Source organism: Oncorhynchus clarkii, chromosome 22 (assembly GCF_045791955.1).
Source record: "Oncorhynchus clarkii lewisi isolate Uvic-CL-2024 chromosome 22, UVic_Ocla_1.0, whole genome shotgun sequence".
NCBI lineage: Eukaryota > Metazoa > Chordata > Actinopteri > Salmoniformes > Salmonidae > Oncorhynchus > Oncorhynchus clarkii.
The window spans coordinates 22,551,881-22,623,060 of NC_092168.1; the positions used below are offsets into that span (position 1 = coordinate 22,551,881).

The following is a 71,180-nucleotide window of genomic DNA, read 5'->3' on the forward strand; positions in this document are numbered from 1 at the left end:
AGTCAGAACTATCCAGAGTAGTCATGCTAGGCGGTTGGGCAGATGTGTGCATCGATCAGTTGAAGAGCATGCATTTAGTTTTACTTGCATTTAAGAGCAGTTGGAGGCCACGGAAGGAGAGTTGTATGGCATTGAAGCTCGTATGGAGGTTAGTTAACACAGTGTCCAAAGAAGGGCCAGAAGTATACAGAATGGTGTTTTCTGCGTATAGATGGATCAGAGAATCACCAGCCGCAAGAGCGACATCATTGACGTATACAGAGAAAAGAGTTGGACCGATAATTGAACCCTGTGGCACCCCCATTGAGACTTTCAGAGGTTCGGACAACAGGCCCTCCCATTTGACACACTGAACTCTATCTGATAAGTAGGTGGGGACCCAGGTGAGGCAGTCATTTGAGAAACCAAGGCTGTTGAGTCTGTCGATAAGAATGCAGTGATTGACAGAGTCAAAAGCCAGGTTGATGGATAAGGCTGCACAGTATTGTCTTTTGTCGATGACGATTATGATATCGTTTAGGACCTTGAATATTCCAATGTCCAACACTACATGTAGGACGGAAACCAGATTGCATAGCGGAGAAGGTACGGTGGGATTCGAAATGGTCGGTGATCTGTTTGTTAACTTGGCTTTCGAAGACCTTAGAAAGGCAGGGTAGGATAGATATAGGTCTGTAACAGTTTGCGTCTAGAGTGTCTCCCCCTTTGAAGAGGGGGATGACCGCAGCAGCTTGCCAATCTTTGGGGATCTCAGACGATGCGAAAGAGAGGTTGAACAGGCTAGTAATAGGGGTTGCAACAATTGCGGCGTATAATTTTAGAAAGAGAGGGTCTAGATTGTCTAGCCCAGCTGATTTGTAGGGGTCCAGATTTTGCAGCTTTTTCAGAACATCAGCTATCTGGATTTGGGTGAAGGAGAAATGGGGGAGGCTTGGGCAAGTTGCTGTAGGTGTTGCAGGGCTGTTGACCGGGGTAGGGATAGCCAGGTGGAAAGCAAGGCTCACCGAGCACTGAGGCCCCCACCAGCAGCCAGACAACCACCGCGCCCAATCACCATACGTTTCCTGAGAGTCACTGACAAGGAACGAGTCCTACAGGCGGCGAAAATCAACACCATCACAATGGGAAACGCCAAACTCACTTTACACCAGGACCTGTCAGCTAGAATATGCCGAAAGCGCCGAGAGTTTGACGAGTTGAAGAAATACTCCATTGACCGAAGCATCTTCAGGGGATTCAAATACCCAAACGAGCTCAGGATTCTTCACCAAGGAGCCCTGCGACACTTCAAAACTCACGAAGAGGCAAAACGTTTTTTGAAAGACAATCGATGGTCGATGAGAAACGGACCAATGACTAAATGCGATTAATGCTATTACTAAAGGAGGTAAGACAACATATAGCCGATATCCAAAGACCCACTCGCCCCGCTAAATGTCATTATAACCGTCCAATCTATATTTATTTTCCTTTAGCTGAGAGGGATAGGCTCAACACCCTGACCTGAACTACATGACATTTTAACCTTTGACAGCCTAACCTAGGCCTACTAACGTTTCAGCCTGCTTTTATTTCCATATTTTTGTTGCTATTATTACTTGTGGTCCCCTATGTCCCTTGGGGGAGGTACAGTGCCTTGCGAAAGTATTCGGCCCCCTTGAACTTTGCGACCTTTTGCCACATTTCAGGCTTCAAACATAAAGATAGAAAACTGTATTTTTTGTGAAGAATCAACAACAAGTGGGACACAATCATGAAGTGGAACGACATTTATTGGATATTTCAAACTTTTTTAACAAATCAAAAACTGAAAAATTGGGCGTGCAAAATTATTCAGCCCCTTTACTTTCAGTGCAGCAAACTCTCTCCAGAAGTTCAGTGAGGATCTCTGAATGATCCAATGTTGACCTAAATGACTAATGATGATAAATACAATCCACCTGTGTGTAATCAAGTCTCCGTATAAATGCACCTGCACTGCGATAGTCTCAGAGGTCCATTAAAAGCGCAGAGAGCATCATGAAGAACAAGGAACACACCAGGCATGTCCGAGATACTGTTGTGAAGAAGTTTAAAGCCGGATTTGGATACAAAAAGATTTCCCAAGCTTTAAACATCCCAAGGAGCACTGTGCAAGCGATAATATTGAAATGGAAGGAGTATCAGACCACTGCAAATCTACCAAGACCTGGCCGTCCCTCTAAACTTTCAGCTCATACAAGGAGAAGACTGATCAGAGATGCAGCCAAGAGGCCCATGATCACTCTGGATGAACTGCAGAGATCTACAGCTGAGGTGGGAGACTCTGTCCATAGGACAACAATCAGTTGTATATTGCACAAATCTGGCCTTTATGGAAGAGTGGAGAGAAGAAAGCCATTTCTTAAAGATATCCATAAAAAGTGTCGTTTAAAGTTTGCCACAAGCCACCTGGGAGACACATCAAACATGTGGAAGAAGGTGCTCTGGTCAGATGAAACCAAAATTGAACTTTTTGGCAACAATGCAAAACGTTATGTTTGGCGTAAAAGCAACACAGCTCATCACCCTGAACACACCATCCCCACTGTCAAACATGGTGGTGGCAGCATCATGGTTTGGGCCTGCTTTTCTTCAGCAGGGACAGGGAAGATGGTTCAAATTGATGGGAAGATGGATGGAGCCAAATACAGGACCATTCTGGAAGAAAACCTGATGGAGTCTGCAAAAGACCTGAGACTGGGACGGAGATTTGTCTTCCAACAAGACAATGATCCAAAACATAAAGCAAAATCTACAATGGAATGGTTCAAAAATAAACATATCCAGGTGTTAGAATGGCCAAGTCAAAGTCCAGACCTGAATCCAATCGAGAATCTGTGGAAAGAACTGAAAACTGCTGTTCACAAATGCTCTCCATCCAACCTCACTGAGCTCGAGCTGTTTTGCAAGGAGGAATGGGAAAAAAATTCAGTCTCTCGATGTGCAAAACTGATAGAGACATACCCCAAGCGACTTACAGCTATAATCACAGCAAAAGGTGGCGCTACAAAGTATTAACTTAAGGGGGCTGAATAATTTAGCACGCCCAATTTTTCAGTTTTTTGTTAAAAAAGTTTGAAATATCCAATAAATGTCGTTCCACTTCATGATTGTGTCCCACTTGTTGTTGATTCTTCACAAAAAAATACAGTTTTATATCTTTATGTTTGAAGCCTGAAATGTGGCAAAAGGTCGCAAAGTTCAAGGGGGCCGAAAACTTTCGCAAGGCACTGTATATGTAGACTGGGCTATGGATTTTATTTTCTCCCTCTTTTAGTGTGGTCTGGACATGGGCTACGTTGTCATTTACTCAATGTGGGGTGGAGAGGATGAGGCATTTCCTTGGTGGGGAGAGGGAGACGTTGTGCGTTGCTAACTGTTCCCGTTTTTTTTTTTCGGAACACAGAATTGAGACTGAGCGGGGGGGTAATAGATCCAACGGGATGTGTTGAGTTGTTTGGGAACGCGGCTGGGGTGTTCAGAGATTGTTATTTTATGTACACCATTTATTTTCCTTTTATGTGAACGCAGCTGTAACTATTATCCACTTTTACACAGAGATGACTTGCACTAAAGTTCAATTACTGTTCGATGACGATGACTAGTACCTTAAATCTATTGACATGGAACTGCCATGGTTTAGGTCATGCAATAAAACGGAAAAAGATACTATGTGCTCTAGAAAAGGAAAAAGCAGACATCGCGCTATTTATTACAAGAGACACACCTCTGTGATGCCGAACATGCTAAACGCCGCAGAGCTTGGGTGGGACAGGTGTATTTCTCATCTTTCAAATCAAACAGTAGAGGTACAGCCATACTTATCCACAAGAATGTTCCATTCATAATTGACAAAAATATATCTGATCCGGAGGGGAGATTTATTTTGATAACTGGGTCACTGTATGGTCAACCAATTACTATCTTAAATATATACACCCCTAACACAGATACTCCTGCTTTCATGTCAAAAATGATAACCCTGTTCAATGAGCATTGTGTTTCCTTTGGCGTGGTGGCCGGAGATTTTAATTGTACCCTTAACCCAACCCTAGACAAATCACATCAAGTCCCCACCACAAATCCTAGATCTGCAAATATGTTGAACTCTCTTACTAAAGAGATGGGACTGATAGATATCTGGAGAGAGACTAATAGCTCATCTATGGACTATACATACTACTCTAATGTCCATAACACCTACCCCGTATAGATTACATTTTTATCCCAAAGAGTTTCATAAATTCAGACACGTGTACAATCGGACCCATAGCACTTTCAGATCACGCCTTTGCCCACCTCCGCTTTGACTTCTGCAAAAACATCCCGAGGTCAAAGAGCTGGAAATTAAACACCTCCATGTTATCAAACAAAGCGTTCCATACATTGGTAACTACATGGGTAGACAACTACACACAAGACAGCAAAGATTCTCCTGTTTCTCCGGCCACAATGTGGGACGCTGCTAAAGCCACACTAAGAGGTCATCTAATTGCATATGCTTCCTTTAAGAAAAAAGCAATGGAAGCACACAGGCTAGATCTTGAGAGGGAGCTGGAATGCTGTGAAAAAGTACATAAACAATCCCCAGACAGCACCTCCTGGAGTCAACTTAAAGCAGCCAAAGCCAAACTGAATTTGGACTACACTCGGGAGATTTAAAAAAAAGTTTTCTTTACTAAACAGAAATACCATGAGTATAGCAATAGGCCGAGTGGATTGCTTGCTTACCAATTTAAAAAAGACCAGTCAGAGCGTACAACCATGGCTATCCGAACAGCAGAGGACGAGGTCACATATGACCCAAAAAATATCAATTTAACTTTTCATGATTTTTACTGCAAACTACAGTGGGGCAAAAAAGTATTTAGTCAGCCACCAATTGTGCAAGTTCTCCCACTTAAAAATATGAGAGAGGCCTGTAATGTTCATCATAGGTACACTTCAACTATGACAGACAAAATGAGAAAAACAATTCCAGAAAATCACATTTTTAATGAATTTATTTGCAAATTATGGTGGAAAATAAGTATTTGGTCAATAACAAAAGTTTATCTCAATACTTTGTTATATACCCTTTGTTGGCAATGACAGAGGTCAAACGTTTTCTGTAAGTCTTCACGAGGTTTTTACACACTGTTGCTGGTTTTTTGGCCCATTCCTCCATGCAGATCTCCTCTAGAGCAGTGATGTTTTGGGGCTGTTGCTGGGCAACACAGACTTTCAACTCCCTCCAAATATTTTCTATGGGGTTGAGATTTGGAGACTGGCTAGGCCACTCCAGGACCTTGAAATGCTTCTTACGAAGCCACTCCTTCGGTGTGTTTGGGATCATTGTCATGCTGAAAGACCCAGCCACATTTCATCTTCAATGCCCTTGCTGATGGAAGGAGGTTTTCACTCAAAATCCCACGATACATGGCCCCATTCATTCTTTCCTTTAAACGGATTAGTCGTCCTGGTCCCTTTGCAGAAAAACAGCCCCAAAGCATGATGTTTCCACCCCATGCTTCACAGTAGGTATGGTGTTCTTTGGATGCAACTCAGCATTCTTTGTCCTCCAAACACGACAAGTTGAGTTTTTACCAAAAAGTTATATTTTGGTTTCATCTGACCATATGACATTCTCCCAATCTTCTTCTGGATCATCCAAATGCTCTCTAGCAAACTTCAGACGGGCCTGGACATGTACTGGCTTAAGCAGGGGGACACGTCTGGCACTGCAGGATTTGAGTCCCTGGCGGTGTAGTATTTTACTGATGGTAGGCTTTGTTACTTTGGTCCCAGCTCTCTTCAGGTCATTCACTAGGTCCCCCTGTGTGGTTCTGGGATTTTTGCTCACTGTTCTTGTGATCATTTTGACCCCACGGGGTGAGATCTTGCGTGGAGCCCCAGATCAAGGAAGATTATCAGTGGTCTTGTATGTCTTCCATTTCCTAATAATTGCTCCCACAGTTGATTTCTTCAAACCAAGCTGCTTACCTATTGCAGATTCAGGCTTCCCAGCCTGGTGCATGTCTACAATTTTGTTTCTGGTGTCCTTAGACAGCTCTTTGGTCTTGGCCATAGTGGAGTTTGGAGTATGACTGTTTGAGGTTGTGGACAGGTGTCTTTTATACTGATAACAAGTTCAAACAGGTGCCATTAATACAGATAACGAGTGGAGGACAGAGGAGCCTCTTAAAGAAGAAGTTACAGGTCTGTGAGAGCCCGAAATCTTGCTTGTTTGTAGGTGACCAAATACTTATTTTCCACCATAATTTGCAAATAAATTCATTAAAAATCCTAAGTGGACAGTTTGATTTCACAGAAGTGTGATTGACTTGGAGTTACATTGTGTTGTTTAAGTGTTCCCTTTATTTTTTTGAGCAGTGCATAAACAAAAATGATGAGCAAAACACATGGAATCTAACCTGGAATGCTGTTTAGCAGCACCATGAACTCCTCTTTTGCCTCGGTTTCCTCCTTCAGGACCTTCTGCCGACAGAGTTCTATTGCCGGTGCTCTAGCATATGAAGGTGAACATACATTTCATATATATATATATATATATATATTTTTTTTTTTAAATCTGTGTTTTTTTTTTGCTAAATGATATCAACACAATCCTGAACAATGGGTCATCTCAATACTTCCCTGATTTCCAGTTCTACATGTATACCTTGCTTCTTGCTGACCCTGGCTGTGTAGTAGAGGAGGGCATCAGTGAGGCTGTCAACACAATGAGACGGTGTCATCTCTTTTGTGATCTTCCCACATTTTTAAAGGTAGGACCATAACCTCTCCATCTGTTCTCCGTCAGCAAGCCCACTACCAGTCACATACCTGGTACCATCAGTGGCCTGAAATGTAAAGTACAATCAGAAAACATAATGAGCATTACAATGGGTGATGATGATTAATTAAGGGACTAGAACAAATTACAACTAGCTGTCAGGGTAACTGTCTACAACTACAAAGAAGTGGTGTTTAACCGAATAAATGATAAAGAAAAAAATATTTGTTACCTGATAGTCAGCATCATGAGCATAGGCATGAAAGGCTGGCACTGCAAATATGGTGTCTACCATCAGATCGGGACTGTTTTTCAAAATGTCAAATGAATTTAGTGTACGAGCAGTTCTTTTGTGCATTTTTGTGTAAAACATTACTTATGATTACAAAGCAGGTATGGAGCGATCTGTTTCAAGCCATTCATAAAACCGTATCAAAAGATTCATGGATCTCTTACTACAGGGTGGTGGTTAAATATGAAATCAAATCGTATTTGTCACATGCACCAAAAACATCAGGTGTAGGTAGACCTTTCAGTGAAATGCTAACTTACATCAGGTGTAGGTAGACCTTTCAGTGAAATGCTAACTTACATCAGGTGTAGGTAGACCTTTCAGTGAAATGCTAACTTACATCAGGTGTAGGTAGACCTTTCAGTGAAATGATAACTTACATCAGGTGTAGGTAGACCTTTCAGTGAAATGCTAACTTACATCAGGTGTAGGTAGACCTTTCAGTGAAATGCTAACTTACATCAGGTGTAGGTAGACCTTTCAGTGAAATGATAACTTACATCAGGTGTAGGTAGACCTTTCAGTGAAATGCTAACTTACATCAGGTGTAGGTAGACCTTTCAGTGAAATGCTAACTTACATCAGGTGTAGGTAGACCTTTCAGTGAAATGATAACTTACATCAGGTGTAGGTAGACCTTTCAGTGAAATGATAACTTACATCAGGTGTAGGTAGACCTTTCAGTGAAATGCTAACTTACATGCCCGTAACCAACAATGCAGTTTTAAGAAAATACCTTTAAAAAAAGTAAGAGATAAGAATAACAAATAATTAAAGAGCAATAGTAAATAGCAATACCGGGGCTATATACAGGGGGTACTGGTACAGAGTCAATGTGAAGGGGCACCGGTGTCGAGGTAATTGAGGTAACATGTACATGTAGGTAGAGTTAGTAAAGTGACTATGCATAGATAATAACAGCAGTGTAGAATAGGGGGAGGGGGTGAGGGGCAATGCAAATAGTCTGGGTAGCCATTTGAGTAGCTGTTCCGGAGTCTTATGGCTTGGGGGTAGAAGCTGTTTTGAAGCCTCTTGGATCTAGACTTGGCGCTCCGGTACCGCTTGCCGTGCAGTAGCAGAGAGAACAGTCTATGACTAGGGTGGCTGGAGTCTTTGACAATTTTTAGGGCCTTCCTCTGACACCACCTGGTATAGAGGTCCTGGATTGCAGGAAGCTTGGCCCCGGTGATGTACTGGGCCGTACGCACTACCCTCTGTAGTGCCTTGCGGTCGGAGGCCGATCAGTTGCCATAGCAGGCAGTGATGCAACCCGTCAGGATGCTCTCGATGGTGCAGCTGTAAAACCTTTTGAGGATCTGAGGACCCATGACAAATCTTTTCAGTCTCCTGAGGGGAAATAGGTTTTGTCGTGCCCTCTTCACGACTGTCTTGGTGTGCTTGGACCATGTTAGTTTGTTGGTGATGTGGACGCCAAGGAACTTGAAGCTCTCAACTTGCTCCACTACAGCCCCGTTGATGAGAATGGGGCATGCTCGGTCCTCCTTTTCCTGTAGTCCAGAATCATCTCCTTTGTCTTGATCACATTGAGGGAGAAGTTGTTGTCCTTGCACCACACGGTCAGGTCTCTGACCTTCTCCCTATAGGCTGTCTCATCGTTGTCGGTGATCGGTGTCGGTGATTAAATACATTATCTAATCGCATCACCAAGGATAAATGGCTTCTCCTGATTTCAATCAAACCTTTTAATGTCTCCAACATTAGCCCAGCTGTTGGTAATACACACAAATACAAGTCAAACAGAAGAGGGCTAGTGAAACTAACTGATTGCAAGATACATCCCATTCTTCAAAATCCAGTATACCTCAGTTGGTGTGTAGGATGCTCTTCCTACAAAGCAGTTGACTCTGTCTTAGTCATAAAATAACTGCCCAGCATGTTTGGGACCCTCAATGCTGGTCCCAGATTATCTTTTCCTGGCAAGCCCAAATAGGGCATAATTTGCAATAATTTGATGAATGCAAATAATGAATTATACAATATTATTAGGGATACAGGGAAGGGACATTTGCAAGGGCGTAACTTAAACCCTTTTGCTCTTTGGGAAGAATAGGTCATTTACTCTGTAGTTTCTTCGTGAATGTATCTGTAATCTGTAGTAACCACTAAGCAAGTGATTGGTCCACCAAGCTTTACCAAAGCCCCGTTATCCAGCATGTTGTGGATCCAGACAGGCCTTCATGGCAACCGTAACGACCTGGGTGGACCAGCCACCCACAAAACTTTGCTCTGTCTGGCAATCCTGTACTTTATCTGTTTCCGCCTTCCACAACTTGGATGAGGTGGTGGGTTTTTGAGAGGCTTGCAATGGTATTGCCGCATAACATTACTACTGTTTGGAAATTATAGAATATATATAACAAAGACAACTGAGGTTGGGTATATTTCCCCTTATCAATGATGAACAACACTGAATTCAAATAAGAATCCTACCATACTGGATTTATGGAAAGCCAAGGTAATCCCCCTCAAAGACACCCCACACACAGCTGCAGGGCTGCAAACTGGCGCAGGAGGTCCACTGAAATTGCTGTCTGCGGCTGGGGGGAAGAGTCTGTGGGGGATCTGTGGGGGATCAGAGTGACAGGTTCCAGCTCACAGCTGCAAAACTGTAGCCAGATGTCATGAGCTCTTCCTGAAATGAGGATATTCCGTTTCTTAGGTTGCATTACTAAACATTAGATCCGATGTTGGTGCAATGCATGTCTCTTTCGAAAAGACTCCATATTTTCATCATAACAACAGAGCGAACAGAGTTATGGTAATATAGATCAAATGAAATCTAAATCAAAGTTGTCATTTGCGCAGGAATACAGTGTAGTGTGCACAATACAATGAAATAAGTAGATAACTACAGTCCCAATATATTAAGTACAGTGTGGTAGTTGCCATAGCAGCAAAGAGTCAGTTCATCAACAGTCTTATGGCTTGGAGGGAGTAACTGTCTCTGTGCATGGTGCTGCTATGCTTGATGCTCTGATACAGTTTGCAAGATGGTAAAAGTGCCAGATGTCAGTTTTCTATTTCTATTTTGACTAAAACAGACAGACAGACAGACACATCTGTTGTAGAACAGACTACAGTAGTTTCAGATTTGAAACTACACTATCAGGGGGATATTTCATCGCTCAAGTTGTTAGAAAATTCTAAATCAATTCGGTGCTAGGCACAACAGATTTTGTCACATTGACTTTACTGCTGCAGGGAACTGTAACATATTATAGAAACTGAATTGTATGTACATGATCAACATTTTTGACTGGGAAGCAATATTTGTAAGCCAGAAGTTGACAGGTTTGTTGACATAACATAAAATACATTACCTTCCATATCACCAAATGGTGGACAATGTTGGGAGCGCTGTGTGTTCTCACAGCACAGGTGGCACAGAAATATTTATCTGAGCCGCAATCCCCACAGTGCCATAGCTCAGCCTCCTCCAAATCTCTACACACACTGCAGATGGCTTTCGGTGGAGGACATTCCAGCTCCACTGCAGGCATGTGGAGTAGCTCCCTCAACCCCTTCCAGGCCTCAACATCCGGTGTCTTACTTTTTTATGTTGGTGGAGGAGGTGCATCACTGCAGCTGGGCACAACTTCTGCTGCAGAGGGAACCGGCTCTGTTCTTCCAGTACTCCCTGGAGAGTAGTGACAATTGTTATTGAGTGGACTAGCCTGGTTATGTTGAACAAAACTGAACAAAGCAACTTTCTCACTGATCCAAGTGGATGGCAGGGGTGTACACACTATCACGCCTCTAGTCAGGTCTCTGTAAACCAGCATGCCTCTTTTTCTTCTAAAAGATGGCATCTGTCAAGAAAAACAAGACAATGACAATTAAGTTAGATTTATTCTAAATGAAGATATAATATGAATGACATTTAAATGATCTGATACATAGGACACATAGGTATCTAACATAATGCATGACTAGTGAAGTTATTTTGCTTGCACTCAATTATTTTCTTATAGGGAATCTAAAGACAGTTATGGGTAGGAAGTTGTGCTTCGCATAGACATTAAATATTCTGAAATGGCTCCAGAGACAGGTGATGACACATATTTTGGCTTCAACAAGCTTGGGACATGAATATATTGGGCATCTTGGCTAATGGATGATTATTCCTGGGATTGTTATAATGTGCCATCTAAACACTTGCCTAGTCCAGTGGTTCTCAACCTTTTTTGGTCATTGTAGGCCCAATCACATCTTGCTCTGCCCATAGTGCTCCCCATATTTATTTTAAATGTAGGCATATCATATGCAATTAGTCTTTTTAAGTACTCACCTCGGATATTGGTTCCTGGTTATATGAATGGTGTAATCGTTGGCTAGAGAGAGTTTAAATCCATGCGAGAAAGCGTCCTAGTGCATACTTTGGGAAAAGTATGGAGATTTAAGACACAGGCAGAGGCAGGAGATGCAGCCAAAGAAATGAGATGCAGCCTAGCACCGAAAACAAGCAATAACACCCGGGGTTCCGGGGAAACGTAAGACTGCTAATGCTTTTAAATTGATTATATATTCAGATCGAATTAAGAACACATTTCTTATTTTCAATGACAGCCTACAGTGGGTTAACTGCCTTGTTCAGGGGAAGAAATACAGAGTTTTACCTTGTCAGCTCAGTGATTTAATCTTGCAACCTTTCGGTTACTGGCCCAACGCTCTAACCACTAGGCTACCTGCCGGCTACCTGCTATGTGTCATATTTGCGGGCTATCCCGGGGTAAAAACATTTTTTTAAATCCATTACATTAGCATTGTAAATCACAGTAGAAAAAAAGTGATCTTCTAGTTTCAGTTAAAGCACAATAAAAATGGCCATTACCGCCACCCACTTATACAGGGTGTAGTAACAGCCATGGTTGATGGGCCGTGTGAGACATTCCGTCAGGTAGGTAGAGGAAATGGCAACTGTGCTTGAAACCGAAAGTGTAGCAAGTGAAGTGTGTGATAATGATGGTTACACTAGTGACCATATCCCCCGTGCATCCCGCAAAGGCGGAGGTGTTGCTTACATTTACGATAGCAAATGTATATTTACAACAACAAAAAACGATGTTTTCATCTTTTGAGCTTCTAGTCCTGAAATCTATGCAGCCTACTCAATCACTTTTTATAGCTACTGTTTACAGGCCTATTGGGCCATATACAGCGTTCCTCACTGAGTTCCCTGAATTCCTATTGGACCTTGTACTCATAGCAGATAATATTCAAATTTTTGGTGATTTTAATATTCACATGGAAAAGTCCACAGACCGACTCCAAAAGGCTTTCGGAGCCATCATCGACTCAGTGGGTTTTGTACAACATGTCTCTGGACCTACTCACTGTCACAGTCATACTGGAATAAATGTCATACTCACTGTCCCATGGAATAAATGTTTTCCTCATAATCATGGACTATCGGACCACCATTTTATTACGTTTGCAATCGCAACAAATAATCTGCTCAGACCTCAACCAAGGAGTATCAAAGGTCGTGCTATAAATTCTCAGACAACCCAAAGATTCCTTGATGCCCTTTCAGACTCCCTCTGCCTACCCAAGGACGTCAGAGGATAAAAATCAGTTAACCACCTAACTGAGGAACTCAATTTAACCTTGCGCAATACCCTAGATGCAGTTGTAGCCCTAAAAACAAAAAACATTTGTCACAAGAAACTAGCTCCCTGGTATACAGAAAATACCCGAGCTCTGAAGCAAGCTTCCAGAAAATTGGAACGGAAATGGCGCCACACCAAACTGGAAGTCTTCCGACTAGCTTGGATAGACAGTACCGTGCAGTATCGAAGAGCCCTCACTGCTGCTCGATCATCCTATTTTTCCAACTTAATTGAGGAAAATAAGAACAATCCAAAATGTATTTTTGATACTGTCTCAAAGCTAACTAAAAAGCAGCGTTCCCCAAGAGAGGATGGCTTTCACTTCAGCAGTAAAACATTTATGAACTTCTTTGAGGAAAAGATCATGATCATCTGCGTATTCCTCCAAAGCTCAGTTGTCCTGAGTCTGCACAACTCTGCCAGGACCTAGGATCAAGAGAGACACTCAAGTGTTTTAGTACTATATCTCTTGACACAATGATGAAAATAATCATGCCATCTAAACCTTCAAGCTGCATACTGGACTCTATTCCAACTAAAATACTGAAAGAGCTGCTTCCTGTGGTTGGCCCTCCTATGTTGAACATAATAAAAGGCTCTCTATCCACCGGATGTGTACCAAACTCACTAAAAGTGGCAGTAATAAAGCCTCTCTTGAAAAAGCCAAACCTTGATCCAGAAAATATAAAAAACTATCGGCCTATATTGAATCTTCCATTCCTCTCAAAAAAATTTGAAAAAGCTGTTGCGCGGCAACTCACTGCCTTCCTGAAGACGAACAATGTATAAGAAATGCTTCAGTCTGGTTTTAGACCCCATCATAGCACAGAGACTGCACTTGTGAAGGTGGTAAATTACCTTTAAATGACGTCAGACCGAGGTTCTGCATATGTCCTCGTGCTCCTAGACCTTAGTGCTGCTTTTGATACCATTGATCACCATATTCTTTTGGAGAGATTGGAAACCCAAATTGGTCTACATGGACAAGTTAAGTTCTGGCCTGGTTTATATCTTATCTGTCGGAAAGATATCAGTTTGTCTCTGTGAATGGTTTGTCCTCTGACACATCAACTGTAAATTTCGGTGTTCCTCAAGGTTCCGTTTGAGGACCACTATTGTTTTCACTATATATTTTACCTCTTGGGGATGTCATTCGAAAACATAATGTTAACTTTCACTGCTATGCGGATGACACACAGCTCTACAATTCAATGAAACATGGTGAAGCCCCAAAATTGCCCTCGCTAGAAGCCTGTGTTTCAGACATAAAGGAAGTGGATGGCTGCAAACTTTCTACTTTTAAACTCGGACAAAACAGAGATGCTTGTTCTAGGTCCTAAGAAACAAAGAGATATTCTGTTGAATCTGACAATTAATCTTAATGGTTGTACAGTCGTATCAAATAAAACTGTGAAGGACCTCGGCGTTACTCTGGACCCTGATCTCTCTTTTGACGAACATATCAAGATTGTTTCAAGGACAGCTTTAACCATCTACGTAACATTGCAATTATCAGAAACTTTCTGTCCAAAAATTATGCATAAAAATTAATCCATGCTTTTGTTACTTCTAGGTTAGACTACTGCAATGCTCTACTTTCCGGCTACCTGGATAAAGCACAAAATAAACTTCAGTTAGTGCTAAATACGGCTGCTAGAATCCTGAATAGAATTAGATCATATTACTCCAGTGCTAGCCTCCCTACACTGGCTTCCTGTTAAGGCAAGGGCTGATTTCAAGGTCTTACTGCCAACCTACAAAGCATTACATGGGCTTGCTCCTACCTATCTCTCTGATTTGGTCCTGCCGTACATAACTACACGTACGCTACGGTCACAAGACGCAGGCCTCCTAATTGTCCCTGGAATTTCTAAGCAAACAGCTGGAGGCAGGGCTTTCTCCTATAGAGCCCCATTTTTATGGAATGGTCTGCCTACCCATGTGAGAGATGCAGACTCGGTCTCAACCTTTAAGTCTTTACTGAAGGCTCATCCCTTCAGTGGGTCATATGATTGAGTGTAGTCTGGCCCAGGCGTGTGAAGGTGAACGGAAAGGCTCTGGAGCAACGAACCGCCCTTGCTGTCTCTGCCTGGCCGATTCCCCTCTCTCCACTGGGATTCTCTGCCTCTAACCCTATTACAGGGGCTAAGTCACTGGCTTACTGGTGCTCTTCCATGCCGTCCCTAGGAGGGGTGAGTGGGTTGAGTCACTGACGTGATCTTCCTGTCTGGGTTGGCACCCCCCTTGGGTTGTGCCGTGGCGGAGATCTTTGTGGGCTATACTCTGCCTTGTCTCAGGATGGTAAGTTGGTGGTTGAAGATATCCCTCTAGTGGTGTGGGGGCTGTGCTTTGGCAAAGTGGGTGGGGTTATATCCTGCCTGTTTGGCCCTGTCCGGGGGTATCATCGGATGGGGCCACAGTGTCTCCTGACCCCTCCTGTCTCAGCCTCCAGTATTTATGCTGGAGGCTTCACTTCCGGCGCCGACAGAGATGGCCGCCTCGCTTCGCGTTCCTAGGAAACTATGCAGTGTTTTGTTTTTTTACGTGTTATTTCTTACATTAGTACCCCAGGTCATCTTAGGTTTCATTACATACAGTCGAGAAGAACTACTGAATATAAGATCAGCGTCAACTCACCATCAGTACGACCAAGAATATGTTTTTCGCGACGCGGATCCTGTGTTCTGCCTTTCACCAAGGACAACGGAATGGATCCCATGCAGCGACCCAAAAAAACGACTCCGAAAAAGAGGGAAACGAGGCGGTCTTCTGGTCAGACTCCGGAGACGGGCACATCGTGCACCACTCCCTAGCATTCTTCTCGCCAATGTCCAGTCTATTGACAACAAGGTTGATGAAATCCAAGCAAGGGTAGCATTCCAGAGGGACATCAGAGACTGTAACGTTCTTTGCTTCACGGAAACATGGCTCACTGGAGAGACGCTATCGGAGGCGGTGCAGCCAGCGGGTTTCTCCACGCATCGCGCCGACAGAAACAAACATCTTTCTGGTAAGAAGAGGGGCGGGGGCGTATGCCTTATGGTTAACGAGACATGGTGTGATGGAAGAAACATACAGGAACTCAAATCCTTCTGTTCACCTGATTTAGAATTCCTCACAATCAAATGTAGACCGCATTATCTACCAAGAGAATTCTCTTCGATTATAATCACAGCCGTATATGTCCCCCCCCAAACAGACACATCGATGGCTCTGAACAAACTTTATTTGACTCTTTGCAAACTGGAATCCATTTATCCGGAGGCTGCATTCATTGTAGCTGGGGATTTTAACAAGGCTAATCTGAAAACAAGACTCCCTAAATGTTATCAGCATATCGATTGCGCAACCAGGGGTGGAAAAACCTTGGATCATTGTTACTCTAACTTCCGCGACGCATATAAGGCCCTGCCCCGCCCTCTTTTCGGAAAAGCTGACCACGACTCCATTTTGTTGATCCCTGCCTACAGACAGAAACTAAAACAAGAGGCTCCCACGCTGAGGTCTGTCCAAGCTGACTCCACACTCCAAGACTGCTTCCATCACGTGGACTGGGACATGTTTCGTATTGCGTCAGATAACAATATTGACGAATACGCTGATTCGGTGTGCGAGTTCATTAGAACGTGCGTTGAAGATGTCGTTCCCATAGCAACGATTAAAACATTCCCTAACCAGAAACCGTGGATTGATGGCAGCATTCGCGTGAAACTAAAAGCGCGAACCACTGCTTTTAATCAGGGCAAGGTGACTGGTAACATGACCGAATACAAACAGTGCAGCTATTCCCTCCGCAAGGCTATCAAACAAGCTAAGCGTCAGTACAGAGACAAAGTAGAATCTCAATTCAACGGCTCAGACACAAGAGGCATGTGGCAGGGTCTACAGTCAATCACGGACTACAAGAAGAAATCCAGCCCAGTCACGGACCAGGATGTCCTGCTCCCAGGCAGACTAAATAACTTTTTTGCCCGCTTTGAGGACAATACAGTGCCACTGACACGGCCTGCAACGAAAACATGCAGACTCTCCTTCACTGCAGCCTAGGTGAGTAAGACATTTAAACGTGTTAACCCTCGCAAGGCTGCAGGCCCAGACGGCATCCCCAGCCGCGCCCTCAGAGCATGCGCAGACCAGCTGGCCGGTGTGTTTACGGACATATTCAATCAATCCCTATACCAGTCTGCTGTTCCCACATGCTTCAAGAGGGCCACCATTGTTCCTGTTCCCAAGAAAGCTAAGGTAACTGAGCTAAACGACTACCGCCCGTAGCACTCACTTCCGTCATCATGAAGTGCTTTGAGAGACTAGTCAAGGACCATATCACCTCCACCCTACCCGACACCCTAGACCCACTCCAATTTGCTTACCGCCCAAATAGGTCCACAGACGATGCAATCTCAACCACACTGCACACTGCCCTAACCCATCTGGACAAGAGGAATACCTATGTGAGAATGCTGTTCATCAACTACAGCTCAGCATTTAACACCATAGTACCCTTCAAACTCGTCATCAAGCTCGAGACCCTGGGTCTCGACCCCGCCCTGTGCAACTGGGTACTGGACTTCCTGACGGGCCGCCCCCAGGTGGTGAGGGTAGGCAACAACATCTCCACCCCGCTGATCCTCAACACTGGGGCCCCACAAGGGTGCGTTCTGAGCCCTCTCTTGTACTCCCTGTTCACCCACGACTGCGTGGCCACGCACGCCTCCAACTCAATCATCAAGTTTGCGGACGACACAACAGTGGTAGGCTTGATTACCAACAACGACGAGACGGCCTACAGGGAGGAGGTGAGGGCCCTCGGAGTGTGGTGTCAGGAAAATAACCTCACACTCAACGTCAACAAAACTAAGGAGATGATTGTGGACTTCAGGAAACAGCAGAGGGAGCACCCCCCTATCCACATCGATGGAACAGTAGTGGAGAGGGTAGCAAGTTTTAAGTTCCTCGGCATACACATCACAGACAAACTGAATTGGTCCACTCACACAGACAGCATCGTGAAGAAGGCGCAGCAGCGCCTCTTCAACCTCAGGAGGCTGAAGAAATTTGGTTTGTCACCAAAAGCACTCACAAACTTCTACAGATGCACAATCGAGAGCATCCTGGCGGGCTGTATCACCGCCTGGTACGGCAACTGCTCCGCCCACAACCGTAAGGCTCTCCAGAGGGTAGTGAGGTCTGCACAACGCATCACCGGGGGCAAACTACCTGCCCTCCAGGACACCTACACCACCCGATGTTACAGGAAGGCCATAAAGATCATCAAGGACATCAACCACCCGAGCCACTGCCTGTTCACCCCGCTATCATCCAGAAGGTCAGTACAGGTGCATCAAAGCTGGGACCGAGAGACTGAAAAACAGCTTCTATCTCAAGGCCATCAGACTGTTAAACAGCCACCACTAACATTGAGTGGCTGCTGTCAACACACTGACACTGACTCAACTCCAGCCACTTTAATAATGGGAATTGATGGGAAATGATGTAAATATATCACTAGCCACTTTAAACAATGCTACCTTATATAATGTTACTTACCCTACATTATTCATCTCATATGCATACGTATATACTGTACTCTATATCATCGACTGCATCCTTATGTAATACATGTATCACTAGCCACTTTAACTATGCCACTTTGTTTACATACTCACCTCATGTATATACTGTACTCGATACCATCTACTGTATCTTGCCTATGCCGCTCTGTACCATCACTCATTCATATATCCTTATGTACATATTCTTTATCCCCTTACACTGTGTATAAGACAGTAGTTTTGGAATTGTTAGTTAGATTACTTGTTGGTTATTACCGCATTGTCGGAACTAGAAGCACAAGCATTTCGCTACACTTGCATTAACATCTGCTAACCATGTGTATGTGACAAATAAAATTTGATTTGATTTGAAAAAAAAGTACTTTTTGTGTCGGGGGGCTAGGGTCAGTCTGTTATATCTGGAGTGCTTTTCCTGTCTTATCCAATGTCCTGTGTGAATTTAAGTATGCTCTCTCTAATTCTCTCTTTCTCTCTCTCAGAGGACTTTAGCCCTAGGACCATGCCTCAGGACTACCTGGCATGATGACTCCTTGCTGTCCCCAGTCCACCTGGCCGTGCTGCTGCTCCAGTTTCAACTGTTCTGCCTGCTGCTATGGAACCCTGACCTGTTCACCTGTGCTACCTGTCCCAGACCTGCTGTTTTCAACTCTCTAGAGACAGCAGGAGCGGTAGAGATACTCTTAATGATCGGCTATGAAAAGCCAACTGACATTTTCTCCTGAGGTGCTAACTTGTTGCACCCTCGACAACTACTATGATTATTATTATTTGACCATGCTGGTCATTTATGAACATTTGAACATCTTGTCCTTGTTCTGTTATAATCTCCACCCGGCACAGCCAGAAGAGGACTGGCCACCCCTCATAGCCTGGTTCCTATCTAGGTTTCTTCCTAGGTTTTTGCCTTTCTAGGGAGTTTTTCCTAGCCACCGTGCTTCTACACCTGCATTGCTTTCTGTTTGGGGTTTTAGGCTGGGTTTCTGTACAGCACTTTGAGATATCAGCTGATGTAAGAAGGGCTATATAAATAAATTTGATTTGATAATGTAGATGATCAGTACCTTAGTCAGAAAATACCAGGAGTGGTCAGTGCACGTCGCCTGACCCGTATGGTAAATAGATGGAAGGAGAAAAGCTTGTCGATATTATTGTTGTTTGAGTAACTCTACCTGAATATGTGAAGCTTGGATATGTGAAGTATGCTGTGAGACCGTCTTGTGTTCAAACCATTACAGTATGGAAACTGTAAAGGATATGGTCAAATGTTTGCAGACAGGAGAAGTATGATATTGAATAATCTGTGAATGGAAAATGTCGCAACTGTGGTGGGGGATCATACTCCGGACTTCTTTGAGTGCCCTGTTAGGGTGAAGGAGCTAGAGGTGTCTAGGATCAGGGCTGTGCAGCAGATCTCCTATTTGGAGGCAGTGAAGAGGGTCGAAGGGGCAAGAGAACAGCGTTGAAGATATGGAAGTGGATACATTGCAACCAGTTGCTAGTGTTTTAAGTCAATCAGGTGATCTCGAAACAATCATTGTGAATAAATTTGGCCTGTCACCAAAAGCACTCACAAACTTATACAGATGCATAATCGAGAGCATCCTGTCGGGATGTATCACCGCCTGGTACAGAAACTGCTCCGCTCACAACCGTAAGGCTCTCCAGAGGGTAGTGCTCAACGCATCACCGGGGGAAAACTACCTGCCCTCCAGGACACCTACACCACCCGGTATCACAGGAAGGCCATAAAGATCATCAAGGACAACAACCACCCGAGCCACTGCCTGTTCACCCCGCTATCATCCAGAAGGCGAGGTCAGTACAGGTGCATCAAAGCAGGGACCGAGAGACTGAAAAACAGCTTCTACCTCAAGGCCATAAAATAAAATAACATGTATTTATATAGCCCTTCTTATCATCAGCTGATATCTCAAAGTGCTGTACAGAAACCCAGCCTAAAACCCCAAACAGAAAGCAATGCAGGTGTTGAAGCACGTTGGCTACGAAAAACTCCCTAGAAAGGCCAAAACCTAGGAAGAAACCTAGAGAGGAACCAGGCCATGAGGGGTGGTCAGTCCTCTTCTGGCTGTGCCGGGTGGAGATTATAACAGAACATGGTCAAGATGTTCAAATGTTCATAAATGACCAGCATGGTCAAATAATAGGTCTGGGACAGGTCGCACGTCCATTGAGTGGCTGCTGCCAACATACTGACTCAACTCCAGCCACTTTAATAATGGAAATTGATGGAAATTGGTGCAAAAAATGTATCACTAGCCACTTTAAACAATGCCACTTAATATAACGTTTACATACCCTACATTACTCATCTCATATGTATATACTGTACTCTATATCATCTACTGCATCTTTATGTAATACATGTATCACTAGCCACTTTAAACTATGCCACTTTGTTTACATACCCTACATTACTCATCTCATATGTATATACTGTACTCGATACCATCTACTGCATCTTGCCTATGCCGTTCTGTACCATCACTCATTCATATATCTTTATGTACATATTCTTTAATCCTTTACACTTGTGTGTATAAGGTATTAGTTGTGGAATTGTTAGGTTAGGTTACTCGTTGGTTATTATGGCATTGTCGGAACTAGAAGCACAAGCATTTCGCTACACTCGCATTAACATCTGCTAACCATGTGTATGTGACAAATAACATTTGATTTGATTTGAAGCTAGATATCATTCATTATATCTGCAGCCGATACGTTTTTGGGGCTCCAAGACTTTACAGCAGAAGCACTACGGACTTTTGTCGCTAGGAAATGTCCCCCTCTGTGTTGGGACCTGAGTAAAATGAGTTTAATTTTTTTTTTTTTAATTACAGAAAAGCATATTGATTTTGTTTAGTAATTTAAAAAAAATGTTTGGTAGTTAGAATTATATTTTATTTTATCCAAATATTTTCATTTTTTGGGATCTTTATTATTCACCCGCACATTAGGTGGCGGAATGCACATTTAATGTCTGCGAAAGCCATTATACCATAGAAGCAGAAGCACCATAGAAGCAGAAGCAGGACTATTCTTTTTGCCTACTCGGAAATTACGATACGAAACGTTGACCCTTCTGAACAAATACTGAGTCAGACGGGGCCCTACTATTCGATTCATATCGCGTGATTTCTGTATTAGTGTAGAAGAAGCGAAAAAAAATTCGACGTTGCGAACGGACGGAGATTAGGTCGATCCGCTCATACTTACATTTCTAGCACGCTGTGGTTTTCTGTCAAATTGCTAAAGATAACAACACATGGAGAATGGGTCCCGAGCCACATGGTAGGAAAATACGATGCGCACTTTGTAAAAGTTCCAAGGAAAATCTGACAACTGGACCATTATCGACGAAAGATTCCGTCACCGCTCATCAGAACTGCTTGGTAAGATTCGAAAAGCTTTGCCGTGACCTTTTGCTTTGGGGGAATATTTTGGTACTGCTAGGCTAACCACGATATTTTTGGGGAAGGAACTAAAACGAGTCAATCAAATTTGCAGATTTAGTAGACAACAGCATGTGGAAAACAGCTGTCGAATGACACAGTTAACAGTGGGGTTCTGACCCGGACCCTACCTAGTATTATGATTAGTCTATTGCAGCCAGGGGTTCTCGGACCCTAGGTTCTGCATTTAAACATATATATATATATTACTAACAGATTAAACGAACTTTGGCAAAGGGATTTTAGGAATAGGTTTAGAGTTATACAATGTAATATTATTAATATACAATTGATGTTATTAACCCTGGGCAACATGGGCCTGGGAGGCTCACACAGGGATATTGGTATCCACAGTACTCCACCAATTATTAATTTAACAGCTCAATAACTCTTGTATTCCCCAAAATGTTATTGTATTTTTTAAAACATAAATCCACTGTAATGTAAGCTTTAAAACGGAAAAATGTTATCTCTGCCTCATGGCAAAACGTGTAGAATTGCAGGATATTAGGTTTAAAGCTGCAACAACAACAATATCTCTCTGCCCCATGGCAAAATGTGTAGAATTGCAGGATATTAGGTTTAAAGCTGCAACAACAACAATATCTCTCTGCCCCATGACAAAATGTGTAGAATTGCAGGATATTAGCTTAAACTGTAATAATGTCTCTACAATGCCAAGAGATGGGACTTTAGAATGTTACTTCCCAGGGCCCGAGACTGGGTTCGTCCGGCCATGCACTGACAGTCATAGTAGAACTTCTTGTATGCTATTTATCTCACTTGAGTTTTGTTCTGATTGAGGGGGTCCCTGAAGAAGTTGATATCACGAAAGGGTTCCCTGGACTCAAAACGTTTTGAGAAGCCCTGGTATCTTACCCCATCAGAACCCAAAATAACATTGTTTATAAACAAGGAAGTACAATGTGATTGTAAACAAACACTGTATATCTTCAAAACATGGTTAAAACTATCATTTTGATCCCATGAATGGCCAGTCCATGCATCCATAGCTCCATCTATGAATTTGATTGGTTACATAATATTTATCAAATAAAACTGTTGGGGCTGCCATTTGGTGTTTGAATCCCAGATTGCCCCTTTAACTCTTCCATGTGTTTTGAATTGCAGCTTTATTCATCTGGGGTTATTTGCCAGAACTCGCCAGAGTTTGACGACTTGTTTGGTTTCACTGTAAAAGATGTCCAGAATGAGATGAGGAGGGGAAACAGACTGGTGAGGTTATTTTAATGTTTCCCTTAGTGTTTGACATAAGTTGTTCAAACCATGATAGTTGTTTGAACATCGTTTCAACTAATTAAGTCGTGTGTGTTGTTGATGGTTTTGGTTTTGTTGGCCTACTGTCACTGTACAAGCAAACTGTATTCCCCCCCCCCCCTCCAGATTTGCTACAAGTGTAAGAGGAAGGGTGCCACGGTGGGGTGTGAGGTGAAACACTGTCAGAAGTCCTACCATTACCCCTGTGCTGTGGAAGACGGGGCCCACAACGTCGAAGACCGTATTGAAGGGAAGTATACGTGAGTGCAAGGCATAACACCTTTTCTTCCTAAACAACTGTGAAATATATTTTTGAACTTCATTGTATAGGACAATGGGTCTCAACTGACCAATTTAATAGATAAAGTTAATGAACATGTTATTGACTGGGTCTCTATGACCGTGTCTCTGTTTGTTACAGGGTGTACTGTCAGAAGCATAATCCAGAGTTAGGAGGTGAGGTGGCTGCTGGTTATTTTGATGTGTCCATCTGCCTGTAGGCTAGGGTTGAGTGGTATCCAGATTTCCGTACCTTCAATTCCATTCTCCTGTACCATACTGGGGAATCTGGTATTTCCAGCAGTGCCCACAGGGGGCGCTATTTCTTAAACTAAATAAACAGCTAACAAGCATGTATTGAAAATCATACCGTCTGTATTTCAAAATACCACAGTATACGACCCAAGCCTATAGCAGGAATCAAATAATTGTCCATCCCGATACCCATCTGGATGTGTTTAGTTTATTAAATAGCTGTTAGTCCATCTGGGCAAATCTTCCTGGCTTGGTACACAAACACGCAGCCTCTGCCAGTCCAGCTGGCAGTTTCAACAAAAAACTGTAAGTTAATGAGGTGTTACTTTGACTTGTTCTTGAGGATTGTTTCTGTCTCAACACAGCATCCAATGGTACATCTTTGTCCTGCAACGGTGATTCAGACACAGAGAAGAACAACAATGGAGAAATGTCATCCAAGGTCTGTATGCCACTGACTACAGTGTAATGTAAGAATTTAATAACACGCACACAGGTCATTTTTGAAAATGGATAGTTAATAGCTAGGCCTATATATGATTGATTAGCTGGTCACTATTCCTGTCTTCTGGTCATTATTGAACAACATCATCTAGCGGAAGGCTCAGAAATGAATACAAATCACGTTTCTCCCTCCAAATAATGGTCCTGTAGTGTACTAAACTCAGCAAAAAAAGAAACGTCCCTTTATCAGGACCCTGTTTTTCAAAGATAATTTGTAAAAATCCAAATACGTCACAGATCTTCATTGTAAAGGGTTTAAACACTGTTTCCCATGCTTGTTCAATGAACAATATTCAATTAATGAACATGCACCTGTGGAACGTTCGTTAAAGACACTAACAGCTTACAGACGGTAGGCAATTAAGGTCACAGTTATGAAAACTTAGGACACGAAAGAGGCCTTTCTACTGACTCTGAAAAACACCAAAACAAAGATGCCCAGGGTCCCTGCTCATCTGCGTGAACGTGCCTTAGGCATGCTGCAAGGAGGCATGAGGAATGCAGATGTGGTCAGGGCAATAAATTGAAATGTCCGTACTGTGAGATGCCTAAGACAGCGGTACAAGGAGACAGGAAGGACAGCTGATCATCCTCGCAGTGGTAGACCACGTGTGACAACACCTGCACAGGATCGGTACATCCGAACATCACACCTGCGGGACAAGTGCAGGATGGCAACAACAACTGCCCGAGTTACACCAGGAATGCACAATCCCTCCTTCAGTGCTCAGACTGTCCGCAATAGGCTGAGAGAGGCTGGACTGAGGGCTTGTAGGCCTGTTGTAAGGCAGGTCCTCTCCAGACATCACCGGCAACAACGTCACCTATGGGCACAAACCCACCGTCGCTGGACCAGACAGGACTGGCAAAAATGCTTGTCACTGACGAGTCGCGGTTTTGTCTCACCAGGGGTGATGGTCGGATTCGCGTTTATCGTCGAACGAATGAGCATTACACCGAAGCCTGTACTCTGGAGCGGGATCGATTTGAAGGTGGAGTGTCTGTCATGGTCTGGGGTGGTGTGTCACAGCATCATCGGACTGAGCTTGTTGTCATTGCAGGCAATCTCTACGCTGTGCGTTACAAGGAAGACATCCTCTTCCCTCGTGTGGTACCCTTCCTGCAGGCTCATCCTGACATGACCCTCCAGCATGGAAATGCCACCAGCCCTACTGCTCGTTCTGTGCGTGATTTCCTGCAAGACATGAATGTCAGTGTTCTGCCATGGCCAGCGAAGAGCCTGGACCTCAATCCCAATGAGCACGTCTGGGACCTGTTGGATCGGAGGGTAAGAGCTAGGGCCACCCCCCCCCCCCCCAAAAAAATGTCTGGGAACTTGCAGGTGCCTTGGTGGAAGAGGGGGTAACATCTCACAGCAAGAATTGGCAAATCTGGTGCTGTCCATGAGGAAGAGATGCACTGCTGTACTTACTGCAGTTGGTGGCCACACCAGATACTGACTGTTACTTTTGATTTTAACCCGCCCTTTGTTCGGTGACACATTATACCATTTCTATTAGTCACATGTCTGTGGAACTTGTTCAGTTTGTCTCAGTTGTTGAATCTTGTTATGTTCATACAAATATTTACACATGTTAAGTTTGCTGAAAATAAACGCAGTTGACAGTGAGAGGACTTTTCTTGATTTGCTGAGTTTATAACCTAAAATAATATAACCTAAAGTTAATCAATATTCATTCCCAATTGCAGCTGTTTTGTGTCATCTGTGAAAAGAAAGAGGAGAGCATCAGTCTAGAACACATCGACAGTGGCATTTTCAAGTGAGTATAAGGAGTCTTTTATTCCAAAACCAATGGCTTTGCTCATTCATTTCTATCATTGATGTCAGTAAGGGTGATTTATTATGTTGTTGTAAGAGCCTGGAATGCCTCTGTCCCAGGTTGTATTGTGAAAAGCATAAACCACTGTCGTTGCAGAAAGAGCTGAATGGTAAGTCATTTTGTCTCCACTGACTCGCACTTCCTTTGGTTGTGTGTTACACAAAGGTGTTCTCTGTAGATCAGATACGTTTGTAAATGTTGTATGTTTTGGATATGTTGTAATTTTAAAGGACATGCTTTGTCAGGACCCTCATCTTGCAAGAGTGACTCCAACACACCTGAAAACCAACGGCAGACACTAACACCCAAGGTGTTTTGTATTTAGCTTTTAAAAATGGATGCATATCTTCTGCAGTAAAGAAAGTCACTTAATGTAATCGTATGAAAATATAGTGAATCATAATCTCTTTGCTTTTGAAACAGAGACGGTTGAACTTCTCTAGCAAGTAAGTATGGAATTGAGGTATGCGTGTTGTAGGGTGGTCTGGTTCTTTAGTTCTGTCCAGCTGACCTGCTCTGTTCTGAGTGGAGTTCATGCTGCCTTATGTATGTTTTTTGCTGACATACAGTTCAGTAAATGTGTCTCTCTCTCATTCATAAAATATGGACTGGATTCTTTGGGGACTATTTTCTGAACACTGCGCCCGTTCTCACTTTTTTTGTCAGACGGGAAGTGACATCATCAAGAAAGTCCAAAAACAGGAGGATAATGGATAACTCCTCAGACTCAGGTTGCTTTATTGTTCCTGTAGCCTCCTTTTTCACTACCTTGATTGTTGTCATTTTTTAAATAAAGTTTATACAAAGACATGAGCAACACATTGCATTGATTAGTATGTTGGTGTGTTCTGTAACAGATGGAGATGTGAATAGGATTGATATGGAGTTTTCCCCTCTGGAGTCCAATCTAGAAGACCTTGTCAACTCTGAACACAGGTAATGGTGAAAGTGCTCTCATCTAGTTTCAATTAAACTACTTTCAATGGAGGCAGTGCATGTTTTTTTTGTGTGTTTTTTTTTTTAACCAGGTAGGCCAGTGAAGAACAAGTTCTCATTTACAACTGCGACCTGGCCAAGATAAAGCAAAGCAGTGCGGCAAAAACAACAGAGTTACATATGGGATAAACAAACGTACAGTCAATAACACAATATAAAAATCTATGTACAGTGTGTGCAAAGTACAGATACTGGGGTGCAAAAGAGCAAAAAAATAATTATAATAATATGGGGATGAGGTAGATGGGTGTGCTATTTACAGATGGACTGTGTACAGGTACAGGTGATCGGTAAACTGCTCAGACAGCTGATGCTTAAAGTTAGAGAAGGAGATATCAGTGTCCAGCTTCAGTGATTTATTTATTTTTTTATATATGTTTTTTGCAATTCGTTCCAGTCATTGGCAGCAGAGAACTGGAAGGAAAGGCGGACAAAGTAGGTGTTGGCTTTGGGGATGACCAGTGAGATATACCTGCTGGAGCGCGTTCTACGGGTGGGTGTTGCTATGGTGACCAGTGAGCTGAGATAAGACGGGGCTTTACCTAGCAAAGACTTATAGATGACCTGGAGCCAATGGGTTTGGCAACGAATATGTAGCGAGGGCCAGCCAACGAGAGCATACAGGTCGCAGTGGTGGGTAGTATATGGGGCTTTGGTGACAAAATGGATGTCACTGTGATAGACTGCAACCAATTTGCTGAGTAGGTCGTTGGAGGCTATTTTGTAAATTACATCGCCGAAGTCAAGGATCAGTAGGATAGTCAGTTTTATGAGGGTATGTTTGGCAGCATGAGTGAAGGAGGCTTTGTTGCGAAATAAGCCGATTTTTGGATTGGAGATGCTTAATGTGAGTCTGGAAGGAGAGTTTACAGTCTAGCCCAGGGGTGTCAAACTCAAATACCCAGTGGGCCAAAATGTAAAACCTGAACAAAGTCACGGGCCAACATTGAACAAATGAACCTTTTAATATGGACCCAAACAAGTTTTGCTTTAACATTGAATATGGAACAAGCATCGCTTATTACCATACAATATATAATTTAATAGTGGAGACATGCAAAATCGAATTTCAAATGAAACAAAAATTTAGACCTTTGGCTCTTATAAAGTTAACTACCTGTGTTACTGTGGTCATAACATGTTCCATCTTTAGGGCTTTGGCACACAGTGCTTCCTGATGTATGATGCATTGGTAAACAGTTAGCTCACCTGCACAGTTCTCTTCCCGCATCTTCTCCCGAACCATGCCCACCAGTCCACTCTTTTTACCGCACATCGCTGGCGCACCATCTGTCGTTAATCCAACGAGTTTATCCCACGGCAGCTTTATTTCAGTTACACATTTGGAAACCTCCTCAAAGATTTCCTTTCCTGTGGTTGTGCCATGCATTGATTTGAATCCTAATAGCTCCTCCGTAACACACAGATTTGAGTCCAATCCACGGATGAAGACTGACAGCTGAGCAGTATCAGATGCGTCGCAGCTCTCATCCACAGCGAGGGAGAACGCAACAAAATCTTTTCCCTTTTCCATCAGCTGGTCATACAGATTGGTGGCAAGATCACATGTGCGATCAGCTACTGTGTTCCTGCTCAGGCTCACGTTTGAAACCTTCATCATGCACTTTTTCATGAACTCTCCCTCATTAAAGGGCCGGGCTGATTTTGCGATCTCTGCTGCCACTATATAACTAGCCTTTACAGCAGCCTCGCTTTGTGATGTGGCTTTTTTAAACATATTCTGTTGTGAAACCAAACTTCTTTTCATCTCCTCTACTTTCTGGCTCCTTTGAGTCATGTCCAGGTCCTTGTATTTGTCATGGTGTTTCGTTTCATAGTGTCGTCTAATGTTGTACTCCTTACTTACAGCCACGTTGACTCCACAAACAAGACAAACAGGTTTGTCTTTTACATATGTAAACAGATATTCTGCCTCCCACTTGTCCAGAAAGCTCCTGCTTTCTGCCTTTCTTTTCGCCATTTTTGGGAAGGGTTAGCTCGCTGACAGTTGTAGCGTCTATGTTGCTATGACTACTGTCACAGAGGAGAGAGCGTTTCTGGGTCCTGTCCTGATTGGCGCGCGAAAACAGCAGAGCATTATGGGATTCGTAGTATTAGTGGTGAATGCGCTGTATAATACCGGCGGGCCAGCTCTAGTAGTAATTTGGTATTGTCTCGCGGGCCAAATATAATTACCCCGCGGGCCAAATTTGGCCCACGGGCCAGAGTTTGACACCCATGGTCTAGCCAGACACCTAGGTATTTGTAGTTGTCCACATATTCTAAGTCAGAACCGTCCAGAGTAGTGATGCTAGTCGTTCTAGCGGGCAACATTCGATTGAAGAGCATGCATTTAGTTTTTAACAGCAGTTGGAGGCCACGGAAGGAGTGTTGTATGGCATTGAACTGCGTTTGGAGGTTTATTGGTTTATTCTGACAAATTTCTTTACCTTCCAAGGCTCTCTGTTGTCAAGGTTGTTCAAATAGCATGTTATCATTTCAGTGTTGAGGCGTTTCCTGTGTAGGTCAAATGTTATAAAAAGGGAAGGAGGGGGATAGTTGCCTGCCTCTGTAGCGTACAGTGACACAAGATTATTGATTTTGCGCTCTTACTTCACAGTAATCATGCTGAGACCCCCATAGCTTCCACCACAGGTAAAACATGTCAGGACACAGATTAACACACCACATTACCAGGATGTTTAATATCAAACCTAATAATATTACAAACCAATTTTCCTTAGGAAATCAGCCAGCACCTGAAGATGGGGACTATACATTAATCGACTCCGTGAGTTACATAGCTTTAATTCTCTGACTACTCTTGTCCAATATTTCTCCTGTGGCATTACTGTATCTCTATACTGGTCCTAAACCATTGATTCAACCATAAGGTGCTACAGAGGGTAGTGCGTACGGCCCATTACATCACTGGGGCCGAGCTCCTTGCCATCCAGGACCTCTATACCAGGCGGTGTCAGAGGAAGGACCAAACATTCTTCTGACACCATCCACCAAAGCCATAGACTGTTCTGTCTGCTACTGCATGGTAACGGTACCAGTGCACCACCAAGTCTGGAACCAATAGGACCCTGAACACCTTCTACCCTCAAACCATGAGGCTACTTTACAAGACTGCTAATCATATGGCTACTCGGACTACCTGCTTTGGCCCTTTTTTGGCACTCTATGCACATACTGGACTCCTCTCTCTCACTCACTCACACAGTTTACATAAACGTATGCATACTGACGCCACACTCACCACATACGCTGCTGCTACTGTCCATCTATCACTTTAACCCTAGCTATATATACATATCTACCTCCAATTACCTCGTACCCCTGCACATTGACTCGGTACTGGTACTCCCTGTACATAGCCATGTTATTTCCACTCGTTATTCACTGTATTTATTCCTTGTCACTGTTTCTATTTGTATTTTTACAAATCTTTATCTTTAACCCTGCATTGTTGGGAAAAGGACCCATAAGTAAGCATTTCACTGTTAGTCAACACCTGTTGTTTATGAAGAATGTAACCAATTGAATTTGATCTTTCTCCAGGATGCTGGGTCCCAGAGTCTTTTGCTGCCAGTGATGCTGTGTGTTGCATCTGAAGAACCCTCTCAGGCCACAGGTAGTTACAGCTCCTCACCTCTCACCTGTACGCTCACTTTTCATTAACTCTTACATATAATCCCTCCCTACTAGCCAGGAAGGAAAAACTCAAATTGTTGAGTTCTCTATCATCTCGCTCCTTCTGTGTTCTCTCTATCCTCTCAGTGTGCAGTTCTGAGTCTTGTCATGGTTCTGTTCCGCACTCACCTGGTTCACCACACGGCAGCTCTCACTCACCTGGACCTGCTATTGATCCCATCTTGCCTGTCCACTCACCTGACTGCTCATCCGTCCACTCTGGTCCACTCAATTTGGCCAGCACAGCTATTGTGTGTTATGGCCCAGTGTCCTCTCCTCCATCTCCCTCTCCACACGCTGTCTCCCAGTGTCCCCTTGCAAGGCCTGAAGGCCTGGGTTCACCTGGTGGTTCTGGCTCCAGCAATGCAGCCAGCAGGGTGTTCTGGAGGAGGTGTACCGAAGCAGGCTGTACAGAGTCCATCTTCACCACTTTCATCTCTGACATGGTCGGCATCTCCAAGAGGATCCTGTCAGATCAGGCCAGTCAGGAGGGTGAGTGGAACGGCTGGAGGGGGTTGGCTGGTATATTAAATAAAACTGTCACCAATTGAACACTGTTAGGAGCATATAATCAGAATTGCAGGCTTCATTTATTTTCTTTCGTATGTTTTTGCTTTCTCTGTCTTCCTTCACAGATTATGATCTCTCTCTGAGAGTGATTGAGGCCTCTGGAAAATTATCACAGATGCTTTCACAGCAGGAGAGAGGTGAGAATTAGTGGATTAATAAGAGTTAGGAGTTTTTATAGCGTTGTGCAAATGGTAAGGCTTCTTATTTTCAAAGCTTGTGAAGCCTGTATTCATATTTTTCTAGCCCAGACCCATTGTTTGTTGTATGCTCTGTAAATTGCACTTCGTGAGCCTTTAAACAACTAATATAATGCAAATATAAATCAAATGTATTCTCCCTCCTTTGTTCAGAGTTTAAGAAGAAGCAAAGGGAGCTACAGAGAGCTACGGCAGCCATAAGAGAAGCCAGGTCAGCCCTGAAAAGATGAGCGGCACTGCCAGAAATTACAGCCTTCAAAGTTCAATTCACCTTTCCTCATTTTTAAAGGTGTATTATTCAGCCATATATTTATCATTTGATTTCTCAATGTTTTTTGAAAAAACTTGTTTCCGCTTTCTTATCATAATACCAAACACATAACCTAATCTTATATTACCACCGTGTTCATATTTATATCTAGTAGAAGCAATTGTCAAACAAGAAGGCTGGCTTTTTCACTTGCCAGAAAAGGGACTTTATAGCTTCACCAATGTAAAAAAATAATGTACAGTACCAGTTTGGACACGCCTACTCATTCAAGGGTTTTTCTTTATTTGTACAATTTTTTTGGGGGGGGGGGTATTTTTTTATTTTAGAATAATAGTGAAAACATCAACTAGGAAATAACGTATGGAATCATGTCGTAACCAAAAAAGTGTTAAACAAATCAAAATATATATTTTAGATTCTTCAAAGTAGCCACCCTTTGCCTTGACAGCTTTGCACACTCTTGGCATTCTCTCAACCAGCTTCACCTGGAATTATTTTCCAACAGTCTTGAAGGAGTTCACACATATGCTGAGCACTTGTTGGCTGCTTTTCCTTCACGCTCCATTTCAACTCATCCCAAACCATCTCAATTGGGTTGAGGTCAGGTGATTGTGGTCATCTGATGCAGCACTCCATCACTCTCCTTCTTGGTCAAACAGCCTGAAGGTGTGTTGGGTCATTGTCCTGTTGAAAAACAAATGATAGTCCCACTAAGCGCAAACTAGATGGGATGGCGTATCGTTGAAGAATGCTGTGGTGGCCATGCTGGTTAAGTGTGCCTTGAATTCTAAATAAATCACTGACAGTGTCACCAGCAAAGCACCATCACATTCTTCACAGTGGGAACCACACATGCGGAGATCATCCGTTCACCTACTCTGCGTATTTCAAAGACGATAGCTGTTGGAACCAAAAATCTCACATTTGGACTAATCAGACCAAAGGACAAACTTCCACTGGTCTAATGTCCATTGCTCGTGTTTCTTGGCCCAAGCAAGTCTCTTCTTATTATTGGTGTCCTTTAGTACTGGTTTCTTTGCAGCAATTCAACCATGAAGGCCTGATTTTACACCGTCTCCTCTGAACAGTTGATGTTGAGATGTCTGTTACTTGAACTCTGTGAAGCATTTATTTGGGCTACAATCTGAGGTGCAATTAACTCTAATGAACTTATCCTCTACAGCAGAGGTAACACTGGGTTTTCCTTTTCTGTGGCGGTCCACATGAGAGCCAGCTTCACCATAGCTCTTGATGATTTTTTTGCGACTGCACTTGAAGAAACTTTGAAAGTTCTTAATGTTCTGCAATGAGGGACTGTTATTTCTCTTCGATTATTTGGGCTGTTCTTGCCATAATATGGACTTGGTCTTTTTCCCAAATAGGGTTATCTTCTGTATACCACCCCTACCTTGTCACAACACAGCTTATTGTCTCAAATGCATTAAGGAAAGAAATTCCACAAATTAGCTTTTAACAACCACACCTGTTAATTGAAATGTATTCCAGGTGACTATCTCATGAAGCTGGTTGAGAGAATGCAAGGAGTGTGCAAAGCTGTCATCAACTTAAAGGGTGGCATACTTTGAATAATCTCAAATATAAAATATATTTTGATTTAACACTTTTTTGGTTACTACATGATTCCATGTTATTTCATACTTTTGATATCTTCACTATTTTTCTACAATGTTTGGAAATAGTCAAAATAAAGAACCCTGGAACTAGTAGGTGTCTTTTGACTGGTACTTAATAAAACATGTATTTTCCCCTAACCCTACCACCTCTCTCCTAATTGGAGTAAAGTAATGAACAATAACACTTAGGCTTCTACTTCTAGTTTATACATACTATATACATTTTACAATCTTTTTTTTTGTTTTTAATCCCACCCTTCAGCTACCACTAACCCCTCCCATCTATCTCTGATGCACATCCAGTTTGATTTCTATTTTGCCATATATTTTTAACTGCTATTTTACATTAGTTATCTTGTTTTTAATCACACCCTTCAGCTCCACTCAACCCCTCCCATCGATCTCTTAACACCATCCATGTTTTATTTATATTTGCCATATATTTTTCAATTGTGCTGTGATGCTTCACAAAAGTTCTGAACCTTTCTATTCTCATAGTTTCTACAGATTGTAAATTAGAGTCAATAGTTTTGGCAAAAATGTTTGACTTTTCAAATCACCCAGAGTTAGCAGAGTTAGCTCCAGGTCAATGTGACCAAAAACAAGCTACATATGGACAGTACCAAAACAAATGATTCTGTGTCTTTGTACCAACATCTTCAGAGCTGGGGAGGTTGTATACCCCTCTATATATATATATATATATTTGTTGCAAGAATTTTGTGTAATTCAAAGTTTTGAATCCGGCGTTGTTTTTCGTATTGGTTCATAAACCATGTGTCATGGAATCAGTACATAAAAAATGTCTTCCCAACGATTTTGCAATCGATATGGCACAGCGGTAAATTTTTTGGTCCTTAATTAAATGAAACTGATGTGTGTGTATATATATATATATATATATATATATATATTTATCACAAGTTTCTTTAACCAATTTTGGTCTAATGCATGGCCAGCAGACAAGCTCCTTACTGTTCTGTGGTCTGGGGAAATGCATCAGCAAGTGAAATTAGGAGGCTACAGATTGCACAGAACAAAGCAGCAAGGATTGTTTTAAGGTGGAAATATATGGTTCTTCTGTTGTAGTCATGCTGCCATGCAATGAAGAAAATGAATAATTTATCTGAGCAAACCAATGTATATATTTCAATATATACATTGACACAATACATAGGAAAATTGTGCTGGACTATGGTAGATAATTGATTCTTCATCTTTTTAGACGGTTAAGAGTATTTCTGGATAATATGTTAGTGTATTATGTCTGTAACAGTGTGTTATATGTGAAATCCTTTTCAAATAACTGAAAGTGTGAGGTTGTAATCTGAATAAAGGGGAAAAGGCCATTCTTGAACACGGGGTGAGACATTCTTAATAATCTGCTAGAGAACCAGTTCGGAATATAATAACTTTTGTATGACAGGCCTTTAGTGAGAGGTCTAACGCTTTAATCATTTCTGCCCTCTGAATTCAAATTGGTCATTTGGTCTGGCTTGCCGTTCCAAATAAAGTTGAATATTTTTGCTCATGTAATTTATAAAAAGTGTAGGCAAGACCATAAGCAAATATGTAAACTGTAATATGACTAGAGTTAATCAGGGTGATTTTTCCAACTTTCTATTAAAATTGGAGTGAGTTAATTTCTTTCTTTTGGGAAATGTATACTGAGTATGTCCACATAACCGTCAGACCATTTTATTGGTAAACTACACTAATGTAAAATATGTATTTTGTGATCCAATACACAATATAGTACACGTATCATCATTTGGTTTTAATCCAGAGGTTAGAAAAAGTATCTAGATCGCGCAGGGATCCATATTGTTGATTTAAAAGAACATGAGTCAGTGTACAATGACACCTTTGTTTTCAAGCCCTGGATTTCTATCCCTTTGATATTAATAGATATGCCGATAGCGGACAACCTTGTTTTACTTCTCTTGACAGTTTAAAACTTTGAGAAGTTGAAATATTTCAGGCATTTATTTATAAACTCCAGTCAACTTTATCAAAAGCCTATTCAAAGTCAGCTGTGAATACCAGGCCATATTTTTCAGTGTTCTGTTTCCAGTACTTGTCTTATCTCCAATATGTCAACCATGTAAAAAATGCATCAAGATTTCCGTGGTAGCGGAAACTGCATACACGGTAAACGCTGCATATGTCGGCTCAGTCGAAAATGACCGCTATAGCGCTGAACTTCGGCGGTGGGATTGAATTGAGCCCTTGTTTTGCTGCAACCAGTCTTACACCCACCTCCCTTTTCTTTGACTCACTTATACTCCACCCACCGATCTGTCACTTTAGGCTCTGCCCACAGAGCTTTTATCCAACAGATCAACTGTGTGCTGCCCTCAGAACAGGATCCAATAAGGTCATATTGAGGAAAGTTAACTGGCACACCACTCTATAGAATTGGCATAGAAATGAATTACTGACAGTTGGAATCATATAAAAACTCAACTGGAATCTCAGCAGCTCCTCACAACAAAGCAGCCTTCACCCAGCTTTCTCACACTCAGTGTGTGTGTGTAACTAAATATCTACAAGTTGTCTTTAATGAACATATAAAATAGGTGATTATCATTTCTGTATAATAGTTCTGTACAGCTGAGATATAGTGCAAACATTACTGAAAAGTAACAATACCTTAAATGTCTGAAATCATCTGTAACATAGGCTGAAAATATTGCATTCAAAAACCCAGCCAACCCAATGTTCTCCAAGAACTCTGTCATGGAGTTTACATTGACCCCATGCACAGGTTTTTGTTGTTGCTCTTTTTAGGAAAGTACAACATTTTTATTGCTCTAACAGATTAAGGCCTAGGTTCAATCAGATCAATAACCGACACCAGCATGGTGGATGTGTTGGAGGTTGAACTGTGGTGGAGCCATTAGATCGGTGAGCAGCTGCTCTTGATCATTGTCATGAAGCCACACCCATCCCAGAACAAGAAGGTGGGCAGTCAAATTGAAAAATCATGAAACTAAATAATGAGGATTTCTATAGTCTTAATCGAGCTGAAGATTACATCTCACATTCCAGTGTTCAAACTTGTAAAAAAGGCTACATGGGATTTCTGTTAATGTGACTCCGTGCAGCCAATGGCAATGTCCGCTTTAGGTATAAGACCAGGAACCACTTGTGGATTTGACAGCTAACGCAGTTCCACCTCCGACACCCCAAAAACAACCACTATGCAGATGTTGGCTAAAGCGGATCTGATTGAATCAATCCCTAAGACTGGATCTAATAACCTGAAACCCACCCTTCAATTAGAACACTGAAGATCGCTATCTGTCAGTAGTGACAAGTTATATAATCAATCTCACACAGGCTTTCCCAGAATCCACTGCACCATATCAGAAAGTGCAAACGTGCTCCTCACTCGTCAAGAAGGGAAACAAAATACTTGCAAAAAACTCTGGCCTCCAAAGCTGCAAGATGTAACTACCAACCCACAGAGCGAGATGGAAGACGATAGAAATATCTAATAACCCCTCTGAACAGTTCTGTAACAGGGGTTAGGGTAACTACCGGTACTTAACATCCTTTGCCACCCATCATCTGCAGTAAATAGACAACCACTGGCAGACGCTACAGCTAACGGAGTCTGGTGGCTCGTATCAGATGGCAGACCAGAGCGTGTTTAGCCTAGCGTAGCCCCCTGTGATGGAGACAGAGATGAGCCGGTTCAGCGGTCAGTTCTTGAAGGCTCCACAGCGGCTAGCTCGGCTGATGAACTCTTTGAGAAGGTTGCCTTCGATCTGCCAGAAGGCTGCAGTCTGGGTCACCTCCGTCAGGTGGTTCACACAGAACTTAAAGCAGAACTCCTCCAGGTCCTAGATACACCACATGGTTAAACAGGAAATATGAAGTTAGCACTTGTCCAATAAACACTTGTTTTAGTTTTTCTTTGCTATGGTGTGCCCCAATGAACACAACCCAGGGAGAGTAGGCTTGGTAGAAGTTGCTCTTAGCCACTGGTACAGGGTCAGATATGTGTTAATCCGCCTAAAGGTTAAGATTGGGTGAAGAGTTACCTGTTGCTAGGTGTGGAAGTGGGACTGACCTCTGCGTCGTAGCGCACGGCAGCAGCGAGCAGAGAGAAGGCGTTCTCTATGGTGATGCCTCTCTTGATGATGTGCTGACAGAGACGCTTCAGGCGGTTCTCACAGTAGGATGTGGCCAGGTCCAGCAGACCTAACACAACCATAGACAGTCTGGATCACTGTTGGCTTGGGATGTTTGCATACATTGATGTCTGCATCTGTGTTGTTTCTGGACTTTTATAAATCAATGATTGGTCTAAAGGTGAGGTACACCCCAATATGAGCTTGACTGGTAGCACTGTCACAGCCTTTAACCCTCCCCTATTGATTAATTGCCTTGTCAGTAAGGCATGGCTAGGTGGGGGACTGACCGATAGCATCCTCTGGGGGCAGGTCTATGTTGTCTGTGTAGAGGAACTCTAGGAAGGAGCGGTAGACGGGGTAGGTGAACTGGTCGATCTCTATCACCTCCTTCATGTCTTCATTCCAATGGGACTGGAACATGGACCTGAAGTGCTCACACCTAGCAGTGGAGAGGGGTAGAGGACAACTATTAGCGTCACTAAATATCCTCCATTTAAAGGGATAGTTCAGAATTTTGGCAACGAGGCCCATTATCTACTTCGAGAGTCACGAACTTGTGGATACCATTTAAGCATGCTAGCTGTACCCAAACACTTTGAGTCTTTGTGCCAAGCTAGTTAGCATTGGCACAAGAATCTACCTCTAACTTCCTTCATACTGGACGCAGATACATAGAAATATTATCCACAAGTTCACCTGACTGAGGAAGTAGGGAAGGGGCTTCATACCAAAATCCTGAACTATCCCTTAAGTGTCTTTGAAAAGCACTAATGTAAAGCATGTGTTCTATAATATTGTGAAATAATGCCACATTTCCTCATTCGCTAGGAAAGATAAACTTGCAATGGGTCTGGTAAAACAACTTGACTCAATAATAGACCATTCAACTTCAAACGTTCCCAAGAATCCAAAAAAGTATTTAGATTTGGAAAGCATTTATTGATGTTAGCTGGGTAATTTGATCTTGCTGTGTTAGAGCCCAGTGAGCAACCTGCCTGACCTGATCTTGAGCACAGCCTTGTGCACATGGATGTATTTGCCATCCACGCTGAACTTGAGGTCGGCCGTCTCTGGGCTGTCAAACTCCTTCTTCAAAGACTGGGACACTGTCAGGAAGTCATCATGCTCTGGAGAGAACACACAAACACAATGAAAGTCATCACGCTCTACCAAAAGGAGAGGACGTACTCAGTCACACACCCTTACCCATAGAGAGCAGCCTCCACATGACAGAGGGCGTGGCAAAGCAAGCAAAAACGTCATCAGTGCAGGAGAAGTGTGTGAGGAAGGGCAAGACGATGGACTGACCCCTACACTGGCCCCACATGTACACCTGGCCACTCTGAGTCTTAGCTGCTGAGGTGTGTGTGGAGTGGCATGCTGCAATCTCTACAATCCTGCTGGAGAGGAGGGAGGAGATCAGTCTGTATTCAGAGACTGCCTCATCTCTTTCTCAGCCATGATGTGTACTGTGTATATAGACATTTCTCACCTCTCCTTCTCAGCCATGATCTGGACTGGGCTGAGTTGGTTGCTCTTGTTGCCTGTGCCCAGCTGGCCATAGGTGTTGGTCCCCCAGGCATACAGCAGCCCCTCGTCCGTTAGGGCCAAGGAGTGGGCATAGCCAGACACTATCTGGATGGGAAGAGAGGGGTTAATGGTAGTGGAGGTAGTGTGTGTGTGCGTGTGTGTGGGTGTGTGTGTGTGCACGCTCACCTGTAGCACACAGAGACCCTGCAAGCCCACCAGGCGACAAGGTGTCAGCTGATTCCCGTTGTTGCCTAGCCCCAGTTGGCCGTTTCCGTTATAGCCCCAGCCGTACACCTGAGAGAAACAAGCGCACAAACACTCTCTTAGGTGTCCTGCAAGGTTGCTGCATACTTGTGAACCTACTAAGTTAAAGTACACCGGCTGATTGAATACAACAAATACTTAACATATTTAATATCAAACCCACGTTCAAACAGTGGTCACTCACCTCTCCATTTTCGACCACAGCCAGAGAGGAGGTTTGACCACAGGTGATGCTGACGACCACCTTGTTCTGCAGACAGTTGGACACTCTCCTGGGGGTGGGCTGGTTGGCCGTGGACCCTGATCCCACCTGGCCACAGTTATTGTAGCCCCAGGCATACACCTGGACAGGGAGGTCAGAGAATCACATTTCACTGAATATATAATACATTTCTTTAGGTTTAATAATATAGTGCAAAACACTATAGAACATCACACATCTAACAGCAATACAAGTCCAGCCCACTTCCCTGATAATACATCAGGTTCACTCTAGAGTGGTGCCAGTCACTGGACCAGTGACATAAAGCTGACTCAGTGAAAGAACAGCGGGTAACAATAGGGCCTTTATATCAGAGCTTGGATTTACTGGGTCACAGTAAGTTGGTTTAGACTAGGGCACGGTGGTAAGGGGGCTTAGAGCAGTGTTTCTCAATCCATGGTCCGTGGAATGTTGTTGGCCAGCCCCTCAGATGTTTCTGACAGACACAAGTGTTATTTTCAATATAGGCAGAACCCCACAGACCCCCCCCCCCCCTCTTTCTCTCTACCCTTTCATCTTAACCTCTCCAGCATTAATAGGGATCATGGAGTGAGGAGTCACAAGCCACCTATCTCCCACTACCCCTCTCCATCCTTCCTTCTCTCACCTCTCCAGTGTTGGTCAGGGCCAGGGAGTGATGTGAACCACAGGCCACTTCCGTCACCCTCTTGTTGAGAAGGCTGGCAGACACCAGCACAGGAGCGACCCCCTGGTTGGTGGTCCCATTCCCCAGCTGACTGTAGCCATTGTGGCCCCAGGCAAACAGCTCACCCTCTGACACACAATGGAGGAAACGGTGAGTTAGAAACCCCAAATAGTGATAGAAATACTTTGAACAGGCATCTGGGACAGGGATTAGGGAATCATGTCAGCTCTATTGAAGACATTTCTATGTCCAACATTCTGTGCCATCCTCTTGAATGTTGTATCCCTGTTATGTGCTGTAGTACCCTCAGTGGCCAGGAGGATGTGGGGTCCGCTGCCATAGCTGAGGCTGACCACTTTCCTCCCACTCAGAAAGTCCAGCTTCTTAGGTAGGATGGTGCTTTGGCTATCCCCTGTTCCCAGGCAGTTACTGCAGTTCAGCCCAAACACATACACCTAAGGAAGAGAAAGAGAGATGGGTCACTGTTTAAAATAAGCAGACACCAGTCAGCATGTGCTGTGCAGAGTGCATGTGTATTCCAGAAGAGAGACCTAGGAGTGACCACTCCAGATAAAACACACTGACTACACCAATCATCTGACCACTTACGTCATCATTGTGGGTGATGTAGATGACCTCGTTGGCGGAGGTTCCAAACACACAGGCCTGTCGTATGGACGAGAGCTCCTCGCCTTCCATCAGGCTAAACAGTGGCCATTTTGTCACATCCACCATAGTGCGCCTTGATCTCCGTTGCAACGGTGGAGGGGTGTGTCCCCGGCTACAGGCTTGGTGGGTGATGCTATCCCTGCTTTTCACACTGAATATTAGACAAGAGACATCGAGAGAACACACAGACAGAGCTCACACAACCACCAGAGAACACACAACTCGAAGTCAGAGATCAAACACACACGCACTCACAATCATCAGAGCACATGTGGGCACAAACAGTCACACACACATACTGTATAACTCAAATACTCTGCAACCTCAGACCACCTTTCATTCCCATTAGTATTTTGAGTTGGTGAAATTGAGCAGACAGAACAGACCATTGTCCTGGCCTTTAATCTCTAAATGTTTCCAGATTATAATTTAATCTGTTCCTCACGAACCGCAGGGTTTCACATTTGTATTCTATCCCAGCACAAACCCGAGTAATTGCCAAGCACTATATGAATCCGGTGGGTTAGTGTTGGGGTGGAATAAATCCTAGGAACTGATTTGGAAACACTGACCTTACATGTGGTTAGTTCTATATCCAGTGAGCTGAGACATAGGTAAAAAAAAATAAAAAAAAATAAAAGACTTGATACGGTTTTAAAGCAGGCAGCTAGGCTGGGAATAGTTGCTCAGTTAGAGCTTTGCTTTAGGATCGATTGCAGACCCTTGATCTCACCCCTAGAGATTACCACACACAACACGTCAATCGAAAAAAATCAAGACGAGTCAATTTTCTGACTCTACACAAGCAAAACTCTCAACTAGCCAGTTTAGTACATCAGAAAAGAGAGTAAATAATGTTAATGCTACAACCGAAAACGCATTCACCTTTTATCGAGTCTATTGATGAAATTAGTAGCTAGTTAGCTAGTGGAACTTTAGCTGATTAGTTAGCCATCTAAAGTTACCTATATAGTGATCAGTACACACTCGATGACTGTGGACCTGGCAAGATATTATCTAGAAAGCAAGCCAACAAAACATTCCAGTTGTAGCTAAGCTAGCTACTGCTAGTAAACGAGTATGCCAGCTGACAACAACGTGCATTCACTGACCTACAAGAGCGTTCCATAGTCAATAATGACAACTTTTCCGGGGAGGAAAACAAAATAGATCAAAATGAAAGTATGTTTAAAAGCGTCACACCACCAAGCCTACCTATGAGATGCGTTAGTTTGGTGCTATTACCGGTGGACGGGTAGCTAGCCTCCCGGTCACTGAACCGCTTTCTCCTGCCGCCGCCTCTCGGATAATGTCAGCAGCTCCCTCTGTTGTTGATGTTGGTGTGTCCGGAAGTAGGAGCCAATACATGTCACGTGATCAACATTCAACCAAGAGAGGCCCAACTCGATGGAAAATCTGTCTCCCTCCAGCAGGTGGCGTTTTTTCGTTGTTTCGCACAGTTGTTACGCGTGCACTGATAGAAGTAGGACACGTGACATTACTGCAACTTTGAGGAAAAAACACTTTATATCAGTCTCGAGATGGCTATGCATATTCGTAACATGAGGCTAGTAGCATAGCATCTCTCAATTGAATACAGGCGGTTGACACCAACAACCCTCATGGAGAATTCAAAAAAAGGGTTATCCACCAACCTAGAGAAATTACAAGAGGGAGCTAGATCGTGGACAATGACTCCCATTGTTGGGGCAGAAAGATGTATATTGTCAATATACCCTAAATAAATAGGACAAAGGTCACTAGATGGCTGTCTGACCATAAAATAAACACCCCCCAAAACACATGTTAAACATTTGTATTTCTCAACATAATCCTAATTTCAGGTTTTGCAAGAAGCCTGATCTCTCTCCTGATCCAGTTTTGCTCTCAGTTAATCATGGGGGTTATCAGGTGATTCGGTGGGTGATTCTTTTTTAGCTCTGAAATAAACAAACCACACAAACAACCAGGTGCAGCTACTGCCATGGTTACCATTCCCAGTGACTGAAATCCCAGTCAGCTGGGGAGATCAGTCCAAGGGAGATAAAGCTGCATGCAAACACATGAAAATAATGTTATATATAATATAATATAATAAAATAATGTTATCTCCTTATTTGGTTGACTGTTCAGTGGCATTCAGCTCTGTTTGTAGGACCATCCTTTTCAGCACAGAGGTGTAATGGCAAGCAACTGGATCACAAACCAACACGACAAAGAGGAATCAGGACCTTGCTGATAACTGAAGCTGTTATAATACATTTGAAGGCCTTGGATGCTTGACTGATCTGCTCCACTCATTGGACTATTAAGGGAAAAGCTTGGATGGACTCCAAACATCAGAGATCTGCAGAAACCTCCAACCTTCATAAAAAAAAACAATATCCTGTCTGTCATGGGCCTGGCCCTGTGCAGACAGTCTCACATGCATACATCCAAAGTGGTTCTAGTGGGCAATGAAGTCCACCCCTCCACTGTCTTCAGAAGGGTGACCCCCACCATGGGCTTCAATGTTGGCTCGTTGGAGCTGGACTCTGGCCCGGAGCTTACCGTGTGGGACATAGGGGAATACGCAAGCCCTGGAAAGACCACATGGAGGGCTGCGATGCCCTGGTGTTGGAGTAGACTGGGGGAGGCATTGGTGAGAGTGCTTGGGGACGAGAGGGTGCGGGGGGTCTCCCTTGGTGTTGGTTAGTAAGATGGAGCTCGCTGAGGCCATGGGGCTCCAGGAAGTGATGGATGGATTGGAGCCGTCCTGGGACATAGACTGGGAGGTACAGATGCCCTGGGCTCACTGGCCACACTCAGAGACCGCTGAGGGGTAACACACACACACACACACACGGATATGAAACACATTCACAAATACAAACTGATCAATAGACGAGGCACCATACGGTTTGGGTTAAATGCGAAAGACATTTCAGTTGACATTTCAGTTGTGCAACTGACTAAGTATCCTCTTGCCCTTTCACACACAGCTAAAAGGGTTGGCACACAACCAATATGAGGATGTGAAGCTTTTCATAAGCATAATGTGTTCCTATGACTATAACTAGCTCCATGCCTCAGAATGTATCAGGCCAGTAGGTTATTTTAATATAGAACCAGTTGTGACATTCACTCTAAAGGAAACTGTTAAAATGGGACTCGAGAATTGTTTGCAGAGAAGATTGGAATGAAATAGCTACTTATCAAAAGAACAAAACTCCAATGGGATTATCCACCCTTTTTTACACTCATTGTAACAATTATACATTAAACAAATCTCCTCACAGCAATGTCACTTGAGTGCCACTAATTTGTAACATTTACAGAAGATGCAGTACCCCTCTACACCACAATGAGGTCTCTACCCAGCAGGGTTGAGTTGTGGTTGATGTAGGTTGGATCAATGGTTACTACTGATTTACGTATTGACACTGCCAGTCTGAAGGGACTGGTGACATACAATGACTTTAAAATAAAAACCTTTAGTCGTACTTTCAGTAAAGCTTATGATTATTGATTATATATTTCTCTAGGTACCATGGACAGCAACTCAATCACATACATGCGAGCATACACAGTCACTTTGTCTCTTAATACGACGCAGTCGCTCTCCCCTTTTTTCCCCAGACAAACACATGCCTTGATTTTAGTGTACAAATCAGAACACTTGCAGCTGTGAGGATCCAACGGCTAACAGGAAGTTTATTTTGGTTAGGATCAGTAATACAGAGACCATGTCCTGAGGGCGAGATGGGAGGAAGTGATATCATAATCCCATTATTGGTTAGCAGAATGTGGCATTGATGGGTTTGTTTGTGGTGAATGTAGGTATGGGTGGATATGTCATAATGGGTTACAATGCTCAGCCCATAGAATTAGGAATTAGAATATTAATAGGATCTCTATGGCTCAGCCAATAAAATAGGAGTAGAACCATCACTACAGCAGAGAGCAGCATTGACTAATCCCATGGCAGACTCCAGTAATTAGGGAGACATCACATACACACCTATTTCAGATGCGCCAACAGCTTCTAGCATTTTTTTTTTCATAATACATCTGAGAAAAAACTTGTTTGTTTCGTAGAAATGAAAAACAAAAAGGCACAATGTCAATGAATTTCAACTCATTCTCAATTTTTTAATATGCACAAGAGTTGAAAGTATCAGTGAGCCACCTTAAAGAGAAGAATTCAATCAAAATTTATAAAAAAGATATAAACATTGGAGGCCAAAACGCAGTCTGTTGCTATTTCTCTCTATTCTCTTATTTAAAACAACTTTTCTCCGGCAAGTAAAAATCTTGCAAGTAACATAAGCTTGTATCGTTTTCTGATACAAGACAAAGAAATTGTAATTCTTTAAAGTGGCTCGGTCCGTCTAGGCGGATAGTTCATGACTGTACACCCCCCCCCCCCCCCCCCCTACGGTTTTGCTCATTAGCAATAAACTAGACCCTTTCCCACCTCATCCCCTAATCCAAACCCACTCCCGCCTCCCCCCACCCACTGTCTATCAGTAGTTAGCAGCCTAATGGCCCATTCAAACACACAGCTGCAAAAGAGTATTATGCCTTGTGGTGGCAGCGTAGCAACTTATTTGACCATCTACAGTAGTGACCAGATGACCGGACCTACTTTTCGTGGGTGAGACTTCACCTAGAAATACCTCATTGCTACTGCTGCCAGGCTTCCATTGAAAATAACAACTTCCCTGCTTTTGCTGTGCACTGTTTGAACAGGTCATAAACAGAGGAAAACAAGTCCAGACCAGAGACCTAGGTCCTGGAGACCAACTGGGACGGCTCTGGGATGGTAAAATGACAGTCAGTCCCTGCAGATAGACAAGCAGGTTCATCAGCATGTCATCATAATACATATGAATGTTTAAAAATAAAGACAAAACAAATAAAAACTGAACACCCCATCCGTCCATCTTTGATAGTATGTAGGTTATCGTTCTGCAGAGTGAGTCCAGTTCCAACAATGACTTGTCAGCTGCAGCAGCTTTGTACAGGCATTATGGAAATATATATTTGTATATTCTCAAGAGACTTGTTTAAGAGATACACATTGCATTTTGTACAATTATTCAGGTTGTTGTGACAAAATAAAATAAAAACCACAAAAAAAGTCAAGTTCTGCAAAGGTCAGAGGTCGTGTTCTATCCTCAGTCCCGTCTTCAGTATCTGTCTCTTTCCGCAGGAAGAGAGAAAAAAACGACCTCTCAGACGTGTGCATAAAACAAAATTATAAAAGTAAAAATGGCAGATCTGGAAGCTCCACAGCCTGGACCAGAACAAGCCAAGTAGATATTTTTCAATGTCAACATAAAGTACATTTTTTAAAGAAAGGGAGAATTTAAAAAGAGAAACCCCCAAAAAATCCCAGATTGGCAAATGGTCTGTGCAAGCCGGAATCCTTGGGATGTCAATACCCCCCATTGAAGTAGACATTTAAAATGGGTAAGGGTTATGTTTAAGATTAGGGTTAAGGGTAGGCACGTCCCAAGGATCCCAGATAGCACTGAGCATTTCCAAATATAGGTTTGTTTGAGTTTGACTGTTCTGGTGTTGAAGAATTCAGGTGATATTCACCTGTCAACTATTTTGTTGGATATCCCAACAGAGACATCACTACCCGCCCTTCCACAGGACGTGACATCACTTGTGCAGCAGGATTTAATGTCCTCTGGGGAACAGGGCTACAGTAGAGATATTCCATCCCAATACCCAGAGGTATTTTCCTCCAACTTCAGGATGCTTTTTTATTTTGCTCTCCCCTGAATTAGAGCAAAATTGCAAAACAATTGTATACTTCTTTATGTACGAGTTTTGCAGTATAAGTATATTTTGTACAAATTTCCTTTTTGTTTATAGATACATACAAATCAATAACTCCACTCAAGAGAAGTGAAAAGGGGAAAAAAAGGAAAAAGTAATCAAATGTTTCAGTCAGTCACAGAATCCTCTTCCTGCCTAAAGCCCGCCCTATCCTGTCCTAAGTCTTTGGGAAGGGGGGTGGGGTCCGTGGCTATTCTTTGCTTAGCTCTAGGGTTAACGTCTTCAATTGAGGGGAACTGGGGTGCTCGGCCATCACTACAGAGAGACAGAGTGTGACAGTGGAGGGGGGGGGGTGTCTGACTGTCCTGTGTCTGTGACTGTGTCTGCGCGCGCATGCCTGGCTGTGTGTGTGTGTGTGTGTGCGCGCGCCTGGCTGTGTGTGTGTGTCTGGCTGTGTGACTGACTGAGTGTGTGGGACGTGGGAGCGTGTGTGCGACTGTGTGTGTGACTGTCTGTCTGTGACTGTGTCTGTGTGTGTGCGCGCGTGACTGTCTGTGTGTGTGCGCGCGCGTGACTGTCTGTGTGTGTGCGCGTGACTGTCTGTGTGTGTGCGCGCGTGACTGTCTGTGTGTGTGTGTGCGCGCGTGACTGACAGCGATTGTGGGAGCGTGTGTGTGTGTGTGTGTGACTGTCTGTGTGTGTGTGTGACTGTCTGTGCGTGTGTGACTGTGTGTGTGTGTGTGTGACTGTCTGTGTGTGTGTGTGACTGTCTGTGTGTGTGCGTGCGTGCGACTGTCTGTGTGTGTGCGTGCGTGTGACTGTCTGTGTGTGCGTGCGCGTGACTGTCTGTGTGTGCGTGCGCGTGACTGTCTGTGTGTGCGTGCGCGTGACTGTCTGTGTGTGCGTGCGCGTGACTGTCTGTGTGTGCGTGCGCGTGACTGTCTGTGTGTGCGTGCGCGTGACTGTCTGTGTGTGCGTGCGCGTGACTGTCTGTGTGTGCGTGCGCGTGACTGTCTGTGTGTCTGAGTGACTGTCTGTGTGTCTGAGTGACTGTCTGTGTGTCTGAGTGACTGTGTGTGTCTGAGTGACTGTCTGTGTGTCTGAGTGACTGTCTGTGTGTCTGAGTGACTGTCTGTGAGTGACTGTCTGAGTGTGTGTCTGTGAGAGTACCTCTGTGTGTGTGTGTGAGTGAGAGAGTGACTGTGTGTGTGTGTGAGAGTGACACTGTGTGTGTGTGTGTGTGTGTGTGCGTCTGTCTGTGTGTGTCTGTGTGTGACTGTCTGTGTGTGTGTCTGTGAGTGACTGTCTGAGTGTGTGTCTGCGAGAGTACCTCTGTGTGTGTGTGTGTGTGAGTGAGAGAGTGACTGTGTGTGTGTGTGTGTGTGTGTGTGTGTGTGACTGTGTGTGTGTGTGTGTGAGAGTGACTGTGTGTGTGTGAGAGTGACTGTGTGTGTGTGAGAGTGACTGTGTGTGTGTGAGAGTGACTGTGTGTGTGTGTGTGTCTGTGAGAGTGACTGTGTGTGTGTGTGTGTGTGTCTGTGAGAGTGACTGTGTGTGTGTGTGTGTGTCTGTGAGTGACTGTGTGTGTGTGAGAGAGTGACTGTGTGTGTGTGTGCGCGCGTCTGTCTGTGTGTGTCTGTGTGTCTGTGAGTGACTGTCTGTGTGTGTGTCTGTGAGTGACTGTCTGTGAGTGTGTGTCTGTGAGAGTACCTCTGTGTGTGTGTGAGTGAGAGAGTGACTGTGTGTGTGTGAGAGTGACTGTGTGTGTGTGTGTGTGTGTGACTGTGTGACTGTGTGTGTGTGTGTGTGAGAGTGACTGTGTGTGTGTGAGAGTGACTGTGTGTGTGTGAGAGTGACTGTGTGTGTGTGAGAGTGACTGTGTGTGTGTGTGTGTCTGTGAGAGTGACTGTGTGTGTGTCTGTGAGAGTGACTGTGTGTGTGTGTGTGTCTGTGAGTGACTGTGTGTGTGTGAGAGAGTGACTGTGTGTGTGTGTGTGTGTGTGTGTCTGTGAGAGTGACTGTGTGTGTGTGTGTGTGTGTGTGTGTGTGTGTGTGTGTGTGTGTGTGTGTGTGTGTGTCTGTGAGAGTGACTGTGTGTGTCTGTGAGAGTGACTGTGTGTGTGTGAGAGTGACTGTGTCTGAGAGAGTGGCTGTGTGTGTGTGTGTGTCTATGAGAGTGACTGTGTGTGAGAGTGACTGTGTGTGTGTGTGACTGTGTGTGTGTGTGAGAGAGTGACTGTGTGTGTGTCTGTGAGAGAGTGACTGTGTGTGTGTGAGAGTGACTGTGTGTGTGAGAGTGACTGTGTGTGTGTGTGTGAGAGAGTGACTGTGTGTGTGACTGTGTGTGTCTGTGAGAGTGACTGTGTGTGTGTCTGTGAGAGTGACTGTGTGTGTGTGTGTGTCTGTCTGTGAGAGTGACTGTGTGAGAGTGACTGTGTGTGTGTTTGTGTGTGTATGTGAGAGTGAGTGACTGTGTGTGTGTGTGTGTGTGTCTGTTAGAGTGAGTGACTGTGTGTGTGTGTGTGTGTCTGTGAGAGTGAGTGTGTGTGTGTGTCTGTGAGAGTGACTGTGTGTGTGTGTGTGTCTGAGAGTGACTGTGTGTGTGTGTGTGTCTGTGAGAGTGACTGTGTGTGTGTGTGTGTCTGTGAGAGTGACTGTGTGTGTGTCTGTGAGAGTGACTGTGTGTGTGTGTGTCTGTGAGAGTGACTGTGTGTGTGTCTGTGAGAGTGACTGTGTGTGTGTGTGTGTCTGTGAGAGTGACTGTGTGAGAGTGACTGTGTGTGTGTCTGTGAGAGTGACTGTGTGTGTGTGTGTGTGTGTCTGTGAGAGTGAATGTGTGTGTGTGTGTCTGAGAACAACTGTGCGTGTGTGTGTGTGTGTGTCTGTGAGAGTGACTGTGTGTGTGTGAGAGTGACTGTGTGTGTGAGTGACTGTGTGTGTGTGAGTGACTGTGTGTGTGTGAGTGTGTGTCTGTGAGAGTGACTGTGTGTGTGTGTGTGTGTGTGTGTGACTGTCTGTCTGTGAGAGTGACTGTGTGTGTCTGTGAGAGTGACTGTGTGTGTGTGTGTGTCTGTGAGAGTGACTGTGTGTGTGTGTCTGTGAGAGTGACTGTGTGTGAGAGTGTCTGTGAGAGTGACTGTGTGTGACTGTGTGTGTGTGTGTGAGAGTGACTGTGTGTGTGTGTGTGTGTGTGACTGTGTGTGTGTGTGTGTGTGTGTGTGTGTGACTGTGTGTGTGTGTGTGTGTGACTGTGTGTGTGTGTGTGTGTGTGTGTGTGTCTGTGAGAGTGACTGTGTGTGTGTGTGTGTCTGTGAGAGTGACTGTGTGTGTGTGTGTGTCTGTGAGAGTGACTGTGTGTGTGTGTGTCTGTGAGAGTGACTGTGTGTGTGTGTCTGTGAGAGTGACTGTGTGTGAGAGTGTCTGTGAGATTACCTGTGTGTGTGTGTGTGTGTGTGTCTGTGAGAGTGACTGTGTGTGTGACTGTGTGTGTGTGTGTGTGTGAGAGTGACTGTGTGTGTGTGTGAGAGTGACTGTGTGTGTGACTGTGTGTGTGTGAGAGTGACTGTGTGTGTGTGTGAGTGACTGTGTGTGTGTGTGTGAGAGTGACTGTGTGTGACTGTGTGAGAGTGTGTGTGCGTGTGACTGTGTGTGTCTGTGAGAGTGACTGTGTGAGAGTGTCTGTGAGATTACCTGTGTGTGTGTGTGTGTGTCTGTGAGAGTGACTGTGTGTGTGACTGTGTGTGTGTGTGTGTGTGTGTGAGAGTGACTGTGTGTGTGTGTGAGAGTGACTGTGTGTGTGTGTGAGAGTGACTGTGTGTGTGACTGTGTGTGTGACTGTGTGTGTGTGTGAGTGACTGTGTGTGTGTGTGAGAGTGACTGTGTGTGTCTGTGAGAGTGACTGTGTGAGAGTGACTGTGTGTGTGTGTGTGTGTGTGTGTGTATGTGAGAGTGACTGTGTGAGAGTGACTGTGTGTGTGTGTGTGTATGTGAGAGTGACTGTGTGAGAGTGACTCTGTGTGTGTGTGTATGTGAGAGTGACTGTGTGTGTGTGTGTGTGTGTGTGTATGTGAGAGTGACTGTGTGAGAGTGACTGTGTGTGTGTGTGTGTGTGTGTGTGTGTATGTGAGAGTGACTGTGTGAGAGTGACTCTGTGTGTGTGTGTATGTGAGAGTGACTGTGTGTGTGTGTGTGTGTCTGTGAGAGTGAGTGTGTGTGTGTCTGTGAGAGTGACTGTGTGTGTGTGTGTGTGTCTGAGAGTGACTGTGTGTGTGTGTGTCTGTGAGAGTGACTGTGTGTGTGTGTCTGAGAGAGTGACTGTGTGTGTGTGTTTGTGTCTGTGAGAGTGACTGTGTGTGTGTGTCTGTGAGAGTGACTGTGTGTGTGTCTGTGAGAGTGACTGTGTGTGTGTGTCTGTGAGAGTGACTGTGTGTGTGTGTCTGTGAGAGTGACTGTGTGTGTGTGTCTGTGAGAGTGACTGTGTGTGTGTGTCTGTGAGAGTGACTGTGTGTGTGTGTGTGTGTGTGTCTGTGAGAGTGACTGTGTGTGTGTGTCTGTGTGAGAGTGACTGTGTGTGTGTTTGTGAGAGTGACTGTGTGTGTGTCTGTGAGAGTGAATGTGTGTGTGTGTGTCTGAGAACAACTGTGTGTGTGTGTGTGCCTGTGAGAGTGACTGTGTGTGTGTGAGAGTGACTGTGTGTGTGTGAGTGACTGTGTGTGTGTGTGACTGTGTGTGTGTGAGAGTGACTGTGTGTGTGTGTGTGTGTGTGACTGTGTGTCTGTGAGAGTGACTGTGTGTGTGTGTGTGTGTGTGACTGTGTGTCTGTGAGAGTGACTGTGTGTGTGTGTGTGTGTGTGTGACTGTGTGTGTGTGTGTGACTCTGTGTGTGTGTGTGTGTGTGTGTCTGTCTGTCTGTGAGAGTGACTGTGTGTGTCTGTGAGAGTGACTGTGTGTGTGTGTGTGTGTGTCTGTGAGAGTGACTGTGTGTGTGTGTGTGTGTGTGTGTCTGAGAGTGACTGTGTGTGTGTGTGTGTGTGTCTGTGAGAGTGACTGTGTGTGAGAGTGTCTGTGAGAGTGACTGTGTGTGAGAGTGACTGTGTGTGTGTGTGTGTGTGACTGTGTGTGTGTGTGTGTGAGAGTGACTGTGTGTGTGACTGTGTGTGTGTGTGTGTGTGTGTCTGTGAGAGTGACTGTGTGTGTGTGTGTGTCTGTGAGAGTGACTGTGTGTGTGTGTGTGTCTGTGAGAGTGACTGTGTGTGTGTGTGTGTGTCTGTGAGAGTGACTGTGTGTGTGTGTCTGTGAGAGTGACTGTGTGTGTGTGTCTGTGAGAGTGACTGTGTGTGTGACTGTGTGTGTGTGTGTGAGAGTGACTGTGTGTGTGTGTGAGTGACTGTGTGTGTGTGTGAGAGTGACTGTGTGTGACTGTGTGTGTGTGTGCGTGTGACTGTGTGTGTCTGTGAGAGTGACTGTGTGTGTCTGTGAGAGTGACTGTGTGTGTCTGTGAGAGTGACTGTGTGTGTCTGTGAGAGTGACTGTGTGTGTCTGTGAGAGTGACTGTGTGTGTCTGTGAGAGTGACTGTGTGTGTGTGTCTGTGAGAGTGACTGTGTGTGTGTGTGTCTGTGAGAGTGACTGTGTGAGTGTGTGTGTCTGTGAGAGTGACTGTGTGAGAGTGTCTGTGAGATTACCTGTGTGTGTGTGTGTCTCTGTGAGAGTGACTGTGTGTGTGTGTGTGTGTGAGAGTGACTGTGTGTGTGACTGTGTGTGTGTCTGTGAGAATGTGTGTCTGTGAGAGTGACTGTGTGTGACTGTGTGTGTCTGTGAGAGTGACTGTGTGTGTGACTGTGTGTGTCTGTGAGAGAGTGTGTGTGTGTGTGTGTCTGTGAGAGTGTGTGTGTGTCTGTGAGAGTAACTGTTGTGTGTGTGTGTGTGTGTGTGTGTGTGTGTGTGTGTGTGTGTGTGTGTGTCTGTGAGAGTGACTGTGTGTGTGTGTGTGTGTGTGTGTGTGACTGACGACGTGCGTGACCATGACTGAGGGAGAATGAGAATCCAAGGACAATCCAGAGGTGAAGCACAAAACAAACCCGCAAACAAACATCAGTATCCTTTCCCCATCTGTGATATATTGGCTTCTAAAACAAGTCTGCACAAATTCTTCCCAAGTGTCTTCAACTGTGTTTTTGTGCGTGTGTACGTGTAGAGCGTGATATTTGGCAATTCAAAAATATTGCCCCAAAAGGCTTTTTCTTCCGTCCATATGATTTTCACATGACATTTCAAAGCATCGGCTACGACTGCCTGAGATCAGATTGTATTGGTGCTGGATGAATTACCTGGACCCGTCTGGGTTACCAGGTTGTGATGAATAGTGGTAGTTGTTAGGGATCCTTCAGTACAGAGGTGGAGTATTTTAGCGGTGGTGGCGGTGGGGTGAATCCTTCAATTGCAAGATGGGTGACCATGTTGAAGTAATAGCAGGTGTGTACAATCCTTCTGTAGCAAGTTGCCAGTTTGGTGGAGAGATAGGTGGATGAATGTCTGAGGGGGGTTTGACAGTACCCGTGCTGCTTGATGAACCGGCTCCTAGAACTTGAACTCCTTCGTCTGCAGGTTGGAGGCGGGGTCAAAGTTGAAGGTCCCCCCTTGGGTGGCTTCAGGAATTAAACTGGGATCCTCATCAATCTGAGGGAGAAAGAAGAAAGGTAAGAGGAGTGAGTGTGTGTGTGTGTGTGTGTGTGTGTCTGTTTTATAACTCACATCGTCGCCTGAGAAGTACTGGTCGATGATCTCGAAGGCTAATTTGTAGATGTCCTCATTCTCATGTTGCTGCAGATTTTCTATCTTCTCCAGACCTTAGAGCAGAGCAGTGGAGGTGCAGTCAGACAACAGAAACTTTCCCCTCACACACCTTCAGCCATGATGACAATATACACACACACACCTCCAGACTCCTCTATGATCTCAGCAATGGTGCTGGCCTCGTCCCCGGCCATGATAAGGACGTTCTTGAGGCCGTCTAGGACCACCTGAACCACTTGGGAGTCCTTCACTGACAGCAGGCTGCAGAACGGAGGGATCACATTCTGCTGCACCAGGTACTCCACCTACACATCAACATATCAGAAAATACAGAACTGAATACAGCAGTAAGAATTTCTGACAAATAGCTCCTGACACGTGTGATTGTATCAGGTTCAGTCACTGGGTGACAGCCTGCTAGTTCATAAACTCACTGGTATGAATGCTCCAGCTACAGAGGCCCTAGCCTGACAGTGCTAGCACCGTACCTGCCTCTTGTACCTCTGTCCAAGTCAATAGTCTGGCTGATATGGAGGTTGCAGTGTGTGTGTGTGTGTGTGTGTGTGTGTGTGTGTGTGTTACTTTCCTGGTCTTTCCTGCCGCTGATGGTGAGGTTGCTGATGGCCCATGCTGCCTCCTTCTGAGTGCCAAAGTCCCCCTGCAGACACACAGGCTGTCAGCACTACAGAACAACTCAGCACAACACAGCAATGACATAAATATCATCTCTCGCACAGACAAACGCACACACCACAGCTCTCACCTTGGCCAGTTGGTGGATGATCAAGGGGACGAGTCCTGCGTCGATCACTGCCTGAACCTGCTGCTGGTTCCCAGCCGTGATATTGGACAAGAACCACACTGCTTCCTGTAAACGAACCAATCACATGCGGTTATGCCAGAACACTTTCTGTTAACAGTCTAGCCACACGCAGTCAAACCAAACAACTTCTTAATGGCAGGACAATCGTAGAAAAGCCTTGACCTAAGCGCCTTCCCTCCTCCCCGTTTCCCTGGACTTTCCCGTTCCCTCTCCCAGGAGAGTGTGCGTGTTCTACCTTGTTGATCTTTTCTTTGGGGTGTGTGAGCAGGTTGGGGAAGTGGGAGAGGACGTCACAGTTGAGCACCACCTGTGTCTGCTCGTCTGTCCCAGTCACAATATTCCCCACCGCCCTCAGAGCAGCCGTCTGCAGGAAGTGACATCACAGCAAGTCAACACCCACAATGTCAGCGTTTCAGAAAATGCATAATTTCCTCCTTCCCTTGAAATAAAATCACTGAGCTTTTCCTGAACATATGGCAGCATTTTTCTGCAAAAACTCCTACCCATAGTGATCGGTAGATCCAAGATTTGTTGCTTTAATCAATCCAATCTTAGTAAATCAGTGTTTCTTTCTTCTTACAGATAGGAAGGAGGTAGGAAATTATGCATTTTATAAGTACACCACACCAAAGTTTGTTACAGTCTTCTAAAATCACAATGTTATCAGTTGACTCCTTACCTGAACTTTGACCTCCTGGTGGCTGAGCAGGGGGACAAGGAAGGGGACCACGCCAGAGTCTATCACCATCTGAATCTGCTCGTTCCCACCGTCTGTCAGGTAGGACAGAGCCCACACCGTGTCCACAAGGATCTACAAACACACCGTGTAAACCAAGGAGTCCAATAAGTGTTGTTCACAAAAGCAGCTGAGTATGGTAGGGCTTAACATGATGTCAAACTTATGGCAAACCGTTCATTTAGTTGTAATAGACGTGCAGTGCTTTCAGAAAGTATTCACACCCCTGGACTTTTTCCACATTTTGTTGTTACAGCCAAAATGTAAAATGTATTAAATTAACATTTGTCACTGGCCTACACACGACAATACCCCATAATGTCAAAGTGCAATTAACTTATTCAAAACATTTACAAATTCATAAAAAATTAAAAGCTGAAATGTCTTCAGTCAATAAGTATTCAACCCATTTGTTATGCAAGCCTAAATAAGTTCAGGAGTAAAAACTTGCTTAACAAGTCACGTAAGTTGCATGGACTCGCTCCGTGTGCAATAATAGTGTTTAATGTGACTACCTCATCTCCGTACCCAACGCATACAATTATCTTTAAGGTCCCTTAGTAGTGCAGGGAATTTCAAACATATTCAACCACAAAGACCAGAGAGGTTTTCCAATGCCTTGGTAGATGGGTAAAAAATTAAAGCAGACATTGAATATCCCGTTGAGCATTATGAAGTTATTAATACACCCAGTCACTACAAAAGATACAGGCGTCCTAACTCAGTTGCCGGAGAGGAAGGAAAATCGCTCAGGGATTACACCATGAGGCCAATGGTGACTTTAAAACAGTTACAGGAGAAAACTGAGGATGGATCAACAACATTGTAGTGAGTGGCCGAGTTAGATTTTTAAGTAGATTTAGGTCAAAACTGTATGTCAAGAACTGAAAATGGTTATCTAGCAATGATCAACAATCAATTTGACAGGGCTTGAAGAATTCTGAAAATATATATATATATATTTTTTTATAAAATAAAAATAATGGGCAAAAGTTGCACAATCCAGGTGTGGAAAGCTCTTAGAGACATACCCAGAATGACACACACCTGTATTGGCTGCCAAAGGTGCTTCTACAAAGTATTGACTCAGGGGTTTGAATACCTATGTTAATTAATTAGATATGTTCCTGCATTTCATTTTCAATAAATGTGAAAATATGTCTTTTTTCACTTTGTCATTATGGGTTATTGTGTGTAGATGGGTGAGATTTAAACATTTAAAAAAAAATAAGTATTTAATCCATTTTGAATTCAGGCTGTATCAACACAATGTGGAATAGATCAGAGGGTGTGAATACTTTGAAGGGACTGTATGCTCTCATACTTACATTTATATCTGTGTGGTATATAAGAACACACAGCGCTGGGAGCAGCTGGGAAAGAGACAAAAAACAAGTGGAGAGAGGAGTGTCAAAAGCAGACTGGAAATGTGGCCATGTAAAGTCATGCAGTAAAACATTCCCCCTAGTTATACGTGATTTGTCTGACTAGCTGGAGAGAGCACCACTATAACTCTACTCATAAATTGGAATACCTAATGGCACTGGAGGAGATGACTGGCGTTTTTACAGGCTCCTAACCAATTATGCTATTTTGTGTGTTTTTTCACGTCGTTTGTAACTTATTTTGTACATAATGTTGCTGCTACCGTCTCTTACGACTGAAACAAGCTTCTGGATATCAGAACAGCAATTACTCACCTCGAACTGGACAAAGATTTTTTTCTTTAATGAGTCTGACATGAAGGATATAGTGTTTCTCCCGGACCAGGCCCAAATCCCCTTCATTCGCAAGAAGAAAAATAGGTAATACAGGGGGCGCAGATCCGGGTGCCTTGTGAAAATTTGTTGGCGTGTGGGTAACCCGCCTCTACTATCTGTTCTTTTGGCCAACGTGCAATCACTGGAGAATAAACTGGATGAGCTCCGTTCGAGACTATCCTACCAATATCTTATGTTGTTTGACTGAGTCGTGGCTGAACGACGACATGGATAATATAGAGCTGGCTGGGTTTTTCTTTTTCTTTTTCGGAGCCGTCATTTACCACCACAAACCGATGCTGGCACTAAGACCCCTCTCAACGAGCTGTATAAGGCCATAAGAAAACAAGAATATTCTCATCCAGCAGCGGTGCTCCTAGTTGCCGGGGACTTTAACACAGGAAAACATAAAATAGATTTTACTTCATTTCTACCAGCATGTTACATGTGCAACCAGAGGGGGAAAAAAACCTAGACCACCTTTACTCCACACAGAGACGCATGCAAAGCTTTCCCTCACCCTCCATTTGGCAAATCTGACCATAATTATATCCTCCTGATTCCTGCTTACAAGCAAAAACTAAAGCAGGAAGTACCAGTGACTCACTCAATACGGACGTGGTCAGATGACGTGGACTACAGGACTGTTTTGCTAGCACATACTGGAATATGTTCTGGGACTCATCCAATGGCATTGAGTACACCACCTCAGTCATCGTTCTCGTCAATAAGTGACTGTACATACATAAGCCATGGATTACAGGCAACATCCGCACCGAGCCTGAGCTGCCGCTTTCAAGGAGCCAGACGCTTATATAAGAAATCCGGCCCTCAGACGAGCCAGCAAACAGGCAAAGCATCAATACAGGACAAAGATTGAATCCTACTACACCGGCTCTGACGCTCGTCGGAAGTGGCAGGGCTTGCAAACTATTACGGACAACAAATGGAAACCCAGCTGCGAGCTGCCCAGTGACACGAGAGTACCAGACAGGCTAAATGCCTTTTATGCTTGCGTCGACGTAAGCAACACTGAAGCGTACATGAGAGCACTAGCTGTGTGAGAATGCTGTTCATTGACTACAGCTCAACATTCAACACCATAGTGCCCTCCAAGCTCATCACTAAGCTAAGGACCCTGGGACGAAACACCTCCCTCTGCAACTGGATCCTGGACTTCCTGACGTGCCGCCCCCAGGTAATAAGGGTAGGCAACAACACATCCGCCACACTGATCCTCAACACAGGGGCCCCTCAGGGGTGCGTGCTTATTCCCTTCCTGTACTCCCTGGGTCACCCACGACAGCATGGCCAAGAACGACTCAAACACCATCATTAAGTCTGCTGACAACACAACCGGTAGGCCTCATCACCGACAACAATAAGACAGCCTATAGGGAGGAGGTCAGAGATCTGGCAGTGTGGTGCCAGGACAACAACCTCTCCCCCAATGTAGTCAAGACAAAGGAGCTGATCGTGGACTACAGGAAAAGGAGTGCCGAACACGCCCCCATTCACATCGACGAGTCTGTAGTCGAGCGGGCGGAAAGTTTCAAGTTCCTTGGTGTCCACATCACCAACAAACTATTATTGTCCAAACACACAAAGACAGTCGTGAAGAGAGCACGACAATGCCCTTTCCCCCTAAGGAGACTGAAGAGATTTGGCATGGGTCCCCAGAACCTCAAAAAAATGGTACAGCTGCACCATTGAGAGCATCCTGACCGGTAGCATCACCGCCTGGTTTGGCAACCTCTTGGCACCTGACCGTAAGGCGCTACAGAGGGTGCCAAACCAGGCGGCAAGCGGTGCCAGAGAGCCAAGTCTGGGACCAAAAGGCTCCTTAACAGCTTCTACCCCCAAGCGATAAGACCGCTGAACAATTGAACAAATGGCCACCCAGACTATTTGCATTTTGATCAGAACACACACATACCTCCTGTACTGTCTCCATGGGGGGCGGTGGGTCCTTGTTGCGGCAGAGGTTGACAATGACCCAGGTGACGTTACGGAGGAAGGTGATGGGGATGGAGGGGTTAATGAAGGCCAGCAGGGGCTTGACCACGCCCAGGGAGATGACGTAATCCCTGCACTGTGGCCCGTCGCCTGGAGGAGGAGCATCACAGGTCAAAGGCCATCATTGGGGCACCAGTTTTTCCTGGTCCGGTCACATGGTTAGTCATTACAAAAGAAACACACAAACATAACTTTAATGATGTGTTAACTGTATCAGCCATACTCACCTATGATGTTGCCTAGCGCCCACACGGCCTGTTCACACACATTGTGATGGGGAGAGTGGAGCAGACGCAGGAACAGGGGAACAGCATCTGTACATGAGTACAAACACCGTTAGGAATTGACAATTTAACACACACAAAGATAAACATTAGCGAAGCCCAGACAGTCAGAATAACAGCGGAGCAGAATGACCGCAGGGTGAACTTACTGGACTTGACCACAGCCTGGGTCTGTTGTGACGTGCCAGACGCTATGTTGGTCAGGGCCCAGGCTGCCTCAAACTGAAGAGACGGACTGGAGGAGAGAAAGGAGGGGGGAGAGTGAGAAAGATCATTCTAGGGCTTCCATTAACATGAACGCATCTTTCTCCTAACCCTGCCCTTGCTTCTTCCTCCTCTTCAGTCCACACAAACACACACAATGTGTGTGTAAACAATGGTGTGTTTGGTTGCAGTGCCCTCTGTGCTCCAGGAATTTCAGTGTCTGTCTGACAGACTGCAGCAGTCGCCATGACAGCTGTGCATCCGCAGCTCATGGCTATAGTAACCCTCCAACCCCTGCGCCCTCCTGTACTGACTCCTGGGTGTGTGCGCACATCTGTCCCCTTCATGACCACAAGGTCCTGTGTGTGTTTGTGTTTGGCCCTGAACACAACGAGGTCCTGGGAATGGGGGAAATCCAGAGGACAGGAATGCTCTTTTATTTGGATTGGCACCGGACGGCAGGGCCAACAGACCACCCTGTGCCTCGCACACACACACACACACACTAGTAGCCCCTCTACATCATGTATCCTAGCCAGTCGTCAGTAATTCCAGTAAAAAAATTTACAAACAGTGCATTAGTAGAGACCATCCAGGGGAGGACATTGGGTTAACGCATCAGCAGACTCACTTGTCGTCTCTCTCCAGACATTTGACTAAGATGGGCAGGATGCCAGACTTTATCAAGTCATCAATGGGAGGGTTTCTGTCACTGGAGAGGAGTTTTCTGACAGACACAAAAACAGGAAAAAGTCATGTTTCAATCATGGAATACAAAACAGGACGAGAGGTTCAAAACTGAGAAGAGGTCTCACACACACTTACCTGGCAGCCTGTACGGCACTAAGCTGGACCACAGCATTATCACTGGTGGCGTTCTTCAGAAAGACAGAGAACAAGTTACAGCACCACACTCTCACAGGACGAGGGAGACAGGGAGAGAATGGGAGGGAGAACAAACAGCACCGAAGGGATAGAAGTTTATCACTTCTTTGTACATAAAGTTGATCCTTACCTGTAAGATGGCCTCTAGTGTGATGTTTTGCTGCAAAGAGTGGGAAGGGATGGAACACAATCAGTACCAAGTTACAGATCAACAACATCAACAACATGGGGGAAGGGGATACAATTCACTAACATCTGGCTAATTCACACTGATCGGTCAACATGTCATTGATACACACACAGTCTGTCCCTCTCGGTCTCGCTCCACACGCCAGTGTTTTCACAGTGCTGTGTTGGCTGGCTGGTTGAGGCTGAATGAGCTCACAGGCTGAGAATGCCATGCTACTCCATCATAACCATACATCACCTGGTAGCAGCTAGGTCAGGTCAGGTCCTATTCCTCATCTCATTAGCTCAATGACAGGGCTTCAGTCAGCAGGTTGACAAGGCTTTGAGCACGATACATTATACAAACCCTAGAGAAGCCATGGGGGCATTGGAGAGACCAGGGGGGCTTAAGGACGCATGTCTAGATTACAACATCATACATAGAAATATATTGTATAGAGCTGACAATGTCCAATGCCAGTAGCTCTTCGGGAGGAATGGCAACACCTGCCCTGTCCAAACAGACAGAAATCTACTGCCTAGATTCTCTATCTGGAACAAGTCTCTCATCCTACTGCAATGGCAAATGGGTCGCTAAAGTGGAACACACAGACATCCCACATACCCCTTTGAAGTCGGAGTCGAAGTCGGAGTCCTCCAGACTGTCCTCCTGTGGGACATTCCTCTTCTTCAGGAGATGCTCGTCTCGTTTGTTCTGACAGAAGAGAGGGGAGGGACAAGAGAACAAAACACTGATGAATATTCAAATACGCGACAGAGTAGCAGTGCAAACTCCTACAGCAAACTTCTTGTGACTGTGAGATAGATATAGGTCGAAAAACAGCTGGCCCTCGCATCCCTAGAATGTGTGTGTACTGGTGTATGTTGGGGTCATCTCTGGAACCTTTGTCCCCTGTACGGAGAGACTAAGCACAAACCCGGTGTTGTTATGGGGGATGTCCCCTATAGTTACTAAACTTTACAGAGAGACACACTAATCAAAACACCCCAATTAAAACACACAAAAAACAAAGGCATACACTCCTAGAAAGTTGAGGAGCAGGCACAGTGAGACACACCCATATTGGTGTTGAATAGAGCGTGAAAAAGACAGACACAGCCGGTCGGCATGTGAGTCAGTGGTAGGGAGGGAGGGAGGAGAATCCCTTGGCCTACATTCCAGTGTGTGCTGCAGTGCTGGGCCGTGCGTCACTGCTGGTGACGAACCATCCCGGTGCTGCTCTCTGCTCTGGCATAATGGAATGTGCAGCCAGACTACAGCAGCACACTAACTCGGCTCTTTCTTTTTCGCTCTCTCACTGAATTAGGCCCTAAACTAGTTTCTAGCCATGTCTCCCTCTTTTCCTCAATGGTAACTTAGCAACGACTACAGGCGATTGTTTTAACCTCAGAGAAAGAAAAAAAACATGTGAAGAGGAAGGAGAGTGAGGAGTGTGTCAAAGCCCTTAGGGGGTTTTACGGAGGAAGAAAGAGTTAGGGGAGGGGAAAGTAAGATTCAAAGCCATGACCAGGGGACTCGTGTCAGAGAGATCACCAAGTCAACATGAGAGCAGCGAATTGTTGGATGTATGAGTGACAGGGATACCTGCCGATCACCGGAGAGGAGAAGAGAAACCCTTCAGTCTCTTGCTCTTTACAACACAGGGCTGCACGATATGGGCACATCATTTAACAGTCTTTTTTTAAAGAAAATATTGTGACTGCGATTTTGATCAAAACACTTGGGTGAACTGTTGGAATCATAAAAATAAAATTGGTATTCCGATTCTATGGTTGGCATTGTGTGGCATGACAACTAATGACAAAGACAGGTAGAGTAGAAGTTGTGACAGGGTAGGACCCAAAGTGTTGGTCAAAGTTTCCCAGGGGACCCTTATTATATTTGAATGTTGCACATGTCAATATTGCAATTTCGATTCAAATTTGATTCATTGTGCATCCCTATTACAAAGGTGTAAGTAAATGCATGACAACCATACTAATTGGGTGTATTGTAGCCATTACACGGTTCCGATTTAGGCATCCACATCAAACAGGCAAGCACAGCGAGCACCTCAGGATAGATTACATCTGGATATTGTAAATCTCTGCTAATCTCCATGGACTGCCATCTAATCTAGGTTTCAGCATCCTGATGATGTAGTCTGTTAATGATCACCAAGTCTGGATAGTACAGTGACATTACATAGGTATGCAGATCAAGGTGAAGGGTAGTGGGCATGTGGAGGGACGGTACATCGTATATTTGGAAATAGCCACGGGATGGTTTTTCCAATACCATTGAAACTATTTCTTGGATTTTTTGTTTTTACACACTTGAATATTTGTAGCTACTTTTTAAGTAAATACCTGCAGTCAACTTGTGCAATATGTTCGGAGATAAAGAAGATTGCCTTCTTCATTTCACCGGTCACATAATTTTTCATTATGAAGCTCAACGGTAGTACCCGTTCACGTGGTGTTTGTTTACAAGCACACAACAATGAGAGACCGGAGCCTTGTGACTCACTCGCTGTTGTGCAGCACGAGCCAGGTGATCTAGTTACAGTGTGGAATTCACAACTAGCCCAGTTAGCCCTGTTAGATATCTAATAACTGTATAAAATGTGCTAAATGCACTACAGTTTTGCATTTGGTGTGCTAATTTAGTAGCTTGTTAGCTATCTAGCTAAGTGGTTAGCTTCTTCCAAAATCAAGCTTTGCTTGCTGGTATCAGCAGAGAATCCCCTCCTGGATCAAGAGCCCTGCTGTCTAGTATTTGTTTTGTGCGTCCAGCAAACTGGGTAGCATTTTTTTGTTACTTGTAGAACTGGGATGAGCTGGGATGTCTGTCCTGAAAATAGTTTAGCGCTAGTTAGCATTTTCAATGGGATTTTACATGTACTTGTTAGCATTGCTAACATGCGAATTAAAAAGGCTCAGTGGGGGTTGAAAATTGCACCCTTTGTGTTCAGTTATAACCAAATATACAGGTACGGCACAAGGTCAGTGTGACAATCTGGATACCGCCCATGCCTAGAGGGAGCAGCTGAATGACAAAGGCAATTTCTACCTGCAGCAAATCACCGCAGTGGGCAAAACAAATAAACCTAACTACTTAGTTTACGGTTATGGAAAAGGGGAGAAGGCAGTTTACAGGGATCAGAGGCCAATCCAGAGAGGTGAAATATCATGTTTGGGTCATGGTCAGAAAATGAGGGGGTCAAATTGGGGTTAGTGCCCCCATAGAGGAATCATTCTGGATGGATTGAGACGAATACCAAGTCTGTGTCAAGACACAGGGTGAGAAAGGAACAGCCCGTCTATAGATCTGTGTGTGTGTGTGTGTGTGTGTGGTAAGCAGGGAGGTCAATATTAATATAGGGAGCCGTGGAAGTACGCCTACAAATTGTGCATCACCAAAATTTAAAATGGGGCTTCTTCTCTCACCTTCCTCAGCTCGACTGTCACGTCATTTCGATGTCTTCTCATAGTCTGGAACACAAACACACAGGGAGCAATATGAGACAGACACGATAATTCACTGATAACACATTTTAAAAACATAACATCCCTCTCTGGACTTCTTAAATGGCACAATTTGCTTTTGGAAGCAGCATGAAAACATACTAGAAAGTAATATAGGTATAGGTCAGAACATAGGAATTGAGGGGTAAAATATGTAAGCAATAGGCTAAAAAAGCATAAGTTACACACACCACTTGATATCGTAATAGTTCAGGTTATTCAATGTGTGTTTGTGTAATGGTAATGTGTTCTTAGTCCACTCATGACTGTGAGCTGGTCTCAGATCTTGTGACTGTGCGCTGCGGTTCATATTGCCATCCTAAATAGCCCCTTACATCACGTGGGCCAGTCACATCCTCCCAGCCTTGGTCTGGGCTTGACCCTGTCTGGGGAGGCTGAGAAGCAGAGAACTAGAGGGATACCCCTCTCCTTTCTCTAACAACCTAACATTGACCCAGCCAAAGCACCGGTCTCTCTCAGAGCACCTGTCTCACCTAGATCAGCAGAGGGCAAGTGTGGGTCTGTGCAGGCTTTTGTTATAGCCAAGCACTAACACACCTGATTCAGATTGAAGACCATGATTAACAGATACAGGCCTCCAGAAAGTATTCACACCCCTGGACTTTTCCACATGGCTGAATTTAGATTTTTATTTACAAATTAACTTGAAATGAAAAGCTGAAATGTCTTGAATCAAGTATTCAACCCCTTGGTTATGGTAAGCCTAAATAAGTACAGAAGTAAAAACGTGCTTAACAAGTCACATGGACTCACTGTGTGCAATAATAGTGTTTAACATTGGTTTTGTATGACAACCTCATCTCTGTACCCCACACATACAGATAATTTTAAGGTCCCTCAGCCGAGCAGTGAATTTCAAACACTGATTCAACCACAAAGACCAGGGAGGTTTTCCAATGCCTAGGTCACCTATCGCATAGGTCACCTATCGGTAGATGGGGAGGAAAAAAATACAGGCAACATTGAATATCCATTTGAGCATGGTGAAGTTATGAATTACACTTTGGATGGTGTTTCAAAACACCCAGTCACTACAAAGACACAGGTGTCCTTCCTAACTCAGTTGCCGGAGAGTAAGGAAACTACTCAGATTTCACCACGAGGCCAATTGTGACTTTAAAACAGTTGCAGAGTTTAATGGCTGTGATAAGCGAAAACTGAGAACGGATCAACAACATTGTACAGTGCATTCGGAAATTCTTCAGACCCCTTTACTTTTTCCACATTTTGCTACGTTACAGCCTTATTCTAAATCTCATCAACTCTACACATATTACCCCATAATGACAAAGCGAAAAGAGGTTTTTAGAAATGTTTGCACATTTAAACTGAAATACCTTATTTACCTTATTATTTCAGACCCTTTGCTATGACACTTGAAATTGAGCTCAGGTGCATCCTGTTTCCATTGATCATCTTTGAGATGTTTCTATAACTTTATTGGAGTCCACCGGTGGTAAATTGTCTATATAAGGTCCCACAGTTGACAGTGCGTGTTAGTGCAAAAACCAAGCCATGATGTCGAAGGAATTGTCCATAGAGCTCCGAGACAGGATTGAAGGTCCACTCCATCACTCTTAAATGGAAGAAGTTCGGAACCACCAAGACTGTGCAATCGGGGGAAAGGGGTCTTGGTCAGGGAGATGAACAAAAACCCAATGGTCACTGACAGAGCTCCAGAGTTCCTATGTGGAGAATCTTCCAGAAGGACAACCATCTCTTCTGCACTCCAACCAATCAGGCCTTTATGGTCGAGTGGCCAGGCGGAAGCCACTCCTCAGTAAAAAAAGACTCTCAGGCTATAAGAAACAAGATTCTCTGGTCTGATGAAACCAAGATTGAACTCTTTGGTTTGAATGCCAAGCGTCACGTCTGGAGGAAACATGGCACCATCCCAACGGTGAAACATGGTCGTGGCAGCATCATGCTGTGGGGATGTTTTTCAGCGGCAGGGACTGGGAGACTAGTTAGGATCAAAGGGAAGATGACAAGAGAAAACCTGCTCCAGAACGCTCAGGACCTCATACTGGGGTGAAGGTTCACCGTCAAAAGGACAACGACCCTAAGCACACAGCCAAGACAATGTAGGAGTGGCTTCGGGACAAGTCTCTGAATGTCCTTGAGTGGCCCAGCCAGAGCTCGGACTTGAACCCAATCTAACATCTCTGGAGACCTGAAAATAGCTGTGCAGCGACGCTCTCCATCCAACCTGACAGAGCTTGAGAGGAACAGCAGAGAAGAATGGGAAATACTCTCCAAATACAGGTGTCAAGCTTGTAGTGTCATACGCAAGAAGACTCAAGGCTGTAATTGCTGTCAAAGGTGTTTCAACAAAGTACTGAGTAAAGAGTCTGAATACATGTGTAAAATGTCATTTCAGTTGTTCTTTTTAATACATCTGCAGAAATTTCTAAAAATATATATGTTTTTGCTTTGTCATTATGGGGTATTGGGTGTAGATTAATGAACATGTATGCATTCAATTTTAGAATAAGGCTGTAATGTAACAGAATGTGGGAAAGGTCTAGGGGTCTGAATACTTTCCAAATGCACCGTAGTTACTCCACAATACTAACATAAATGACAGGGAAAAGGAAGCCTGTACAGAATAAAAATATTCCAACGCATGCATCTGGTTTGCAATAAGGCACTAAAGTAAAACTGCAAAAAAATGTGGCAAAGAAATTAACTTTATGTATTGAATACAAAGCGTTATGTTTGGGGAAAATCCAACAACACGTAACTGAGTACCATGCTTCATATTCTCAAGCATGGTGGTGGCTGCATCGTGTTATGGGTAGGCTTGTCGTCGGCAAGGACTAGGGAGTTTAGAATGGAAAGAACCAGAATAGAGCTAAGCACAGGCAAAATCCTAGAGGAAAACCAGGTTCAGTCCACTTTCCAACAGACACATGGAGACAAATTCATTTTGCAGCAGGACAATAACCTAAATCACAAAGCCAAATATACATTGGAGTTGATTACCAAGATGACATTGAATGTTCCCGAGTGGCCTAGTTAAATGTTTTCAAAAATGTTTTCACTTTGTCATCATGGGGTATTGTGTGTAGATGGGCGAGAAAAATATATATTTCATCCCTTTTTAATTCAGGCTGTAACACAAAATGAGGAATAAGTCAAGGGGTATGAATAGTTTCTGAAGGCACTGTACATATATTAGGCTGTAGTCTAAACATAGCTTGACCGGTAAGCAGTGTCCTGAGCCAACAGTGAGTGTTACTCCTGGATATGGTGTACTGGGGTGAACATTATGGCACAGAACAGTGACTGAGCAAGTTCAAACCCGTTAGAATTTACAGAGAAAAACAGATATCTGATAAGTAATGCTCATGGCTCAACCATAAGCTGGGCTGCATCTCACATGATATCCCATAAGGCTGTTCATCGAGAGACTGTCGAATAGAAGAATTGGTCAAAATAGTCCCTTCTGCTGGTGCAGTTTCAGATCATCCTAGTAGTTAAGGTCAGGATTAGGTAACCTCATCCTAGATCTGTGGTTATGAGCAAGTTCAACCTAGATCAAACCCCAATGATTGATTTTCCCAGTACTCACCATACTGACGTACTATAGAGTGGGTGCCAGACTGTTTCTGTATTCAACTAAGCTACATTGTTGCCTTGCCAAGACAACAGCACTTTGGCCAGAGCAGAAACACGCAGACTACCATTCATATAGCAATAGCTACTGTATTCATACTCAGTAGCCTATTTGTAAAGTCTAGCAGAAACACTTAAGTTAAATTCTGAAGGGGGGGAGGATGATGCATTTCTTTACTAATCCTAAAAAACATTGCAGGAACACATAACTCCCAGGTCGTAGATCAGTGCTGCTTAGGGGCTTCTACCTCCTGGCCCCTTTAGAGGGTCATAGATCGGGTTGTACCTCCAGTAAGAACCCAAGCCAGACCACCAGGATGTCCGAAATAGCCCCAGTGGCGCACGTGGTCATGTCTGTCATAGTAGCCATGTGTTTGTCACGTTGGCTCTCAGCTTCAAAACAACAACCTATGAGACAGGCGGGTCCACTTTCCATGGTTTTAGATGGCTCCCAAAGACAATCAACTCTAATTCAACAATTACTCAGAAAACCCATTCATTCATACAGTGGGGGTATCCCAAAGATTACTATTTGTACAACTCTGTAAAGACAGAAATGTGTGTGATATTGTCGAAGATGGCACGGCTAACCACTAGCAATGCATGAGGTCAGCATGCCATAGTTTTTAATAATACCACAAGCATCGGCTGAAAACAATGACAGCTTTCGTGACGATGACTACTCAGCCACGAGATACAGAACAATACAGATAACAAGCTATTGATGGTGGAAGCGGCAAGTAAACAGATTCAGCAATTAACAACATCATCACCTAGTTAGCTAGCTACATAAGAATATTTGCTGCACAGGCCGTTGTTCAAATTACAATTTTAGCTGGCTAGCTTGCTAGTTCACAGTTCATTACGGCAGGATGATTCCGACCTTGCCTGACAGACTGATACCTCAGATTAATGCCATACATTTGTTTGGAAAATTTAATCTCACAAGTTTTAGAATTTAATCTCACAAGCTTTAGAAGCCAGAATGTTGAGTACAATTATATTTTAATGTACTGCACCAGTTGACTGTGCTGTTGATCCTCTTGTTTACACTGCGCTGCACTGGGATCGGAAGGTCATCAAGGTTATATTAAGACACCGCAGAGCATACCCAAGATCTAAAATGTACTTCAATGCAGGGATGGGATATACCACCGTACATTTTACCTAAACTGATACATCGAAAAGGTTGAAATACTGCTGTTTTCCCCAAAAAACTGGCCATTCCATCCTCACGCTAGCTGGCAGTAGCCATTATGGAATGGCACATGGCATTGAACAACAAAGGAGCGGATTGGCTGACGCTGCCATTCCAAAATGGTTGCTGTGGCTACTGCTATGACAATGAGGACGGAAATGGAAGTTTTCTGGAAAAATGTGCAGTATTTCAATCTTCTCCATGTATCATTTTCGATCAAGGAAAACGTGGAGTACAGTGGTATATCCCATCCCCTACATTGATGTACGTTTTCCGAGCCATATCTCACACCTGCTAGGCCTTATGTCCCTGATTGCGTTCCGACCCCAGTGTAGGTCAATGTAAACAAGCGTAACTGCAGGGTCGCAATCATCGGTCTAATTATGGTTGGATATGGGTGCTAGCAAAAAATACAAGTGATCAAGGGGGTCTAATTAGCTAATAGATAGCCAACCCAGCTAGATTAGCTAGTTATCGACATATACTCTAGCTACTCTGGATTATGCTAGTTGGGCTGTCAACTCTGTTAGTCTGCTTTCAAAACCGGTGGTACGATAGTTAGGTAACGTTAATCAGCTAACGTTAGTTACCTAGGCTAGAGCTTTTCGTTGTCGGTGAAACAGGCTGACATTTCAAACTATTTGATGGAGAATAAGGGCCGTAAACCACGCCCGTTCGTTATGATGACGAATAAACGGAGGATATTCCGGATAAACTCAGCACACAACAGCAAACTGGCGGCGAATAGCTAGCTAACTTAGTTAACTAGCCAGGCTTCATCAAAAGATTGGCAGACAAGGCCGGGGAAGATAGCCGGTGTCTTAAAATAAAATCCTACACGGATCATTGTCTAAACCACCCTATCCAAGTGCACTCCTACCTCGACATCACGTCCCTTGTTTTTGAAGCTCTTGATACGGTGGTTATCCAAGCCGGCGTTTTCTGCCATGGCTGTTTGCTGGTTCAGAGTACTCCGGCGTTCGTGATCTCCAGTGAAAGACAGATCAACTACGCGGCGGAGTACAGCGAGTGGGCGGATACGGCAGCAGAGAGGGAGGAGCTCGGAGACCGGTTGTCCTATTTTTGATGGACTCCCTGACGTCGCACAGAGACAGATGCTATGTTGACGTGCCAGTCGGAACTAGGAAACTCGGAAATGTCCGACATGCTAACTGGTTGTACTTATACACGTGTCGCGTTCAACGAAAAATGCAAGTCGGAAATATCCGAGTTTCCAAGTTCCGACTGGAATTTGAACGCGGCAAAAGCATCACCAACATAGAGATCGTTCGTCACCATACTTCTCCGGTGCGGTATGTGTGGTTAATCACGTTACATTTTGTGATACAATTTTTTAAAGGGGAACATTTTAAATATGCACCACGAACTAACCCTACACTTAGAGTGCTTTCGGGAAATATTCAGACCCCTTTACTTCTTCCACATGTTATTACATTACCGTCTTATTCTAAAATTGATTACATCGTTTTTTCCCTCACCAATCTACACACAATACCACACATGACAAAGCAAAAACAGGTTTTTAGAAATGTTTACAAATTAATTACAAATAAAAAAATATCACATTTACATAAGTATTCAGACCCTTTACTCAGTACTTTGTTGTAGCACATTTGGCAGCAATTACAGCCTCAAGTCTTCTTGGGTATGATGCTATAAACTTGGCACACCTGTATTTTGGGAGTTTCTCCCATTGTTCTCTGCAGATTCTCTCAAGCTCTGTCAGGTTTGCTGGGGAGCTCCTCTGCACAGCTATTTTGAGGTCTCTCCAGAGAAGTTCGATCGGCCTCAAGTCCGGGCTCTGGTTGGGCCCCTCAAGGACATTCAGAAACTCTTGCATTGTCTTTTCTGTTTGCTTAGGGTTGTTGTCCTGTTGGAAGGTGAACCTTTGCCCCAGTCTGAGGTCCTGAGCGCTCTGGAGCAGGTTTTCATCAAGGATCTATCTGTACTTTGCTCCGTTCATCTTTCCCTCGGTCCTGACTAGTCTCCCAGTCCCTGCCACTGAAAAACATCCCCACAGCATGATGCTGCAACCACCATGCTTCACCGTTGGGATGGTGCCATGTTTCCTGCAGACACAACGCTTGGCATTCAGGTCAAAGAGTTTCAATCTTGGTTTCATTAGACCAGAGAACCTTGTTTCTCAGTTTTTTGGCAAACTCCAAGTGGGCTGTCATGTGCGTTTTACTGAGGAGGGGCTTCTGTCTTGCCACTCGACCATAAAGGCCTGATTGGTGGAGTGCTGCAGAGATGGTTGTCCTTCTGGAAGGTTCTCCCATCTCCACAGAGGAACTCTGGAGCTCTGTCAGAGCGACCATCGGCTTCTTGGTCACCTCCCTTACCATGACCCTTCTCCCCCGATTGCTCAATTTGGCCGGGCGGCCAGCTCTAGGAAGAGTCTTGGTGGTACCAATCTTCTTCCATTCGAGAATGATGAAGCCACTGTGTTCTGTGGGACCTTCAATGCTGCAGACATTTTTTGGGCCAGATCTGTGCCTCAAAACAATCCTGACTCTGAGCTCTACAGACAATTCCTCCTACAAATCTTCTATTGT

General features: G+C 44.2%; 3 protein-coding genes across 26 annotated transcripts; 1 reads left to right on the forward strand and 2 right to left on the reverse strand.

The window, feature by feature from the left end:
- The first annotated feature begins 21,310 nt into the window (after positions 1-21,310).
- LOC139380609 (uncharacterized) lies at positions 21,311-34,642 on the forward strand. 2 transcript variants are annotated; one of them, XM_071123465.1, is made up of 17 exons: positions 21,311-21,701; positions 22,893-22,997; positions 23,166-23,299; positions 23,461-23,495; positions 23,939-24,015; positions 25,788-25,858; positions 25,978-26,027; positions 26,149-26,228; positions 26,342-26,364; positions 26,585-26,649; positions 26,776-26,854; positions 29,535-29,569; positions 29,659-29,705; positions 30,482-30,554; positions 30,701-31,105; positions 31,249-31,320; positions 31,534-31,882. In XM_071123465.1, the coding sequence occupies exons 1-17, from the start codon at positions 21,582-21,584 to the stop codon at positions 31,608-31,610; spliced, it is 1,548 nt and encodes a 515-aa protein (XP_070979566.1). In that variant the 5' UTR covers positions 21,311-21,581; the 3' UTR covers positions 31,611-31,882. The 2 variants fall into 2 exon arrangements, with proteins under 2 accessions (XP_070979566.1, XP_070979567.1); XM_071123466.1 differs by having other exon boundaries at positions 21,317-21,701; positions 26,164-26,228; positions 31,534-34,642.
- Positions 34,643-34,714: 72 nt separating this feature from the next.
- Positions 34,715-42,166, reverse strand: LOC139380611 (RCC1 and BTB domain-containing protein 1-like). Of its 23 annotated transcripts, none has more exons than XM_071123480.1 (13): positions 42,044-42,140; positions 41,911-41,942; positions 40,739-40,949; positions 40,434-40,584; positions 40,091-40,257; positions 39,406-39,564; positions 39,144-39,251; positions 38,920-39,062; positions 38,736-38,827; positions 38,428-38,554; positions 37,715-37,866; positions 37,364-37,494; positions 34,929-37,133 (listed from the first exon to the last, which is right to left on the reverse strand). In XM_071123480.1, exons 2-13 carry the CDS (start codon positions 41,925-41,927, stop codon positions 36,993-36,995), a joined length of 1,599 nt encoding a protein of 532 aa, XP_070979581.1. In that variant the 5' UTR covers positions 41,928-41,942; positions 42,044-42,140; the 3' UTR covers positions 34,929-36,992. The 23 variants fall into 23 exon arrangements, with proteins under 23 accessions (XP_070979579.1, XP_070979570.1, XP_070979588.1 ...); XM_071123485.1 differs by having other exon boundaries at positions 38,736-38,824; positions 42,044-42,117; XM_071123470.1 differs by having other exon boundaries at positions 38,634-38,824; positions 42,044-42,100.
- A 10,320-nt stretch (positions 42,167-52,486) lies between these two features.
- Positions 52,487-69,624, reverse strand: LOC139380613 (importin subunit alpha-4-like). Its single transcript, XM_071123493.1, has 17 exons — positions 69,485-69,624; positions 63,690-63,734; positions 60,865-60,954; positions 60,202-60,231; positions 60,012-60,064; positions 59,818-59,913; positions 59,132-59,217; positions 58,926-59,012; positions 58,619-58,788; positions 56,251-56,295; positions 54,866-54,997; positions 54,422-54,550; positions 54,127-54,231; positions 53,949-54,021; positions 53,506-53,667; positions 53,322-53,416; positions 52,487-53,246 (listed from the first exon to the last, which is right to left on the reverse strand). Exons 1-17 carry the CDS (start codon positions 69,551-69,553, stop codon positions 53,148-53,150), a joined length of 1,566 nt encoding a protein of 521 aa, XP_070979594.1. The 5' UTR covers positions 69,554-69,624; the 3' UTR covers positions 52,487-53,147.
- Between the last annotated feature and the right edge of the window lie 1,556 nt (positions 69,625-71,180).

Excerpts from the sequence above, each read along its gene's own strand:
- LOC139380611 (XM_071123467.1), bottom strand. The coding sequence starts at position 42,166 with ATGTATTGGCTCCTACTTCCGGACACACCAACATCAACAACAGAGGGA. Across the intron at positions 37,867-38,427 it reads AAGGCTGTGCTCAAGATCAG|GTGTGAGCACTTCAGGTCCA; the intron begins GTCAGGCAGGTT and ends CTCCACTGCTAG. Across the intron at positions 37,134-37,363 it reads CCGTGCGCTACGACGCAGAG|GACCTGGAGGAGTTCTGCTT; the intron begins GTCAGTCCCACT and ends TGGTGTATCTAG.
- LOC139380613 (XM_071123493.1), bottom strand. The coding sequence starts at position 69,553 with ATGGCAGAAAACGCCGGCTTGGATAACCACCGTATCAAGAGCTTCAAA. Across the intron at positions 60,065-60,201 it reads CACTAGAGGCCATCTTACAG|AACGCCACCAGTGATAATGC; the intron begins GTAAGGATCAAC and ends GTCTTTCTGAAG. Across the intron at positions 59,914-60,011 it reads AGTGCCGTACAGGCTGCCAG|AAAACTCCTCTCCAGTGACA; the intron begins GTAAGTGTGTGT and ends TGTGTCTGTCAG.
- LOC139380609 (XM_071123465.1), top strand. The coding sequence starts at position 21,582 with ATGGGTCCCGAGCCACATGGTAGGAAAATACGATGCGCACTTTGTAAA. Across the intron at positions 29,570-29,658 it reads CCCCATAGCTTCCACCACAG|GAAATCAGCCAGCACCTGAA; the intron begins GTAAAACATGTC and ends AATTTTCCTTAG. Across the intron at positions 31,321-31,533 it reads GCTTTCACAGCAGGAGAGAG|AGTTTAAGAAGAAGCAAAGG; the intron begins GTGAGAATTAGT and ends TCCTTTGTTCAG.